The sequence below is a fragment of the Malania oleifera genome, chromosome 11 (assembly GCF_029873635.1).
Source record: "Malania oleifera isolate guangnan ecotype guangnan chromosome 11, ASM2987363v1, whole genome shotgun sequence".
Classification (NCBI taxonomy): domain Eukaryota; kingdom Viridiplantae; phylum Streptophyta; class Magnoliopsida; order Santalales; family Ximeniaceae; genus Malania; species Malania oleifera.
In genome coordinates this window covers 66,179,386-66,251,474 of record NC_080427.1, presented here as the reverse complement: position 1 = coordinate 66,251,474, position 72,089 = coordinate 66,179,386, and the positions used below count along the sequence as shown (strand labels likewise).

The 72,089-nt window shown below is 35.3% G+C and overlaps 1 protein-coding gene across 4 annotated transcripts; it reads right to left on the bottom strand.

Annotated features, from left to right (window-relative positions):
• Positions 1-16,489: 16,489 nt before the first annotated feature.
• LOC131168392 (transcription factor bHLH140) lies at positions 16,490-51,960 on the bottom strand. Of its 4 annotated transcripts, none has more exons than XM_058127768.1 (7): positions 51,522-51,960; positions 51,264-51,382; positions 49,721-50,676; positions 33,254-33,926; positions 32,782-32,952; positions 31,826-32,138; positions 16,490-16,726 (listed from the first exon to the last, which is right to left on the bottom strand). In XM_058127768.1, the coding sequence occupies exons 1-7, from the start codon at positions 51,550-51,552 to the stop codon at positions 16,689-16,691; spliced, it is 2,301 nt and encodes a 766-aa protein (XP_057983751.1). In that variant the 5' UTR covers positions 51,553-51,960; the 3' UTR covers positions 16,490-16,688. The 4 variants fall into 4 exon arrangements, with proteins under 4 accessions (XP_057983751.1, XP_057983749.1, XP_057983750.1 ...); XM_058127766.1 differs by having other exon boundaries at positions 51,264-51,385; positions 51,522-51,958; XM_058127767.1 differs by lacking the exon at positions 16,490-16,726 and adding an exon at positions 23,452-23,672 and having other exon boundaries at positions 51,264-51,385; positions 51,522-51,958.
• Positions 51,961-72,089: the final 20,129 nt, after the last annotated feature.

Below are 72,089 nucleotides of genomic sequence, written 5' to 3'. Positions count from 1 at the left end.
CAGCCAAACACAAGTGTATTGTCGATGCTGCCTTTGCTTTCAAATCTACCCATGTTGTCTCATCCATTCCTTCCGGTTCAATATCAAGCAATGCTTTAGCCATTCCTTGTTGCACTAGAATATCTTTCACTCTCCTCAACCATAAATCGAAGTTTCCAGTTCCATCAAATTTAACAATATCAAATCTTGCAGAAGAGAACCCCGATGCCATAACAACTTCACTCTTATACTAATTTGTTGTGATATGGATCGTATAATGAAGATACACAGCGGAATAAATAACAACAAGTAAATGTAAATAACACACACACAACCAGAACAAGATCAACACAAATATTTACGTGGTTCGGCAAAGCCTACATCCATGGAAGCAATGGCACACAAAATTCACTAAGGAAATCAAAATGTATATAATACACTTATCTAATCATCATATCCACTCTCAAAATATGCCCAGATGACATATATAGAAGTTCCATGGAGGTTTCCCATTTTCCCAACCACCCAACATTCAAAAATTCAAAATTCTAGAAAAACCCTCGCAGCCCAAGCACCTCTTGTCGATGAACACAAGGCCTCGTCGACGAGACCAAGAAAACGCTTAGTCGACAAATACAGGGCTCTCGTCGAATATTCGAAAAATATGAAAGTTTCCTGATCTCGGTAATTCTTGGTCGAAGAGCTTCAGAACCTTCTTCGACGAACCTCTACTATTCCCTTATCGATGAGCATAGGCTCCTCGTCAACAAATCTTGCTGTGCTGCCTCTTTCATGTTTTTCCTCCTTCCTTCTTTGCTTATCAAAACAAAAGTATAAGAGCCACAAATAACACACACTCTGATGAGTGTTTTGATTCATCAACAATATTGAAATCCAAGAAAAGTATAAAGAAAATGGTTCTAAAACAGTCTTTAAACTAGATGGTCGATTACGCCTTAGAGGTCGATCAACCATCTGCAAAAGACTGGGGGCAGTCAACCATGCCCTAAGGTCGATTAACCGTCTACATGCATTTTTATTTTTCTTTAAAATTTTCACAAAGAATCCAATGCATAAACTTTATCTACTCCTATCCTAGATGACATACTAATTAGAAAAAATAACATGCAAATGTTTGAAAAAAAAAAAAGACATTGAAATTCATTTTATCAAATATGTATTTTTTTTTATTTTTTTTTTTGAAAGATACAATATCAAAACCAAGTATGGTTTTGCATAATTCATGCAGACCACTAGAGAGACACTAAAAACAACTAAAGTGGACGAAATAAAGAGAAATCTTATGGTGCAAACAAATTACACAATGACGTGCATATTTACATACAAAAATCATATTGAAACTTGAAAATGAATATAAGGCGATGATATGGCTAACCTAAAAATGTGGGGGAAAAAAAAGGTATTTCAAGTGGGAGATACAATATTCACACACTCAAACTACCCAAAAAGGAATTGAGAGAATGATGAAATCACTTCAATAACCCTTCAAAATAGGAATGACCCAAAGAAATGAAGTTCCCCTCTACATTCAGGCATGGTATAAATAAGTGTCATGAAATTTGAATTCCAAAATCAAAATTAAAGCTATTATACTACCAACTATCAACAAACAATGACCAAATTGATTGTTAATGACCAAAACACTTGACAACCGTGAACTCATCAACTAATTAAACAAAAAAATTTCAAAATTTAAAAATTAGCTAAATCAAACGACTGTCCTTTTGAGATCAGTCGACCCCTATCAAGGTGACACCAAAAGTCTTTGTGCATGCTTGAAAAAAAAAACAGAAGAATAGGGACCAATCGACCACCATTGAGTGTTCAGTCAACTGTAGTGTACAAATTTTCTTTACTCTTTGTTTTAGCTTAGATTTGTAATTATTCAATTAGGTTATGAAATTTTTTGGTCAAAAAATAACTATCGACAAATGCATTTTAATTTTCTTGTTGCATTAATTTTAGTTCGAATGAAATTATTGTTTGCCGTCATTTGGAAAAATTTTAACTCTTTACAAATGTTGTTGTATGTAAATTGTTGATTATGGGTAATGAAGCATTGCTATCAAAAAGATGCAAAGGTTGTGTCCTCAATACTCCATGGAGAGTAAAGGGTTTTCACAAGTTGATCATCTCTTGTTCAATGAAATTGTTTGCCTTCAATGATCCTCATATCATGACACAAGATTCATATGCTACTTTTGGCTTTGCAAAAGCTTATTTGCACTACCCTTCAACTTTCAATTGCGCATATCATCAACAAATGAATGAACAAGCCAAAGTCACGAATCATTTTCTTAGACACCTTCTTTAATGTCTTACCAGTAATAATCACCACAAGCCAAAGTTGCCGACAATAGTTAAATTTCATTCTACACAAAGAGCTCCATTTAAGGTGATGTCTAGAACAAATCCAAGCCATGTGCTAAATTGAGTTCCTATTCCTACACTAAAGAAGGTTAGCATAAAGGGCCTGAAGAATTTGTAAACCACATCAAGGACATCCAAGAAAAAGCAATTGTTTTAACTCCAAGAAACTAACAACCAATATTAAAAACTTATGATTCCCACTGTTGAAACCTTGAATTCAATGAAAGAGACTTAGTGATGGCATACAAGAAGGTGGTTGATTCAAGATCCATCCCAATGAGATTGTGGGATTTGCACTCAATATCTCTTATGTGGTGAAAGAACAAACCTAGGAGTGAAGATGCTTGGATTAGGGAAGAAGAATTGAAGAAATTATATCACAATGCTTAGGAAGTTATGCTTAAAGCAAACTCAAGGATGACTCACTACAAAAAAAAAAAAAAAAAAGGTTTTTAGTGACGAAACTATTAGTGACAGATTTAATTTTGTCACTAAAAGTGGGTATTAGTGATGATTTTAGCAACCGTCACTAATAGTTTTGTCACTAAAAACCAAAAAAATATCACAGGAAAACATATTTCACGCAGAATTTATCCTAGAAAAATATTAGCGACGATTCGTGTGGTATTAGTGACAAATTAAATCCTTCACTAAAAGACTCTTATTAGTGACGATTAAATAACTCTCACTACTATTATTTAAAAAAATAAAAAAAAAATTATTTCACAATATTAGTGAGAAATTTGAAGATTCGTCACTATTAGCCCCTTATTAGTGACGGACTAATAGTGACGAATTTGGGAACCGTCACTAATGTTTCTTTGATTTAAAAAAAATTGAACAAATTTATTTCATAGTAATAGTGACGAATTGGTAGATTCATCACTATTAGCCCCTTATTAGTGACAGATTTGGGAACCGTCACTAATACTTCTTTTATTTAAAAACCATGAAAAAAAAATTTATTTCACAATATTTGTAACGAATCTTCACATTCATCACTATTAGCCAATTATTAGTAACAGATTTTCGAACTGTCACTAATACTTCTTTTATTTAAAAAAAAATTAAAAAAATTTTATTTCATAGTATTAGTGACGGATGTGAACATTTGTCACTATTAACCAATTATTAGTGATGGATTTGTGAACTGTCACTACTACTTATTTTATTTACAAAAATTGAAAAAAATTTATTTCATAGTATTAGTGATGGATGTGGTGATTCATCACTATTATCTCCTTATTAGTGACGAATTTGGAAACCGTCTCTAATACTTCTTTTATTTAAAAATAAATTAAAAAATTTATTTCATAGTATTAGTGACAAATTGGTAGATTCGTCACTATTAACCCCTTATTAGTGACAGATTTGGGAACCGTCACTAATAATTATTTTATTTTAAAAAAGAAAAAAATTATTAAACACTATTAGTGACGAATTTGAAGATTCGTCACTAATAGTCTAACACTGAAAAGTTGCACACCCCCAATTCCTTTCCCTCTAGACCTCCTCATTTCCCTCCATCTCTCAATCTTTCTGCTCTTTCTCTCTCTCTCTCTCTCTCTCTCTCTCTCTCTCTCTCCATCTCTCTTTGTCGCCGCCGCCGTTGACGCTCCGGATCCGTCCCCATCGCCTTTGCCAAGGAGATCAACCACCTAAGGCCTTCAAGGTATTCTCAATCTCTTCGGTCTCTCTCTCTTAGTCTCTCCATATCTCTCAATCTCTTTAGTCTCTCTCTCCCAGTATCTCCATCTCTCTTCGTCGCCGCCACTAACGCTTCAGATCTGTCGTCATCGCCTTCGCCGAGGAGATCAACCGTCGGAAGCCTTCTAGCCTTCAAGGTATGTTTATTTATCTTAATCTCTCCATCTCTCAATCTCTTTGGTCTCTCTCTCACAATCTTTCCATCTCTCTTTGTCGCCGCCACTGACACTCTAGATCTTTCCTTGTCACCTTCACCGAGGACATCAACCGTTGGAAGCCTTCCAGCCTTCAAGGTATGTTTCTTTGAACTGGGTTTTGAAGAATTTGTTTTTGTGTTTTTTTTTTTTTTCCAGTTTTTGATATTTATCACGTGTTTGTGTTTTTTTCTCTGTTTGTGTTTGGATTAACTGGGAAATCACATGCAAATTGGGACCCTTCCCTGCAGCAGAGAACCTTGCATGATCTTTGATCCATCCATCAAAGACAAATCAAACCATCAAAAAAATATCAATGTATATAATGGTCCAAGTAGGCTATATATATGATGATATACCCAACACATCGATGCCTTAGATTTCAATTAATCTTAGGAGATCGAGAGAGCAGTGGCACTGTGTGCTTTTGAATATATATGCCATAAAGCTTATTAAATATTGATATAAAATTAAAAGTACAATTGGGAAATCCAAAATCACTGTGTGCTTTTGAATATATATGCCATAAAGCTTATTAAATATTGATATAAAATTAAAAGTACAACTGGGAAATCCAAAATCCCTTTGCCACTCTCCTTTAAAACATGTGAGGGTCACTATCTTTTGGGTGTTCTGTAATAGGTGGTGATAAGAAAGACATACTATGCACCCTATGCTATCATAATTTAAGGGTTTCGAAAAGATAAATTTATCTTATGTTTGGAGAGATTCTAAATTTAAATTTGTATAAATTTAAATAAAAAATAATTCAAAATTATATTAAATTTTGTTCAAATCTATCCAAATCCTTACATTATGCATATTTAATCAACTAAAAATTTTATATACATTTAATCAACTATTTCTCAAGTCTAATGTTGTTTTTCTTTTCTAAAAGTCAGCTTACTGTACACTTAACAAAAAAAAAAAGGTAAGTCTATTACTAACTCATTCTATTCATTGAATCTTAGCATTTTACATTCTCTTTGCTAAATTTAGCATCTTGAAGAGTTTGAATTATTTAGGATGTCGTCATACAATAATCGTATACTATTTATAAATGTATAATAGTTGTATTTATTATTATTTTTCAAAATACATATTTTTCCCTCAAGCAGTTACCTATTATAAGAAATTGAAAAAAGAGTCCGAAAAGATAAAGTAAAAAAGATTCAGTCAAAAAGTTGACATTTAAGTTTCTTCTCATAAATACACGCAAGGGAGAAAAGAGATATTTCACTTCAAACCAAGTTTCCTATTGCCAAACCGATTTATACTGTACTACTCAATTTTTAGGATTTATTATGTGAATATTTAGATATAAGTTTTAAACAATGTGAATAATTAATCTATCATTGAGCTAAGAAGTTTTAAACAAGCTTTGAATGATTTTAGTCAAATTGGACTATTTCTTAATGATATCTCTATCCTACTGCATTCATATTTCTAATATTATACTTGGAATTTTATTATAAATTTTAATGAATTATTTGCAATAAGGACATACATCTAGTGGGTCATCATCATCTTAAGGCACAAAACTAAGGGAAAAAAAAAATTTGAAAGCATCTCATGATTTTTTTTTTTTTTTTTTTAAAACATAATTATGATAGTACATCTCTTGAATTTCTTGCAATGACCAAAAAAGGAAATCCTCTTACATTTTAGTTTAGTGAAAAAAATAATATTTCATTAGTTGATAGTCAATCGTATAAGTTCTTATAAAAAAAATTTATTATTACTCATGATTTTTTATTTTACAATGTTCAAATTTCATTATCAACCTTCTAAGATCTAGTGTTGTTGGCAAACAAAAGTTAAAAAAAAGTTAAGATCCAAATTTTTTTAAAAAAAATAAATATCTTAAGATAAAATGTGCAAATTCCACTATGATATTAAATTAAAGTGAAATGATAAATGCTTGCAAAAATTTTATTAAAAAAATATTACTAATCACTATCTAGTATGTTCCTAGGATTTTAAAATAAAATCTTACCAAACAAGTTGCAAGTAATTAAAAATGGAATACTAGTTATAAATAAAAGAATAATAAAGTCAAATTAACCAGCAATGACTTGTTTTGCAGTTTCATATTTAAAAAATCTAAGGGCGTCTATGGATTTCACCCTAAAAATGAAAGTCCAAAGTTTTAATATTCATAAATCATTGTTGGTTTTGGTAGGTACCCAAGAGGGAGGGTGAGCTGGGTGTTTTTATGAATAATAAATTTGCTTCTGCTATTGATGTACACGGCCACTCGCCATGATGCGCTGCCAAGCGACAGAGGGTCCAAGATCCGCCAAGGGGAGAGTCTTCTTCCAAGGGTCGAGCAGCCCTGAGTGAGCACGAAAGGATTTTGGATGATACAAGAGCACCAAGGGTGACTCTTAAGGATGTGCAGTTGCCCCCGACATGTTCTGTTGCGCCACCCATTAGAAAGCAGTCCCCGAATGTTACCCCAAGGCTTATAAAGGACATGCCCACTCATCCGATGCTATTCCATAGGATTAGGTCGACCATGCCATATGATTTTGAGGCTCCGCCTCTGGCGGACACTATTGACGAGTTGGTGCCGCACCGTATCCTCTGGCCTCGTAAACCACCACCCTCCCTTCTTACCCCTGAATTTCATCATCTTCTAGAGGAACTGGCACGGGACCGAGATGTCGCTATAGCAGTAGTTGCCTCGCCATGTTCGGGCAATTTCGATTCTGATTCTGACTCTAATTAGGATAGACTAAATGCTTGGAATTTTTTATGTTCTTTCTCTTTTTCTTATGTACTGTGCTCATGCACCCTTTGCTATTATTTTATTTTTATTTTTTTCATGTATTTTGTTTTACTATGCTTTTGAATGGTTGTACGCGTGCTTCAATGTTTCTATCTGCATTGTATTGCCTCTCAAATCAATGAAAATATATGGTGCTTTTGGTTTCTACCTGTATTTTGTGCTTCACTATATCATTACGTTTTTCTGGCTATTTCTAGAATTTATGTGGATGTTACTTACATAGATAAGGTAGGCAAATAAGTGTTCACTTTTTTTATCCGCATTCATTTGAGATTATGCACGATTAGAAAATCTTTAGAACAACAATGTATAAAATACAGTGAAAGGCCAAAAACTAAATATCATATAAAGTAAACTGCCAAATTAATTAGTGTCATTTCTTATGTTCATTGAAGCTTAGAACTATTCAAGAATGGTTACTATACATTCATGCCTCATCGTACATGTGAGACAAAACAATTATTGAAATTCAATTGATTATTAGTCATACTATGTTGACTAATAATCAATTGAATATGTTAATTATTTGTTTCACTTACAATTAATAATGTTTGTATTTCAACCATTCTTGGATTGTCCAATGTGGACAGTTTAGGAAGGTGTATTTACATTGTTGTCATCGTTCACACTTTGTCAATTGTCATTATATATTTCGAGCGCATCCCTACTTGTGTTCTCTGGGTGCATAGTGGGGTGTTGTGACAATTTGTTAGTGATGGAAAACTAACAACATGTTCACTTCCCCCATCTCATGTACTTAGAGAGCCATGGGGAGATGGTGCTGAAATTTATAATGACTACAATGAAAGAATTTGAGCGATTGATCACAACCTAAATGCAACATTCCTGAATGGGATAGGATCTATACCTTTTAGATGGAAGGTGGTTGATTATATGATTAACGATGCATGCATCATAAACATTATGAGAATGTAATCAACCCTATTAACATGTTATAAGGTAATTAATGAACATGGATTAGAGTTGGATGCACGCTCGGGGTAGGTTTTTTCCAGAATACGTGAAAGGAGTACATGATTTTATAGAGTTCACACGTCCTCGTGCAGACAAAGCCATTAGAATAAGGTCTCCTTGCAAGAAATGTCAAAACATAACATTCAAACACATTGATTTGGTTCATACACATTTATTAGACTTTGAAATGAAGAAAAGGTACACATCATAGGTGTTCCATGGTGAAGATTACGCAGTTTAGAGCGATGATGATGATGATGATGATGAAGATGAGGGGCCAAATATAGTAGGTGGTGATACACATTCAAAAGGGTTAATTGAAATGTTAGGTGACTTGCAAAGGGGAATTGCAGTGAACACAGACGAAGTCAGTGTGTCACGTACTAGTGATGAATCTACCTTAGCATGTACCATACCTTGCGATCCTAGTACGTTGAATCGACTCGGTAAACCATTTTCTAATCTCGTGAGGGATGCACGAGTGCCCCTATATCCAAACTGTAAAAAGTTCTCAAAATTAGAGTTTTTGATAAAGTTGCTTCATGTAAAGACAATGCATGGGTTATCTCAGAGCACATTCAACATACATTTATGCCTCATTAAGGCAGTACTGCCTGATGGTGAAATACTTTCGAAGTCCTTGTATGAGGCGAAGACCTACATGCATGAATTAGGTCTCGGTTACACTCTAATACATGCGTGTAGGTATGATTGTGCACTCTTTTATGGTGAACATGAACACGCGAATGAGTGCCCAAAATGTGGTGAACCGAAATATACAACTAATCAGAAGAAAGGTAAAAAGATTTTCCAAAAAGTTTTGCAATATTGTCCATTAATCCTGTGACTGCAACGATTGTACATATGCAGAAAGACTGCTGCTGATATGAGATGGCTTCAAGAGAAACGTCTTCAATATGGAAACACCCTTAGCCATCCAACGGACTCCGAAGCTTGGGCTGATTTTGATAAAATGCATCTATGGTTTTCTAGTGATCCTCACAACATCAGACTTGGCCTTACTTCAGATGGGTTCAATCCTTTTAGTAACATGAACAACTCGTATAACATGTGATCAGTTATGATGATGTCATACAATATGCCGCCATAGCGATGTATGAAAGAACCCTTCATTTATATATCTCTGCTTATTCCCGGACCGAGGGCACGTGGTAATGATATTGATGTGTACCTGCATCCGTTAATTGACGAGTTGAAAGAACTATGGGAAAAAGGAGTTGAGACATTCGATGTCGAAATCGGGACAACATTTCGGATGCATGATGCAGTGTTGTAGACAATTAATGATTTCCTCGCTTATAGCAACCTATCAGGTTGGTGCACAAAAGGTTACTTAGCATGCCCAGACTGTAATAAGGATGTTGGGTCCTTATCCTTGAAACATGGATGCAAGTTATGTTTTATGTGCTATCGTCATTTTCTATGACCTGGACATCCTTGGAGGACTCATGGCATTAAAAGTTTTAATGGAAAATCTGAACGAAAGTTGCAGCCAAAGCGACTAAGTGGGGAAAAGATATTAAACCAGCTTAGGTTGATCTGAGATGTGAAATTTGGAAAACCATCAACCAGTAGAAAAAGAAAACTTGCTGAGTGGGAGTTAAATTGGACAAAGAGAAGCATCTTCTTCGAACTTCCATACTAGAAAGATCTTCCACTATGCCACAACTTGGATGTCATGCACATCGAAAAGAACATTTGTGAGAATCTCATTTGTACATTGCTGGATATGAATGAGAAGACGAAGGATACCACAAATGCTCACCGGGATATGGAAGATATGGGAATACGGCCTGAGTTGCACCTATTTTATCATAAGGACAAACTTCTCATACCATCAGCTTGTCACACCATTTCGAAGAATGAGAAGAATAAATTCTTCAAATGGTTGAAATCGGTGAAGTTTCTTGATGGATATGCATTGAACATAGTTCGATACATAAACACGAAGGAAGAGAAGATGTTAGGAATGAAAATTCATGACTGTTACGTCCTTCTACAATGGGTTCTACACATTTTCCTTCATGGACACTTGACCAAAGATGTTCGCTCGGTGCTAATTGAGTTAGGGATCTTTTTTCAATAGTTGTGCTCTAAAAAATTAAGCGTAAATGTACTTGAATGGTTAGAGGATGACATCATGATCATACTATGCAAGTTAGAAAAAATATTTTCGCCAGCATTCTTCGATGTGATGGTCCACCTAACCATCCATTTACCAAGGGAGGTCATAATTGGAGGACGGGTACAATATCATTGGATGTGTCCTATTTAGAGGTAAATTATAAAATCCTTCTATAATGGTCACGTGATTTCCTCTTTTCTTTTCTTTTTCCTTTTTGTATCTACAAGTCAATAATGTTATGTAAAATACACAGGTTCTTGTCCACTTTGAAGGGGTATGTGCGCAATAAGGCACGACCGGAAGGTTTAATCATTAAGGCATACATTTACAGTGAATGTCTTGCATTTTTCTCAATGTATCTACATGATATTGACACAAGGTTCACTCATGAGGAGCGAAATGCAGACGTTCATATTATTAATGCCGAAGATGAAGAACCAAAGAGCTCTATATTTTGAAAAAATGTTCAGTCATTTGGTGCACAAGTTTACGATTTCATTGATATGGACGACCTACAAAAGGCCTATTTTTAAGTCCTCAATAATTGTGATGAAATTGTTCCATATATTGAGTATATGGTTCAAAACTCTTTACTTTGCATTTTATTTTCATATGCATATTTATATAATTACTTGACATTAACATGTACTATTGTTGCATATAGCAAACATAAAGCTGAACTTCTGACCCAAAATGAAATGAATGTTGACGAAAGACATAAGAAGGAATTTGTCAATTGGTTTAGGAGCCATGTAAGTAACAAATACTACCTGAGTACGAAGCAATGTACATTTTCAATATTGATGGTTTACTCATCTAAACTCCTATTTATTTAATAGATGAAAGTCATGTATTACAATAAAAAACCAATGGCAAGTAAAGATTTGTACGCATTGGCATGCGGCCCCGATCAACCAGTTAACCGCTACAGCGGTGGCATTGTCAACGAGTTACGATTTCATATAAAATTCCTCGAACTGAATAGAAGAACCTAAAATTTTGGGGTTACAGTGCTAGGCAAAGAAGGAGATGAAGAAATTAATCACTTTGGTGTCTTAGATGACATTATAGAGCTTAACTATGGAGCCAACAGACTCGTCCACCTGTTCAAGTGTACCTGGTGGGACATTAGCAATAAAAAACTGGGATAAACACGGATGTCTACTTTACCAGTGTCAATTTTAGCAAGGCATGGTATCAAAATGACCTTTTTGTGCTAACGACAGGGGAAGAACAAGTGTTTTACCTTAAAGACACAAAATTTAAAGGCGAATGGCATGTGGCTCAAAAGATTCCTCCCCAAAGTTTGTATGCTATTACAGAAGTTGCAAATTGGGAGAAGAGAGCCAGTGAGGCTGCATTCCAAGAAGATGAGCTATCTGTCAATGCAGCAACGCAATCTGCTTTCAATGTTGTCGAAGAAGGAGCCGATCCTATACCATTGAATAGGGTTGGTGTCACGGAAGAACACGTAGGGACTGCTGATATTACAATTGAACCTTCTGTAGACGTTCACTTCATCGACAATGAGGAAACTTATGGGAAAGATGAAACAGGGGTCGAGTACTGTAGTGAAAATGAAGACACTTAAGAAAGTGAGGATGATACCGATATTGAGGACGTATAGGAGGATAAGCATGTTATGTTTGTCACTATGTATCTGACATGTGTAAATAACTAAAAATATATTTATTATGCATCCATCTAATATTCGTACTTCTTATATTTACTTGTCTAATATTTTGCAGACATGGCACTAGGAGATCGTCGTGGCCGGCTTCCTTCCAGGCTCTCGACTACATCGCATGAGGATGATCCGATGTCCTCAAGACTGGCAGAGCCCGTCAGTCCTGATGCGTTACCATCATTGTCTGAGCCATCAGGACCTCATCCAGAAATGGATATCTCAGCTGGGGATGACACGCAGGGTGAGTTGTCCACCATAATAAGCAGCGTTGGTAAGGTTATGATTAATTTATTTCGATGTAAACTATCGATGGTTATTCATGTGTATGATTAAAATATTATTTTTAATTTAACTCTTCTTTTAGCATCGACATCCACTGTCAAGTTAGGCCGTGGTGTAGCAAAGAATACAACGCTTAAGAAGCACCTAGAGAGGATGAGGCAGCACATTTGAATCAACATTCCTCCAGGCTTCATGGCCCCGCGTGACGATTGGTGCCCAGTGTGGACACGGCAGCTCGGAATTATATGCCGACAGTATGCTCTAGTCACCGCCTTCGGCTGGCCACAAGTGACTGAGGCGCAGCGCATGGTTCTTTACATGTTCATCTTAGTAAGTAATCCCAAACCTTTTTTTTTTTTTTTGACTTTATATATTAGCCCAATAACTGTCTAACATTCTAGTTATATTACCTATGAAGAAGGAGTTTGATATGGACATTCTCCACGCAGACCATGTGAAGAGAGCGATGGACATCCAACTGTTCAATAAATTTAAGACCTATTGTGCGAAAATGCACGAACATTTTCGTGCGATGGGAGATCAAGCAAAAACCCACCCATATGATAAGATATCCCAAGAGGATTAGGAGGTGGTGTGTCACCATTTCCGCGATCCACACTATCAGGTAATGTGTTTGTGTTATAATAACTACTTTAAGCTTTGATGTGGCTAATAAGAAGTCATTACATCTTTTTTGTAGGCTATATGTGAACAAAAATGTTGTGAACCGTAGCAAACTCCCTATGACGCATTGCGGTGGGTCTAATTTATTTTATAAAATATCAAAGGGTAATTGCTATACATTAGACTATCTTACCATTACCTGAATTAATATAAATGATATTTTATATGATAATGTAGCGTGATCCCGAGACTGGCGCAGAGGAGCCACTTTCAGATCTTTATCAAATAACACACCAAAGGCGATCGGGGGAATGGTGCGACGGTGCATAGGACAAACATGTAAGTCAAAGAAAATATTTAGTTAATAATTTGATTCAAAACATCAAAGTTGTATTATTATTTCTTTCTTTTTATCATTTTCATGACGGAAAATAGGCAAGGATGGTTGAGCTGAGGGATGCACCTGTTGTAGAGGGGAGCCACCAATTGACGAATTACCAGATAACCGCTCAAGTGCTTGGGGAACGAGCACGGGGCCAGGTGAAAGGTCTTGGAAGTGGATCCATCACCCCTATAGCATCATCTTCTATATGTGCGGTGGCTCGTGCTGAGATGGAACAAGCGTGTCGAGACGCCGAGTCTCGGGTAGACGAGATGGTTGAGCAAATGCATACAATGGAAATGGAGAACCAGCAATTGGAAGAAATGGTGTCTAATGTCACAATGGAGAACCAGAGTTTGAAAGACATGGTGTCTAACGTCTCAACAGAGAACCAGAGTTTGAAAGACAAGGTCTCCACCATTGAAGCCACACTCGCCACAATTCTAAACAGACAAGTGTAGTTCAAAGAAATGATGCACCAATCTTGACCAAATGATTCAGGTGGCTCCTCTCATTAGAAAGTATGTAAAACGTAGTTTGAACTGCATGTTGGTAGTTCTGTTGCTTGTTTAATTCTATTCATATGTTGAATTGTGAATAGTTGGCAGATATTGGAACTGTATTGTTTGTGTTGTTGGGACTTGATTTATCTTTCTTGCAATTTCATATATGCATAGACAGACCCTAGGTTGTGTACTATTGCTGCTTGCTTAGCTAAACCTAGGAGGAACTTTTGTGACTTGCAGGTTTAGGAAATGTTCTATCTACAGACGGCATGCTACCCAAATTTTGTTAAATTCCAATGCTTAAGTTTGAATTGGATTAAATATAGAAGGGTGTCTATGTGTTATGTGGCTGGTATTCTTTCCATGAGTAATAGTGGCATACCAACATGTGCAGTGATACAGGCATAGTGAACAATGAAAATGAATGCATGTAAAACTCACCACACTGTTGACACCTATTTTCTATTTAATAGTGATGGCTTATGTTGTTCATTTAGGTATGCACTGCAAACAATATATATATTTTTTTTTTCCTATAGGTTTTGTCGTCTCCTTGGGCTCAAAAAATGTTCACTAGCTAAAATATTCTAGATTAACTTGTTCAAAGTTGTTGCCTTTTTATTCTTAATTTTTTGTGTGTGCACCCATGTGTATGTGTGTGCTATTGCCGCCTACGCCTTACTATTTGAAAAACTGACCTTTACTGTTCTAAGACTTGAGTTTGAACCTTTCTCTGAAGAGGGATTTTTTGTATTATGGATCTAGTGATATGGTAATATTGTAGTATGTTGTACTTTCATGCAATTACCTATGGTTTTCTTCAAGCTTAATAGTGTCAATAAGTACACTGCAGCTTGTGTTTTTCAGTGTAGAATAGTTATTTCATAATTAATGTTACGAGTCATCGTTTTGTGCTTAGCTACTTCTGCATGTTTTCATGCCGATGAAATAATGGTTGAAATTGGTATTGTTTCCGTTCCATGGTTCCTTCAATCAATTCTATGTTCTGATCAAACTGTAAATTTTACAGGTCTAAATTTTTATTGATGCTTTTATGATAATGCTGTAAATGTTCAAGAAACATCGAGACAATTAATTAAATTTCAATTCAGAGAGAAATTTTTGGAATCTTGATTCACAGAAATCTCAATTTCAATATGGACTTCATGACTAGGATATAGTATTTATGGTATATAAATTGCATGTGTCCAGCACGTGAAGAAGTAAAGAACATCCAAATCATTACAATAACCATCTTACATTCTTTTGATTGTCCAAAATCATCATTATAAAATGTCAATCCAACTGTATCTTCTTGGTTGTTCAAAATCATTGTTCTTATCCCAGTAACTTAGATATAGGGATGAAATCTTATATTGTTTAGTGTTTATATACTTCACCGATTATAGTTTACAAAATATTAAGCAAGGGTGTACATGAGTATAATATGATCATTATAAATTATTAAATGCTAGTTATCGTGTCACTATATTTTATCTATTTTCTATCACTATAATTTATTTAAATAACTTCATTATTGGCATACTTTAAATTTTAAACATTATTATTACTTATAATGCAGTTTAAATAACTGTAAACCCCACATATATAAACGAATATGACATCTCAATCTCATTTAAAAAAACAAAGTAGGAACTAAGAACTATAACTGAATTTTCATAATTTTTGAAATCATTATAAACTAGAGAAATTTTCCAAAACTCAAGGTGATGTGCCCAAAAATTTTGAAAGAAAAGCAACATTAGTTTTGTTTTCTTTTGAAACCCCCCCCCCCCCTCCCTTTCAAAATTTGAAATTTTGAGTATATTTTTGGAAAATTTGGTGAAATCTAGTCCCATATATCAAGATGTGTAGGTTTTTTTAAAGAATTGGGTCAATGCTTCTTTTATATGCAAGTTTGAAATTATGAAGTCATTCAAGACAGCCCATAACTCTGAATGATTTGACTTTATATGTTGTGTAGCAAGAGTTGTCATCTTATTGCATATAAAGATATGTCCATATTGAAGCGTGTACTGTGTGCTAGAGAATTAACAAAATGAGTTAAGCTACTCATTGGCCACAAGCTTACACTTGTTGGGAGTATTAGTAATTTGTCAGGGTACAGAAGTAGGAGGTTGAGCTCACTATGTAAAATGCACACATATAGGACCTACTTAACTACATATAAATATATAATTGATTAGGGTGAGCATTAATTCTATGGTAAGTGTGCAACATCCAAATCTGAAGGTTCAAAAGTTTGGAAATCTCTCCAAGTGTGGAGGTAAGATTGCACACACAATGCCTTGCGCTAGGTGTTGCACAACATATAATACATATACAAGTGTATGCACACACAAATGCTTTTTATTGATATCTATAATTTTTATTTGTTTCTCACTTATGTTTTTAGTTAAAATATTTATTTTCCTTTCTCTTAAGTTCACTTTCATGAATCAATACTTTATTTTTTGACGCATCTCTAAACCTTACTGCAGAGTTTTTAAGACTAGTGAAATGGCATTTTAGCTTCAGTTGAGGATAATACCCTTAACCAAAATAGAATGCATGGGAAGTTTAGAATAAAAAATGAGGTTTTGAGTTACCCCCACAGTATCATTGTTGGGGTTAGTGGCCTAGTAGTTAATGGTTCACTACCAAGTGGTTAAGAGGATGGCAGGTTATAATTTTAGAGTCATTTACATCATGATAATGATTTTTTTTTTCAGGTAATGTAACAACCTGCTACATTTACTAGTTTTTTTTTTTTATACATATAAATTGAAGTCTACACTACTCTGATACCTGCTAATTTAAACTTAACTACAGCCTAAGCAGTGAGAATCTGAATTCACATAAATCCACAATCATATATATACAGTACAATACGAGAGTGCTAATGTAATCCCAAGATATACATAAACAACTGCCCTCCAAAATGCCCTCCACTGAAACTAAAACTATACAAAAATAACCTACCAAAAATACTCACTCTACTCATAGGGAAGCACTGTCGCCTCTCTACCTGTGAGCCTGATCTGCTCGCCTAACTGGGTCACCTGAAAAATGTCAATTTATTGGGATGAGACAACGCTCAATAAAACGAAACATGCTATTTCAAGTGTGTGGCAAATGAGTTACATTTCTATAAAAATCTGATTTTATATAATCAAAAATAATTGTATCTGAAAATGCAGGTATAAATAATATATAACACCACCTTTATCCACGTTGCTTAACATATCTGTCTTTTAGGTTTTCTATTTATAATACTTTTAATATACATAACTATATTCCCTGTTTCTGTAAAACTGTATATACACATAATAACTGGAAAACTTCCATTGATGGATAACTGTATGTCATGATTTAACCCCTCATGACAGGGTTGTGCGTCCCATAAGTGGGATCTATCATTGGTTGACCTACCAGGATAAATCACTATACTCCGACAGTCAGATCGGCCCCCTCAACTCATATCTAATGAGGAGTCTGTCCACAACATAGGCACGATTGACTCTGTATACCACATATTATCTGAATATGTGGTTGCACTCTGAACTATATATAACTACGGTATCATGCTCTATAACTGTATCTGTAATGGTCCATCAGGGCTTGATACTATATAGTACGTTTCTGTATATAACTATCTGTTTTATCATGATTCTGTAATAACTGTATTAACCATAATGCTGAAGTAAGTTGTATCTATATCAACTATACTTCTGAAAATAACTATAAATCTATATGTCATGGTACTGTAAAATTGTGTAATCATGGTATTCTGAAAATACTATAAAACATGTTCCCTGTATGTATATTCTATAAAACATAATCCTAAAAATACTTTAAAACATGTTTATGTACTATAACGACATTCTCATGCCACACGGTAATTTTAAACATCTTAAACATAATTGACAAACTGTATAAATTCCTGCTCTAAATTATAATCTCGTAAAAACATACAATTTATTCTGAAATCATACTAAAATTGTCTAGCATAGCATATTTCCCTTACCTGCTTCCTGCGAAAATCCCCTACTGCGACGGGTTCTACACCCGCAGAGTTCCCCACTCAACACCCTAAAAGAACCATTTCTGAGAACAAAATATCATTATCTCTACATCTACTACATTTCTTACAACTACTAGAAAGCCTAATTTTGAATAAAAGGTCTTACCCTAAATCTGGGATGGAATTCAACTTCGTCCCACCAACGATTCGCTTTGGCAAACTTGGAGCAAACTTTTCCAGGAGCGTTGTGGTGGCCTCTGATTGTCGATTTGGTGAACGATGGAGCCGAAATCGAAGAGAGAAGAGGGAGGAATCGTAGAGGAGAGAGAGAGAGAGAGAGGGTTTTTCTACTGAAAATTTCTACATAAAATTCGAGTTTAACTGCGGCCTTCGTCGACAAGGTCAAGAAAAGGGTTCGTCAACGAATGCTATCTCCTCGTTGACGAAATTCAGAATTTGTAAAAACATTCCCTCGATATCTTCTCGTCGACGAAACATGTCTTCGTTGACAAGATCCTTATGTACCCTCGTCGACGAATCCCCTGTGTTCGTCGACGAGGCCCTGATAATTTTTCTTGGGTTATTATATTCTCCCCCCCCCCCCTTTTATAAAATTTGGTCCTCGAAATTTACTTATTCTTATGATCTATTATCCTTTAAGATAAACGGTCTACTTATTTTATTACTTGCGCTCACTTATGGTGGAAGAATACCATCGTTACATGGGTAGTTCTAGGAGAATACAACTATAGAAGAAAATTTCCCCCAAAACCAAAAATACTACCTATCTTATACTCTACATTTACACTTACATTGTACTTAATAAAATAAAATTACTATTACCTTAACTTATATATCATTGTTGTAATCCACTAAAAAAGTGGGGGTATTTCTGTTTGATCTCATATTTAAGCTCCCAAGAAACTTCTTCTATCGCATGATTCCTCCACAGGACTTTCACTAATGGCATCTTTTTGCTGCGCAATTCCTATTCTTTTCCATCCAGGATCTATACTAGAACTTCCCCGTATGCTAAAGCATTACTGAGTTCCAATTCTTTGTAACTGATAATATAGGAAGAATCTGAGACGTATTTCCTTAACATAGAAACATGAAATACGTCATGAATCCTGTATAAAGATGGTGGTAAAGCTAGCCGACAGGCAACTAACCCAATCTTCTCAAGTATCTCAAATGGGCTAATAAACCTAAGGCTCAACTTACCCTTCTTCCCAAACCTTATGATTCCCTTCAATGATGCTATTTTCAGAAATACATGATCACCCACTTCAAATACCAATTCCCGGTAGCGAGTATCCGTGTAGATTTTCTACTGACTCTGTGCTGTACTGATTCTATCTCGAATAAATCGAACTTTATCATACGCCTACTATACTATTTCTGACCCAAAAACTCACCTCTCACCTAGCTCACTCCAGTATAAAGGAGAACGGCACCTCCTACCATAGAGCGCTTCATAAGGTGCGATGCCTATGCTAGCCTAATAGCTATTATTGTAGGCAAACTCTACCAGTGACAAATATTGAGTCCAGCTACCTCCAAAATTCAACACACACGCTCACAGTATATTCTCAAGTACCTGAATTGTTCTCTCTATCTGACCATCTGTCTGAGGATGGAAAGCGGTGCTGAACACTAACTGAGTCCCCAAAGCCTACTACAAATTCCTCCAGAACCGCGATGTAAATCGTGGATCACGGTCTGAGACTATCAATATCGGCACTCCATGGGGTCGAACAATCTCTTGTATATAAATCTCTACTAGTCTGTTCATATGGTAGTCAACTTTAATAAACAGAAAGTGAGCTGTCTTTGTCAATATATCAACAACCACCCATATAGCATTCTGACCACGTGACGCCGGCGGTAGCCCAATAACAAAATCCATGGATACGTGGTCCCACTTCCACTCAAGAATGAAAAGTGGCTGCAACTGGCCAGCCGACCTCTGGTGCTCAGTCTTAACCTGCTGGCAAGTCAAACATTGCTGCACAAATTCTACAATCTCTCTCTTCATACCGCTCCACCAGAAATATTTTCGTAAATCCCTATACAATTTCGTACTGCCAAGATGAACAATGTATAGAGATCTATGTACCTATTCCAGAATTGTTCTCCTAATACTATCATCCGCAGGCACGCACAATTAGGTGCAAAATCTGAGAGCCCCGTCATCAGAGATGCTGAATTCTTCTCCCTGACCATCCCATATTCTGGCTATTACTTCTACTAATTCTAAATCATTCCCCTGAACTGCTTTAATCCTTTCATATAATGTAAGTTGTACAATCAGACTAGCAATAAATGTCTGAGGATCATCTTCCACCAATTCTATGTCGAGTTTCTCCAAGTCCATCTAAATTGAGTGCGAAATTGCTACTGCTAACTGCGTTGTGTTCTCAAATTTACGGCTCAGTGCATCAGCCACCACATTTGCTTTACCTGGGTGGTAACTGATGGTACAGTCGTAATCCTTGATAAGTTCTAGTCATCTCCTTTGGCACATATTCAACTCTTTTTGTGTGAAAAAATATTTTAAACTCTTATGATTAGAAAATATTTCACATCTCTCACCATATAAGTAATGCCTCCATATTTTCAATGTGTGTACCACCGCAGCCAATTCCAGATCGTGAGCAGGGTAGTTCTTTTCATATTCTTTCAACTTCTTGGAAGCATACGCTACCACCCTACTGTGCTCCATCAGCACACAACTAATCCCTTTCAAAGATGCGTCACTATAAATCACATACTCATCACCTCCTGATGAAATCGTCAGTACTGGTGCAGTGACGAGCCATTGCTTCAATTCCTGAAAATTCTGCTCGCATTCTTCATCACATACAAATCTGGCATTTTTTCCTAGTCAATCGCGTGAAAGGTCCTAATAAAGTCAAAAACCCCTCAACAAATTGACAATAATAACCTGTTAGTCCCAAAAAACTTTTGACTTCTTACACATTCTTCGGCCTGACCCAATTTACCACCACATCAATCTTACTGGGATCCACTAAAATACCGTCTCCTGAGATCACATGACCTAAAAATGCAACTTTCTCAAGCCATAACTCACACTTGCTAAACTTAGCATAAAACTTTTCCTCCCTGAGAGTCTGCAGTACCTATATCAAATGCGCATCATGATCCTCAAAACTCCTTGAGTAAACTAGCATATCATCAATAAAGACCACTACGAACTGATTCAGATACTAGTGAAAGACTCTATTCATCAAGTCAATGAACACAGTTGGGGCATTCGTCAATCCAAATGGCATAACGAGGAATTCATAGTGCCCATACCTGGTCCTGAAGGCTGTCATCGCAACATCCTATGCCTTTACCCTTACTTGATGATAACCTGATCTGAGGTCGATCTTGGAATACATCCGTGTACCCTAGAACTGATCAAATAGATCGTCTATACGAGGTAGAGGATATTTGTTCTTAATAATAATCTTGTCTATCTCTCTGTAATCAATGCACATCCTCATAGACTCATATTTCTTCTTTACGAATAGCATTGGAGCTCCCCACGGCGATACACTGGGTCGTATAAATCTTTTATTCAACAAGTCTTGCAACTGATTCTTCAATTCTCCTAATTCAGCTGGAGCCATACGATAAGGAACCTTAGAAATTGGTGCTGTCCCTGGAAGTAAATTTATAGAAAAATTCACCTCACATTCGGGAGGCAACCCCAGTAGCTCCTCTGGAAAAATATCTAAAAATTCTCGTACTACTGGTGTACTATCAAGTTTCGATTCATTTTCTGATGATTCCTTTATAAAAGCCACAAATCCCAGACCTCCATCCAGAAGCAATCTGCTCCCCTGAACAGCAGACACTAACTGCGACGGAGCACGTACACATGAACCAGTGAATCAGAATTCATGCTCACCAAGGGGTCTGAAAATCACTTCTTTCTGATGGCAATCAATACTAGCATGATTATCTGTCAACCAGTCCATACCCAACATTACATCAAATCCACACATATCCAACACAATCAGGTCAGCTAGTAACACTCTCCCCTAAATTTCTATTGGATAGCCTTTGAGTACCCTTTGACACCTCATCACTAACCCTGACGGTGTAGCTACTGACAATTCTATATCTAATGATTGAATCTCACTTCTAGATAATTTGACATAAGATGCAGAGACAAAGGAATGAGTGGCACCTGAATCAAACAAAATGATAACTGGATATGATAAAACAGTAAAAATACATGTCACCACATCGGCAGCAGCCTCAGCATCACCCGACGTCAAAGCGTACACTCTTGCCGAGGCCACATTCCTCTGCTAACCTCCTTGAGGCGCCTGATATCCCCCACGATATGGCTTGGGAGCTGGAACCTGATCTGGTTGTCCTGCACATGTACGTGCCATGTGGCCATGTCTCCCACAGCGATAACAAACATCTCTCTCTACCTAGCACTCCGCCAAATGTCATCTCCCACATATCTAACACTCCGAGTAAAACTATCTGCCCTAATTCTCTCGAGGTCTTGTCGTGTGCCTCTGATCTCCCTTGTCATGGCCTTCTCTTCATGGACCCTTGTTGGAACTAGCCTGAAAACTCTGAGACGCAAGCCTCTTCCTCTTACTCTGAGCTGTTATACCTCTCTGTATACCACTCTCAATGACAATAACTCTATCTACAACCTCTGCAAATGTCTGAACTCTGAAACCAATCACCTGCTCAAACAAATTATGCAACAGACTCTCTTCAAACTTCCTTACCTTTTTCTCTTCATCTAGTGCTAGATATGGGGTAAAACGCAACAACTCGATAAATCAAGCTACGTATAAAGATACTATCATCTGCCCTTGTACTATGTGCATAAACTCTACTGCCTTCGCACTTTGAACGATAGCAGGAAAATATCGTTCAAAGAATAGCTCCTTGAATCTGTCCCACGTCATCGGCACTGGAACCGGTCTCTGCTCTTCAATCAGACACACTGATCTCCACTAGCGTTTCACCTCCCCTGTCAGTTTAAATGTCGCAAATACCACATTCTGTTCATCCGTACATGGAAGCATAGTCAGTGTCTCTTCAATATCCTGAACCCAATTTTCAGCTACAATCAAATCATCTCCTCCAACAAATGATGGGGGCTTCATCCACGTAAACTCTTCTATCGTACGGCTATGCTCAATAGAGCTCCTGGTCATCTCAGTCATCACCTGCTGGGTGACACTGCGCAGTATGGCATCAGTATCTCCACCCCACATGCTGGAAGGTCTTAGCCTGTCCTCCCCAGCATTCGTGCCACTACTTCCTAGGTCTATCCTGAAAAACAAAGAACGCACTTTAAAACCTTATTTCTCCTACAAACCTATTCTATTCCAATTCTTAATTAACTACATTTCCTGATCTTAATTCAAAATCCAATTATACAACCTAAACACATGATCTGACAATAGTTTACTATGATTTTCCTAAAATCGTCACCCTAGGAAAAACGCAGAAACCACCACGGAAATCATGTACCCAGACTATAGAATAAACCTCAACTCCTTTCCAATACTCTGGTATTGCTTCCGCTACACACTAAAGTCTACACAACCTAACAATCTAGGTTCTGATACCAAACTATAACGACCTACTACATTTATTAGTTTTTATATATATATATATATATATATATATATATATATACATATATATACATATAAACTAAAGTCTACATTGCTCTGATACCTGCTAATTTAAACTTAACTACGGTCTAAGCAATGAGAAGCTGAATTCACATAAATCCACAATCATATATATACAGTATAATACCAGAGTGCTAATGTAATCCCAAGATATATATAAACAACTGCCCTCCAAAATACCCTCCACTGAAACTAGAACTATACAAAAAGAACCTCCCAAAAATACTCACTCTACTCATAGGAAAGCACTGTCACCTCTCTACCTATGAGCCTGATCTGCTCGCCTAACTGGGTCACCTGAAAAATGTCAATTTATTGGGATGAGACAACGCTCAATAAAACGAAACATGCTATTTCAAGTGTGTGGCAAATGAGTTACATTTCTATAAAAATCTGATTTTATATAATCAAAAATAATTGTATCTGAAAATGCAGGTATAAATAATATATAACACCACCTTTATCCACGTTGCTTAACATATCTGTCTTTTAGGTTTTCTATTTATAATACTTTTAATATACATAAGTATTCCCTATTTCTACAAAACTGTATATACACATAATAACTAGAAAACTTCCCTAGATGGATGTATGTCATGATTTAACCTCTCATGACAGGGTTGTGCGGCCCGTAGGCGGGATCTATCACTGGCTGGCCTACCAGGATAAATCACTATACTCCGACAGTCAAATCGGCCCCCTTAACCCATATCTAATGGGGAGCCTATCCACAACATAGGCATGATCGACTCTGTATACTACATATTATCTGAATATGAGGTTCCACTCTGAACTATATATAGTTACGGTACCATGCTCTATAACTGTATCTGTTATGGTCCATCAGGGCTTGCTACTATATAGTACGTTTCTGTATATAACTATCTGTTTTACCATGATTCTGTAATAACTGTATTAACCATAACGCTGAAGTAAGCTGTATCTATATCAACTATATTTCTGAAAATAACTATAAATCTATATGTCATGGTACTGTAAAATTATATAATCATGGTATTCTGAAAATACTGTAAAACATGTTCTCTATCTGTATATTCTGTAAAACATAATCCTGAAAATACTGTAAAACATGTTTCTGTACTATAATCATATTCTCATGCCACACAGTAATTTTAAACATCTTAAACATAATTGATAAACTGTATAAATTCTTGCTCTGAATTATAATCTGGTAAAAACATACAATCTATTCTGAAATCTAACTAAAATTATCTAGCATAGCATATTTCTCTTACCTGCTTCCTACGAAAATCCCCTACTGTGACGGGTCCTACACCCGCAGGGTTCCCCACTCAACACCCTAAAAGCAACATTTCCCAAAACAAAATATCATTATCTCTACTTCTACTACATTTCCTAAAACTGTTGGAAAGCCTAATTTTGAATAAAATGTCTTACCCTGAAAGCAACATTTCTCAGAACAAAATATCATTATCTCTACATCTACTACATTTCCTAAAACTGTTGGAAAGCCTAATTTTGAATAAAAGGTCTTACCCTGAATCTGGGATGGAATTCAACTTCGTCCCACCAACAATCCGCTCTGACAGACTTGGAGAGAATTTTCCTAGGAGCGTCGTGGTGGGCTCAGATTATTGATCTGGCTAACGATGGAGCCAAAATCGAAAAGAGAAGAGGGAGGAATCGTAGAGACGAGAGAGAGGGTTTTTCTGCGTAAAATCCGAGTTTAACACTATTTATACTGCGGCCTTCGTCGACGAGTCACGTCACCTCGTCCATGAGGTCAAGAAGGGGATTCGTCAACGAATGCTATCTCCTTGCCGAAGAAATTCAGAACTTGTAAAAATAGCCCCTCGGTATCTTCTCGTCGATGAAACATGCCTTCGTCAATGAGATCCTCATGAACCCTCGTTGACGAATCTCTTATGTTCATCGACGAGACCCTGATAATTTTTATTGGATTATTACAAGTAAGCTACCAAATCCTAGTATATAATTGTTCTATTCTTATGCATAGAAAATTCAGCATCTATACATCATACTTTTAAGTCTAATACACGTGAGCTTGATAAAGAGATTCATGAATGGGTATACTTGGGAAAACTGATCATATAAGAAATATGCTTAAATATTGTCAACTGGTAAAGTTTATACATGATAAACTTATAATTATGTCCACCCAAGCAGGTGTGAAGTCAAACATCTACATTTTTTAAAAAAGTAGATTGGCCCACAATTCACATTTGGTTATTTTTAACAGATCTACCTGCAGATACATACATGCACTAAAACATGTACACATATATTGATACAGCGCAAGCACACACTTAGGGTGAGCAACCCTTTTTCGAAAATAATAAACTTAAATTCTATGGGTTTATGATGCATATAGTAGGTAAGTAATTTCCTAAAAATAAGGATATACACCTGCCTGAAATAACTAATTTGAAATAAAACTAAAAGAAAATAAATTAAAATCAATATCTTTTAATGAAGCATCTCTCTTTCCTACCATCAAGTAATATACATTCTAGAAATGTGCATGTGTGTGCTTGTTTAATTCTATTCATATACCGAATTGTGAATTATTAGGAGACATTGGAACTGTATTGCTTGAGCTGTTGAGACTTAAATTATCTTTTCTGCAACTTCATATATGCGTAGACAGACCCTAGGTTATGTACTACTACTACTGGTTTAGCTAAACCTAGGAAAAAATTTTGTGACTTGCAGGTTTGGGAAATGTTCTATTTACAGATGACATGTTACCAAAAATTTGTTAAATTCCAATGCTTTCTTAACCTCCTCCCAAATAAATCTTCCAAACACTACAACCTACAAGTAATACAAGAGCCTCCCGGCCAACTCCTTAACTGAAAATCTAACATTAAACTCCCAACTTAATACATAATTAGGGAAACGAAGATCAAAAGCATGCATAAAATCTAGTCAAAATAAAGATCTTTATATATGTATTTATGTATCTATGTATCTATGTATGCAATCATTACTGGTTGGATTATTCTGAACTGTTTAGTGTAAACACCCAGGTTTGGAACATATCTTTATAGAAAATGTCCTATTTATAAGGGAAATGCTGTCAAAATTTTTCAAAACTTCTATAATTTTGGAAAACATAATTCCATGGACTTTCATGCATATCATTGTCTTTATTTTTGAGTCATAAGGTTGTCTTGAGCACATTGAGCATCTGTATGATGCAAAAATCTTCTAAATTCCATACTTTTGTGACTTGCAGGTTTGAGAAATGTTCAATTTACAAACGGCATGCTGCCGCAAATTTGTTAAATTTCTCCCAAAATAATCAAAGTCATATACCATAGTGAGAATGATTATAACGTGTTGAATGTTACAACATTTTTGAAATGATGAGTGAAATTCAAATGAATTGTGAATTTCATCTCTAAATTTACTTTTGCATATATTAAGTGAAAATTCTATCAATAATGGACTCATTTGCATTATTTTATTATTATAGTTATTTTTTAGTCCTAAAGAAATCATGCAAACCTCAACATCACATTTTATTTTTTCATAGTACTATAGTCTAATATAGATTGTTTGAGGGATGCATAAACACATTACATTATATGAAGATCTTGTGTACTAATAAAATTCATTAATTACTAGTTGGATTATTGTGAACTATTTGTGTAAACACTTAGGTTTCAAACATATCTTTATGGAAAATATCTTATTTACAGGAAAAATGCTGCCAAAATTTCTCCAAACTAATAAAATTTAGCAATTTTAAATAGTATCATTTTTTTTTTTAACTTTGTCCAAATGTCTGTTTATTTTTCTATCGAATCATTGATACTTATAGTACGTATATGGTCAAAAATCGTATACTAAGTTTTTTTAATAATTCTTTAAGTTGTATGATTTGCGGTTGTCCCACCATCATCACCATCACATGCACTATAGAAGGATGCAGCTTTTGATTTTTTTATTTTTTTTTTTATCTAGACATATGGAATTCATATATAAAACATTCGAAATTTGTATAATGTACTTGTATTTGATTTTGAATTAGAATTTTTAATAATTTGTGAATCTTTTTAATAATTATGATTTAATGTTATCTACGTAAAAATGTAATTACAGATTTTCACAAAAAAAATTAATGATTTAAAAACATAATAATTTTCAATTAATTAGTGACGATTTCTATCGATATTAGTGAAGGATCAAAACCATCACTAATACTATACTATTAATAACGAATATTGATCATATACTAAAGGCCAAGTATTAGTGACAATTTTGATCTTTCACTAAAGTCCAACCATTAATGACAAATTATGATCCTTCTCTAAACGCTAATAAATATTAATAATAGTTTTTATCCTTCACTAATACTCAATTATTAGTAATGAATAATGATCCTTCACTAGAGGTTAATAACTATTAGTGACGGTTTTAATCCTTCACTAATACTCCACTATTAGGGACAGTTTCAGGAATTGTCACTAATAGTGGATTATTAGTTACGGTTTTGATCCTTTACTAATACTACAGTATTAGTGACGATTTTGAAATTTGTCACCAATACCCTACTATTAGTGACGAATTTGTGTCGAGCAAATATAGAATTTATAATGACGGTATTGGAGTTTTAGTGACGGTTATAATCCGTCACTAATACGATATTATTAGTAACGGTTTCAAAATTCATCACTAATAATTAGTAGTAATGGCAAATATTAGTGACGAATTTATAAGTATTAGTTACGGTTTTGATTCTTCACTAATAACCTTATTTTTTGTAGTGACTTTTTTATTTTTTATTTTTTATTTTTTATTTTTTTTTAGAAAAAAAAATGGTGTGAAAAAGTCAAACATTGAGAGGAAGAAGTTGGTGGCCAAGAGAAAAGTCTCAAAGGCAATAGTTAAAGAGATATTTAATGCTAAGTGGAACTACAACCCTTGCTCTCAGGCTTAACACTTCATACCTTGTGAAGCAGCGTGCAACATTAGTTACAGCATACTAAATTAACTAGTTATCTGAAAGCATACTGTAGTTTTACCATATAAACAAAGACAATCAACAAATACAAAATAAATGAAAGCAAGAAACAAGCATGCGTGTAAACATGAGCCACACATTAATTGTAAAGCAATGCAATTTATTATTCGCGCCTTTGCAAGCAACATGCATTTAGAGAGAGGATGAAGTAGGCTAATATGTTCATAAATAGCTAGTAAGTTTTAAAATGACTAAAAACATTCATCCTCCCCTAAAGAGTTTTCTATGTTATCATTCTACAACTAGAAAATATCACAGTGACTCTTCATTCTTACTATTTCACTACGACATTACCATATTCCAAGAATAAAGCCCACACTAACATTTACAATGGTTACTATTTTCACTAAGGAATTATCATACTCCAAGTAAACTCACAAAGGAATAAAAAAATGCTCAATGAATGCAAACATTGTTTTGTCTGCAAGTACTTTTGTCACATGAGAATGCTCAAAATTAATCTTAAGCTTGATAAACGGAGTATGGAAGCAATTGGGTGGGGTCTTGTCAATGAAAGTATTTCCAATCCCCTAAGACCAGTGGCATATAAAGACTTCCTTACTATGATCAAATGAGTCGTCTATAGGATGCCTAAGAGGTACCAGAGAAAATTAATGACCTTCAAAATCTGCAGCTCTTAGGATGGAACTTAAGTGAACAGTTCTTCCAAAAATTTGACATCTATAAGCTTATTGGAGGTTCTTTATTCCAAGAAAAACCATCCTATTGCAGCCAAAACTGAGGAAGAAATGCTTTTTTGCTTTTTGACCAAACAAAAAGAAACCTAGCAATTACAAAAAATGAAAACTTTGAAGGGCTGATGGGGAGATTGGTTATGAAGATGGTAAATATAAACGTATTTGGGATCGTTATGTCAACTTCTATTGGAAGTATAGGGATATACTACCCTTACAAGGGGTACCCTTGTGTGATAAGAAATTATACGAGAAGAATCGTAAAAAAATGTAGAAACCCGTAGGAAGGAGAAAAGGAGGTAGATGAACAAGCACATATTAGAAGAAAGTGTGATATAAAGGAAAGTAGATCAAAGGAAAATGAAACAAATAAAATAAAATAAAAATAAAAAGTGGGGGTAAAGTGGCACTAGCCATTTTGCATTGGGCTAATTGTATTGTTGTGTAATTGGATTGACCGTCCTTATAAAATCCTCACGTGGGTAACTTATACTCACTATACGTCAACCCTAAATCAATTTTACTACTACAAATAACCCAAAAATCATAAATTAGATTTCTAAACATTATTCCCAAATGTAAATTCAAAAAGTCTCTAAACACTAATCCTAATAATATATTCAAGATGTTTCTAAATATTAAGAGGTCTAATTATTACATTGGAAAAAACCTTATGTCATGACTTTTATACATGAGCCATTAGTAGCCATGCCCGATGCTTGATTGAGCAACCTTTTTAGTCCAATGATTGGGCAACATTAGTGTCACTAGGCGAGTGTGTCATTATGTCTTGAGGTCGCACTCATGACTGTCATCCCAATGTGTGTCGAGTTTCTCTACGCCATGTGACCGATTATTTCGCCTTCACAATACATCTTTGGGTTGCACAAAAAAGTGCACAAACAACAACTACACACCCATCCAGGTCTTATCCCTAGCACCTTATCTTGTTCCTCCTCCATGTCTATATGTAAGAGGCCAAATCTCTGAGGAGAGGCAAAGAGGAAAAGATTCACCTTTTCCTCCTATGTCCTCAACTTTCTACATTCTTAAGTGTCTCCCTACTATTTTGTAAGTTTCATTTAGTTTTCAAGTTTTAGTTAGTTTTGGGTATTCTATAGGAATTGTTAATCTTGTATTTCCAAGCAATCAGTGTCGTCCAAGACCACCCAAAAACTACTTTTATATTGACACACCCATTCAGCAAGTCATGAGCAAATATGGCATGATAGATTGGGAGTGTATATATATAAAAATGTTTTAGTCATACTACTTAGAATCGATAAAAAGAGGGCAAAATAAAAAGAATACAAATAAATGATACATCTAACCAATGAAATCGTCGTAAAATTACAACCATCATAAATCCATAGCCTATGCTTGGTTATATTAAATATAACAATTTTAAAAACAAGGTAAACTTACTTTCTAGAGTAGTCAAGCCAACATAACAAAGACTCAAATATTGATTTTATGAGCTTGGTTTTGTCTCATTTCTGAATTTCAGTGAATTATGAATATTATCCAATATGCAAATAATCTAATGACAGACACCTAAAGGGTGTGCCACCACACTCCTAAAAATGCTCAACAGGAATGTGTCATACCTTGTAAGGCATTAATGAGTCCAGATAAGCAAAGCGATCATAGGTTCATTCTAGTCTAAACAAGGTCAACAAACTATTTCAAAAAACACTAGTTGGCTGCAATTGCTACTCTCCACCTCAAATGTAATAAATGTGACTCTTATAGTAGTTAAGCAATTGGTAAAAGGCTTCATGTTAGATTGAAAGTGTTACATGAGGTAAATGGCTACCTCAATGACCAACAAGGCTTACCCACACCCTTCTAAATGAAGAAGCAAACAAGAGAATTCTTTTCTACAAGTGAAATAATATTAAGCCATAAAAAGAAAAATCAAGAGACACGCACACACACAAACCATTAGTTTTACTCTAGGTTACATTTCGTTAGTTAAATATCTATTCATAAGAATAAAATGATCATAATACAAAAATTTAGAATTTGATAATTGATAAAAAAAAAATGTATCATCTTCGTAATGCAAATGATAATACAAAAATTTTTATTATTCCACAACAAAAAATTGATAAGGAATCATTTTTACAGTTTTATCATACGATAATTTTTGCATAAGTATTTTTCTCTAAATTATCGTGCTCTTATACAATTTATACTTCAAACAATCTTATTTCATTCTGTTACTATAAATAGACATATCAAGAATGTAACTTACAAAAAATCAAGGAAATATCCAGAAAAAATGAGAGAGTGATTATATTTCAATTTTCAAAAAAAAAAAAAATGGGGTTCAGGTATCAGAACTCTCAAGCAACCTGCATTTTACCTTTTAAATAAATTATAAACTATAAATCAAAAAATAGTTGGTGATTTCATTAGTCAAAGCTAGCAACTGGCTGGAAAATTCCTATGCCACACTTCAATTTCTGGTTCAACACAAAATTTCAACAAATAAATAAATAAAAATAGTGTTCGCACTTCAAAGATTGCAGCACTTCATTCACAAAATCAAGAAAGGAAGCAAGTTCAAAAGATAATAATTTTGAACGCAAAATATTTTCACTGAAAGTGCCTAGAGATCACCAGCTAACCCCAAGAAAACAAAAATGGTGAGCATGTGAATCACTGTTATTTACAGCAACATCGCAATTTATACATCTAGGGAACACGAGAAGTTTTACCAGGTGCAAGAACTAGACGACCATTTTGAAGAAGAGTGGACGGAAAAGGTGCTTTGCAGTGGCTAATGTGTGATTTGAGACGGGGTATATTAGGATGAGCGCTCCTACAACGATGGCAACGCAACTCCATCGACAAGAAGGTGTCATCATCTTTTAATGTTGCTTTCCCGTGATTGCTGATTTCCTCAATTACATCAACTGAATCACGGAAGAAACCAGAATTAAATGAGTTCCAGTGCTTCTTGTTCTTTAGATGCTTTGAATTGAAGTCCTGGCTGATTACATGAAGGTGCAGTTGTCGCATTGATGGATTCTGCAAGAGGGGTTAGAGACCCACGGCACGTGCCTATTAGGAAAGCATTTCATTTACCAGTTTCTACCACACATCGAAAACAAATTGGGGGAAAATAATGTTCAGAGCAACACTAAAAGTTAAGAAAATACAAAATGACTAAAACATGTAGATAATAGGAAATACAAAAAACAAATTTATGGTAAAGATTGAAAAAAAAAATTTATGCCTGCCCACCATTTGCATTGCCCAAATTTTGAACCTCACTATTTTTTGAAAGGTGGAACCTGGTCATTATTAATAGACAATAGTACAATACTACCCAGTAATTGATAGTTTGTAACAAAACAAATGCTGGCCGAATTCCCTCATCTCACCATTTATACGAACTTGAATTTTTTCATGGATAGGTTCATCTTTTAATTATAAGATTATCATCTTGCCACCAAATATTGTTTGTGATGTAAAGATTAATATGGTTTATGCAGATGTCCCGAGCTTGGGCAAGGTCAGACATTTTGTTTACACAACCATGCCACAATTTCCAACATAAGATTTTCTTTTCCCAGCAATGAGACATGAGTCTCAGTCAATTAGTATAACACTGTAGAAAGGACAAAATAAAAAATAAACATTAAACGCATAGTTCTCAAATACTTCATACCAAATGATATCCAAGGCGGAATGCACATGATGAATCCTCAGACAAAAATTTTTCAGCCCACTTCAAACCCACAGTATGCATTGTTTTTAATAAAGAAAGGTGCTCTTTCTGTACATCCGCCAGACAATCAAGACCTTTAAATCGTGCCAACACCAGAAGGTGCCACTGTGCCTGCAAAAAGGAACATAATTTCAATTTCATTCAACATGGGTTTGGATTCATGAATTTGGATTTCCAATTTGGGATTTCAATTCTACATTTTAAATATTTGAATTTAACTAACTGGGTTAAAATTTTTTGTTTAAATTCATTGATTTTTAGGCCCAGAGTCACAGACTTTGTTAATCCAAACAATTGGTCTGGGCCAAATGTAAATCCCTAGGTTCAAAATCCGGGCATCCAAATAGCCCATCAATTTAAACCTTAAGCAACAACAGAAAGGCAACAAGAAAAGCAATGTAGTCTCTATTACCTTGGGAAAAAGATCATTTAATACAACAACGTCATCAGATATTTCCAGCACCTCATTCATATGCCTCTCAGGATGCATGGTAATGTTGTATAGAGCTTGAGCCCAGGAACCCCAGGATCTGATGGTGCTTTTATCAATCTTGTCCTTGTTTGGGATTTCCTTTCCATCTCTACAATCTTTAGTATCATGGCCAAACACTTCTTGTACTCCTTTGGACTTTTTGTTGCTATCAGATTCATGGACACCCTCCCTCTTGAACTTCTGCTCACTGTTCAGAAAATGATTTCTAGGAATTTCTTCTAGAAGGTAATCTTGAGATTCAGACTCAGGCCCTGAACTTTCATCACCTCTCTTGGAGGAATTTGCTTGGGTCTTTACTAGAGATATAAAAGCTTCAAAGAGTGACAAGTAAACCTCACGGAGAACTTTGCAACCTTTAATATAATCATTGTTGAGACAGTTTGGTCTTTGGGGGTTCATATTTGGTCCAAGAACATGTATGACATGAGTTACGCCTTCCCTGCTGAACAACGGGGAACTTGAAGCAAGAGGGACAACCAAAGCTTTCCCAGGCAGAAGAGATCCAGCTCGTAACTTGGTTGCAGCATCAAAAGCTGGACCTGCAGCATTGAAAATAGCAGCATTCACGCCTCCACCTCCAGGTTTCAGTCTCCTGCATCACCTTATCTTTTAGTAGTGTTCTTTATATGTGTTCTTGACTTCTTCTCCACAATAATGATAATGATACAAAGAGGCAGGGTCAAATTTCCATTAGAATTGGATTTTTTTATTTTATATATATATATAATTAGAACTAAGCAAATAAAAATTACAGTGAATATTGTTTTACTTTATATGACTCCCAAAACAATTAACTTTATGCAAAGCATGGTTATGTTTCAAAGACAACTGACTGTACACAAAGCAAGGTTATGTTTCAAAGTTACCCATAAAAGGAATAAATTAGTTCCATGAGCTTGCGAATTGTTCAACAGTCAGCACCATGCACAGTCATCTCCATCCTGAAAAATAAAGTGCGGGACAGTTTCAGTTATACATTACTATCTCTATCCTAACTCCTAAGACCTTGGTGATTTATTTACATATATCCTACATATGGATTTCACCAATGCCAACCTTGTTCAGAAATCACCCAAAATTGCAGGTGGGTTCTGACACTTCATTGTATTTTGTACAACACCTCCTTATACTTTGGGGGGATAACAGAGCAGAAAGCAGCCCACTTCACAAAAGTCCATCCAATGGGGTGTATGACAAGGGCAAACATAGTCAGCCTTCTAACAGAGTGCATGTGAACATCCCATTTTGGTCCATCTTGTTTAAGCCCATCTTCATATTGACCCATTAATTTGAAGACCAAAACCATTGTGATAGACAATAGGCCAATCAGCCTTGGGCTCACGTAAGACCAGCTCTTTTTTGTATATCACAAAACCCTTTTGTATTAATTTAATCAGGATAGGGCAATGTTGGCCTAACATGACTTTCGAATCTCGTTTTGATGATAACAAATGAAGGTTGATATTGTTGTTAAGTGATGATGTTTTAGGAATACTTAAATGACAGTTCAAAAGATCAAAAGAAATGCAAGTTCAAGATCACCAAGGACCATAAGGCTACACTCATCTTCAAAGTGATCCAAAGGAAGCTCAAATGGACCCAAAATGATTCAAAGCATATGGAAACCTAAAGTTGACTCAAGCTCAAGTCTAAGAGGACTCAAATACAAGACCCATATGAAGACTACAAGCTTAGAGTGTTTAAGGCTTTAGGATTACTTATATAAGTACTTCATGCTAAATATCTTGTGGAAATGTTCTGAAACTCATTTAGGGTTGTCATGGACTTAGAGACCTTGTTTTAAAAACCCCGGAAAATGATTTTCAAAGTGACAAAGCAAGAGGGCTAAGTGGTTTTGAAAAATAACCTGAAAATCAGAATTTTTATCAGTTCAAGCGACTGAAGAATAAGCTCAGACGCCTGAAGATTTTCCTCAGGCGCCTAAAGATTTTCCTCAGGCGCCTGAAGATTTTTCTGGAGAATTTATGAAGAGGCAGTGTAGGCTTAGGCAACTGACCCTTGTCACCTCAAGCGCCTGACCCTATTTTCAGTTAAAAATTTCACAGTTTTAAGTAACCTCAAGCGACTGACCCCAAGACCTCAGGCGCCTGAACACTGTTAACGGCTATATTTTTTAAAAGTTTTAAAATTCAAATTTAAGTTTCTTGTGCCCCAAATTTTGTAAAAACTTGGGAAACACTCCAAGTAAACTTGGGCAACACGAATTAACCTTTTTGAGCCTATAAATACATGTTTTCCCTAATCAAACTCACACCAAGCATTGAAAAATATGCTCTCAAGATAAAGGCTCTTTTGCTCTCTTGCTCGCTCTTGATACTCTAAATTGCTAAGTTTTTTTGAAGTGCTAATCAATCTTCTCTGAGCTCTAAACATTGAATTGCTGATTTCCATCTACAAAAGTATTCTGGTGAATTTGTTCTTGAGCGTCAATTCTATTTCTTTTGATATTTGTTATTGAAGTATATAGTGCTTTCAATTGTACTAACCAGCTCTATCTGAGAGCATTCTTTGTACAAAAGAAATTGTTTCTTGTTTCTTGTTTCTTGTTTCTTTGACGGTTCAGGTCATCAGATCGTTGTAACCGAGCGTGAGGTATTGTTTGGAGAGGGGGCTCCACCCTAAAGGCGGGTTGTAATCGGTTTGTTCCGCCCGCAAAGGAACGTGTTAGTGGAATCCTTAGGTGGTCTTGCCTAAGGCGAGGACGTAGGCTGGGGATAAGCCAAACCTCGAAAAAAATCTCGGTCTCACTCTCTCTACCATTTTTTATTTAAATTTCAGCATATACAAATTGTGTTTCAAAGTGCAAGATTGCTGAAAACTAAGATTGAGAAGACCTTTTAATTTAAGAAAGTACGTTGGTTAATGGTTTGCGGAAACCTTAAAGGGAGTAAGTTAATTAATCGCTTGCAGAAATCTTGATTAAAAGAAGCGCTTAAAAAATCATTCATACAGGGCTACAAACTGAAATTTGGAAAACGCTGAAAAACAAAGTGCTGCAGCTCTCAAAAATTGGTTAAGTATTGCGTGATTAGGTGATTGTTTATTATTTGGTTTGTGATTGGTTTTGTGTTTGTGATTGTGGTTGGATTGAGTATTTAAAACCATAACATTCTTGTGTGTTTGCTTAAGTATACAAAAAGTTGTAAATTTGTAATAACATTTAAAAGAATTTTTATAAACCCAATTCACCCCCCTCTTGGGACTACACCTCAACTTTCAGGCAATTTGAGAACAAAAAAAATTGCGAAGAATCTGGCCCAAAATTGTCTTTCTATTTTGAAATTGCATAAAACCAAGGAAGTTGGATCAAATTGAATGAAATAACAAACGCCAAGTGGCCACCCCATTTGTTTGCTGCTATGATGCTCAGTGGGCAGACACACCGGTGCCTAGGGAGCACTAGATGGATCTACAAGGCAGTGATTTTTATTTCTTGAGCATCACACCGCTGTTTCCTTTTTCTCCATCAAGATATGGGTTGTAGATGCCTCTCTAATCCATTCAAAGATTTCATGAAGGCAAAGACCTGAAGAGTGAAGCCTCGCTGGAATGTTGTCTCAAGTAAGAATGGTATTCCATAAAGATCTAAAGTTCACTTAATCTACTTAAAGATATGCGAATGGAGTATTAGAGTTTTGCATTTCATTGTTTGGAGGATAGGAGCATGCTTAGGGATTTATTTTACTGTTTTTCATGATGATTTAGAGATGAATAAGGGTGTTTTATTGAGATGGATATTGGAAGGACAGCATAACTGCTGACATGCCTTAGGGATTTTATTAATTCGTTCTATGCATGTTCAGTTGCTGATTCCATTTATTCAGAGTGAACTGCTTCGGGTTTAATCCCCTATTCAACGTAGGGTAAGTAGGCAACTAAGTAGTTCATCCCCAGAACAAACCCATCACAGAATCAATATTTTTATTTCAGTTATAATACATTTTAGGTTTTAAACTTAGATAAATGCATTGATGAGTGTGCAATAGTCTTGGCATGTTTGTTGAGTCCATTGCCTCCTTCATAGAGGCTCTTAACAGCGATACTGGGTTTCATACCCATTCAAAAAGAAATGCATAGGCAACTTGAGTTTTCATCTCAAGTGCAACTCAAGGCTAATACCTTCACTGTTTGTTTCTTAGTTCTTGCCTTGGTTTTATCTTTAATTTCCATCTAAGCTTCAGCATTGAGTCGTGGTTCAAAGATGGGAGTATGTGGCAAAGGTACACAAAGATATTTTGTTGGATTTTTTTTTTGCAAATTGGGTAAATAGAATGCTTTGAATTGAGTGAATTTTTATGATCGAATGTGAATTCTTACTTTTTGACTTGGGTGAATTGATGCTCTGGTTTAATGGAGTACATTAGATGTTGCGGCCCATGACTAGGTTTTACAACTTGATTTTCATTATCTAAAAATGGTCCTCCAAAGGTTGAACCAATGAAGTTCCTATCATTAAAGTTAAATAGATTACTACCGATGGCTCATTGGTCTTATCACTTGGCTTTAATATAGGATTATGGCTATGTGATGAAGGATTGCTCGCCGATAATTCTAGGCAATCGTATTTCATTCGAATATTTAAAAATTTGGGATTTTGTTTTAATTTACCAACATTCCTAAGAGGCCAGAGTGACAGTATTCGACACATCCTCCCATCCTTCGAACAATTTTGTTCTTCACTTCTATCATAGCCTCTTCCCTCGAAGGCCAATGAATCGTTAGAGGAACTCTCAAACTTGAAGGCACTTCCTGCTTCCCAACCGCAAGTGTCAGTTACCCACTCCCTCCCTCTTCTCCATTTCCCTCCTTTGCTCAATCCCTTCCTCTTGCCCCCCACCTCTAAAAAAATCAATTGACAAATGATATTGTATATTAATATCATTAGTATAATATTAATATCAAATCATCAATATTAATACTATTATGGAAGTATGGAACTTGGACCATTCCCTTGCTTAGTCGCTTAACTAAGTTAACTTGCTTTCAATTGTTTTTCTTTGTGATAAATGGATGATAATATGATAAGACTAAACATTGGAATATTAGTTTTCATTTGTTTCTTTCATTTGTTTAATTGCTTGTGATTTGAGTGTGCTGAATTAATGTATATTTTGTCAGAGTAATGGTGTTAGAGAGTTCATCATCCTCTACTTGAATCAACAGTAAATTCATAACTGGTGCATTAGATGATAATGCCCCTCATTGGGCTTATGTTACTAAATTAGAGAGATAAAATAAGGAAGGTGGAAACTCCAATTAGTGCGGCTATCGTCAGCAGTCCTAGAAGGGATCATATTCTAGCGTAAAATCTCATTTATTGAAAATTTTAGCAGTTGGAATAAGGGCATGTCCTGAGGAGTCTATGGGGACTACCTTGTTGAAATGCAAAAAATTTGAAAATGAAGTAGAAAGTAGTAAAAAGCCTACACAAGTGTCATTGCTGCTTTGTCCAGCTCCACCACGACTTCCTAGCCAATCTACTAGTTTGGATTCATCTTGTTTAAGAGGGGGAAAGTGGGTGGAAATTCTCTGTTGGAGAAGGCATTTCAAATGAAGACGAGGGACCGCATGAAATGCTTGATTGCAAGGATGTTTTATATTGGTGGTCTACCCTTCTACTTTGCTAGTTATCAATATTATGTGACAGCATTACTAATGCCGCCAACAAAAACTAGGCTTTGTTCCTCCAACGTAAAATGTTTTGGGAACAACTCTTTTACAAAAGGAGAAGGCACAAATTCAAAGCATGTTGCAATCAATTAAGGAGACTTGGAAAGAAAAAGGGGTGGGTTGTGTCAAATGGTTGGACTGATCCACAAAAAAGCAGCTAATTAATTTTATGGCTACATCAGGAGGGGATCCAATTTTCTTTAAGGCTGTCAATGGAACAAAAGATGCCCAGATAATGTCAGATGTTGTTAAAGAGGTTGGATTAGAAAATGTGGTCCAAATAATTACTGATAGTGCACCAATGATGAAGTTTGAGGGATAAGTCATGGGATCAAATTATCATATTTCTTGGACTCCATGTGTAGGGCACACACTTAATTTGGCTCTCACGAATATTTGTGTAGCAAAAATCTGAGCAAAATTAAATTGCTTAAGTGTAGTTGGATCATTGATGGGGCAGAAGATGCTTCATTCGTTTGCACTTTCCACACAAATCACTCAATGAGATTGGCAATTTTCAATGAGTATATAACACTCAAATTGCTTGCGACAGTTGATTCCAGGTTTGCCTCAGAGATAGTTATGCCTGAAAAGATGAAGATGATAAAGAGATGCCTCCAATGAGTGGGCTTCTTATAAAGAAGACAATATTGGGAAAGCTATACATGTGAAGAAATCATTTTAAATGATGTTTGGTGGAAAAAGTTATTACATTTTATTATTCACCAATCATATCTATGACATGCTTTGAGCAAATACTAATAACCCTATTTTGCACTTGGTGTATGAAATGTGGGACGCCATGATAGAAGAAGCAAAGAAAGCAGTATATCAGCATTTAGGCTTGGTAACATGGGATGGATCATCCTTTTATGAAGTGGTGTATAACATATTAGTTGCTCGATGAACAAACATTTACACCACTTCATTGTTTGGCTCGCTCTCTTTTGTCTTTTATATAACCTTTCAAGACAAATTCTATAAATTATATTCTCATTAATCCCTTTTCTAACAAACCTATGTAAATTGTTATAAGTTTTATAGCTAGCAATGGTTTACTAAGGATACAATTGTGTTACTCCACACATAGATAAATTTCTTACAGAAGGAACAAATGTATTCGAAGATTTTTTTTTTTTTTTCCCAACCTCAAGGATAAGGAGGATGCAAATGTGGAATTTGCCACATTTTGCGGCTTCATGCATGTGTTTGGTGGCCTTAAATCCACACAAGATAGATACACTTCAGGGCCAAAGTTTTGGTGGTATATCCATGGTTCATGAGCACAAATGATTCAATTGTTTGCCTTCAAGCTTCTAGGACAACCTTGCTTATCCTCTTATTGTGAATTGGATTGCCTATTTATTTGTCCGTTCATTGAAAAGGAACAAGATGGCGGCTAAACGTGCTAAAGATTTGATAAATGTGAAGACTAATTTGACTTTTATCAAGAAACACTAAAGAATACACGAACAGAGCAAACAAATTGTGGGACATTGGAACGATACTTGGGATGAGCCATTTGGAGGTGCCAAGGTGTTTGAGGTTGTGTGTCTTTCCCTTGATGAACCAAATATGGAGGCCGTTTTTTTTAGAGATGGTGGTGGTGAAAATGATGAAGCATAGTTGATGGATGTCTTATTGTGTTTTCTAGTATTCCTTATATTTTGTTACTAGATTTGTATTTGGACATATGTTTTTATATCTTGCTTGGGAGCCTTGGACAAAATTTTGGGTTGTTGATGAATGATGTGTATTTCTTGAGTTATCTAATGTGAATGTTTTCAATGATTATGCAATTCATAATTGTGCATGAATGAATAATGATGCCAATTCCATTTTAAAAGTTACCTCAATATTTGTCATCCAAAATGACAGAATATATATTTATTAGCGTATCCAAGCCATGTTGCATCCTCATTTTTTTCAAAATCATCATGTCAATATCCTGTTGCATCCATGTCCAATGTATGCATCAGAGCTTCCTAGTAAATTAGTAAATCTATATATTTTTTAAGTTTAGTTAATTTAGGGATATTTTGTGCATCTTAAATACTTTGAGGTTATTTTGCAATTATTTGCTAGGGTTTGGGTTATTTTGTAGTTACATGTGTTAGTTATAATGTTGGATGTATAAGTACTTTGTATTGTGCTAAACAGTTGTCAGTTTATCAGTTATCATTTTAAGTTCTGAATCTCTCTCTCTAGTCTGTTCTGTCCAGTTTCCCTCTCTTCCTGTTCTTCTTTAATTCTATATTCTGTTCCTAATATCTGTCCTATCATCTCTTGTGGCTGCAGCATCTTCTTTCCTTCTCCCTTCTTAATTCTTCTCCTTCTTTTCTCTGTTTGTTTCTCTCCCTCAATTCTCTTTCTATTTATGTTTCTATAACTATCCTACATCAATTTGGTATCAGTGCCCAACCACGATTACCACACCATAGCCAAAACCTTACAACCATCAAAGCCAAAGACCAGAGCACTGCCATTATTGACATAAACCAGAACAAGGAACAATTATTTTTTATTCAATTTCCATTTCTGTATGTATTGTTGTACAACTACAACTCATATGAAGCATTCAAAGATCAGAAATCAAGGAAAATTTAAAATTCAAAGTACTGTTCATAACTGCAAACTTTTCAGGAAAGTACAATCATGCCCCTAGAATTTGGACACTAACTTCCACGCATCATCTCATCACACCTCCCTTATCATTAAATACAGAGTCCCTCAAAACACAATCCCCTTAAATTTCATCGCGGTCCGATCACTGGAATGTTACCACACACCAGCCAAACATTTTATCCCAACAGTTTCCTTGCCAGAGTTATTTCTTCACACCAACAGACTCATCAACTCTAGATCTAGAATTAGCCAGATGACCATCATCAGAGCAGCCTCACCAGCATTGCACACACTCCATCTGCCAGCAACATACGAGCGGATTAGTTTCTCATTCTCTTGCATCTTCCAAAATCACTAGCATTAAGTTTACCCATGATATTTTGGTTTTTTTCGGCCATATTGACTCAGCTTTGAGATATTTTGACCTGCACTATAGGATCTTGAACTGTTAATGCATATTTCAGTGTTTTGAAGGTCTGCTTAGCATTTAGATTGAGGCATTTTGAGATTTGCTGTGATAAATTACTTTCCATATGCGAGATTTTGCTGTTGGTTTGAAGAAATCGAATTTTGATTATTCGACACATTTTTGGAGGATAAAATCAATGTGCCAGCACAGTTTTTCAAGTTCAATAATAGAGTTTCCTTAGATCATTAGCAAGAAATTCAGAAATACTGTCTAGAAACTGAAGAAATTTTAATCGGAGCCAGCTTTTCTAACACTTGACCAGATATGAATTTGGGAAATGTTACATGGGCTTCCATGCCATGTCTTCGGAGTTCAGAATATGCCCGGTTTCATGGTGACTTTTCAGAGAGAGAATTCATAGATTGGCTCTTCTACCTAGATATTTAACTTGAATCCTGAATGCTATGGGATACTAGAAAAAAGAAGGACAAGATTTGCATCTTATAAGCTTGTGGGCTATGTGATTGAGTCGTGGAATAGAATACAATCCTACTGATGACGACAAGGTAAATCTCAAACATTCTTTTGGTTTAGAGGGGAAAGTTTTCCATCATCAGATATTTTTCCCTAATTATTGTGATGAGATCATCCACTATCTTAACAAAAGAAAGAGTTCTAATTTCTCACAAGAGCCTATCAAGGATGAAACAGAAATTCTTGTTATGGACTATACATATGATAATTGAGAAGAGGAAGGTGCAAGTAAGGTTGAACTCTCAAAACAGCCAACAAACATAAATAAATCAGAAATTGTTGTTGTTTAGGTCTACACATATAATCACATAAAAGAGGACATTCCAAGTGAATCTGAATTTATTGTTATCATGGATTATCAATGTGAAAATGAAAGATCCAAAGGTTGTGTAGACGGTAAACCACACAATGCCATCCTTGAAGAGCAAGCATATGCAATGGAACAAAATGTTCAAGTTGTAAGAGATTCTGAGGAGCAGGCAGCAAAATCCAATGTTGAGAATTCCATTCAAAGCAAGACTGCAAGAGCTTTTAGAGGATGAAATTGTTGAGTCTTGTGATAAGTTAGTGAAATATAGGCCCCAAGCATTGGATAATCTTCCAAAATGTGATAATTCTCCACCTATCGACTCTATCGAGACTGGGAAAATATTAAGGAACACTTCTCAATAATTTGTTGTTGATATTTGCATGTCAGTTGAAAAAGGACAATGTGAAACTAAAAGTTGAACAGCCAATGAGTGAAACTAAAAGTTGAACGGCCCATGAGTACATATTCCCAGCTCTTGTTGGACCAATGTAAAACTCGACATCGAGTTTTCTCTAAAAAGGGGAGTTTGATGAAAGATCACTGCTGAATCTTTTAGACAATCATATTTCATTTCAAAATTTAAAAATCAGGGTTTTGTTTTTAATTAGCAAATCTAGACATTTAAGAAGTTTAATTAATTTAGGGTACGACGTCAAATATGTGAGGGTTCCTGCACCATTCTAGACGTGGGCAGGTAAAGAAGTTAGTTCAAAAAACTAGGATTAGATTAGCAACTTGGAATACAGGGACACTTATGGGTAAAAGCATGGAAATTGTGGACACAATGATTAGAAGAAAAATTGATATAACTTGTCTTCAAGAAACTAAGTGGGTGGGGGACAAAGCTAGAGAAATTGATAAATCGGGATTTAAACTTTGGTAAACTGGAAAAGAAGAACATAAGAAAAGAGTAAGAATTATTGTAGACAAAAACTTAAAAAATAGAGTTGTTGAAGTACACAGAGTAGAGGATAGAATTATAAAAATCAAGATGGTATTAGGCCAAGAGATAATAAATATCATTAGTGTTTATGTTCCTCAAGTAGGCTTAGCAGAAAATCTTAAGAGACAATTTTGGGAAGATCTGGATAGTATTATACAAGGCATACCAAGGACTGAGAAAATATTCATAGGAGGAGATCTGAATGGACACATTGAAAGGGATAATATAGGTTATGAGAAGGTACATAGATAAGGGGAGCTTAGACGCAACGGTAAGGTTGTCACCGTGTGACTTGGAGATCATGGGTTCAAGGTGTGGAAACAGCCTCTTGCAAAAATGCAAGGTAAGGCTGCGTATGATAGACCCATTATGGTTTGCCCCTTCCCCAAACCCCGCATATGCAGGACTGCAGGAGCTTTGTGCACTTGGCTGCCCTATAGAGGATACATAGAGAATATAGATATGGAGACAAAAATGAGCTTGGGGAAATGATCTTAGACTTCACTATGTCATATGATTTTATTATAATGAATACTTGCTTTAAGACGAGAGAATACCACTTAATAACCTTTAAAAGTAGACAAAATATAAGTCAAATAGATTTTTTTTTTAATTAGGAGGGTAGATTGTTTATCATGCAAGGATTGTAAAGTTATTCCAGGTGAAAGCCTAACCATACAACATGGAGTCTTAGTATTAGATATATGCATTAAAAAATGGAAGAAAAAGGATAAAATACACTAATGTAAGAGGACTAGGTGGTGGAACCTAATGGGAGAAAATATAATAAAATTTAACAGTGTTTTAAAAGGCTCAATCGAGGCTCGCCTCAAGGCAAGGCGTGCTCAAAACGCCTTGAAGCTCAATCTAAAATACCAAATTCCAAAAATGCTAACGCATTACATGCTGAGGCATACACATTTTTCCAAAAAGCACGCCTTTTGCGCCTTTTTAGTTGAGGTTGGCGCATTTTGGGTGTGTGATTCTCAAGTTAGAATTGGTAAGAAAATTTTAACTACATATTTGTACAAAAGGAATGTCATAATATGAGTTTATTTCTAAAACTCTTGAACCTCAACCTTTCCAAAATAACTGGACTTGTATCTTAAGTCATGAAAATAGTTTGAACTTTGTAATGATATAGCTATCTCTTGTCATGATTTATGTCATGTATTCAAGTTAGCAATTTTTGAATGGCCAACAAGTATTTTGCGAAGTACATCTAGTTTTTCTTTTTTACATTATATTTGTGATTTTCTTAATTTTTACTTTATTTTAAATATATATAATTTATTTAACAAATTTTTATCTTAAAAAACAAATTCTCAAAAGGCTTACGCCCCAATGCCTTAAGGCTTACGCCTCGCCTTTTGAGGGCTAAAACACATCACCTTACGCCTACGCCTTTTAAAACATTAAAATTTAAAGATAAAATGATCAAAAATGGAGATTGGACTATAGAGGATGGGATAGATACAAATACACTTTAGAGTAGATTAACTAGCTCTAATAAAAAAATAGCAAAAGAGATTTTAGGTGAATCAAAGAGAAGATTCTCGAATGGCAAAGAAAGTTAGTGGTGGGATAAAGATGTCCAAAAAGCCGTAAAGACAAAAAGAATTTTGTATAAAACATGGCAAAAATGAAACATGGATAACTTTGAAAAGTAGGCGAGAAAAGATGCAAAAAAAGCTATTAGTGAAGTTAAACACAAATCATTTAATAGTTTGTATCAATGTTTTAAAACGCGAAGGCGTAAGGTGAAGCATTTTAACCCTCAAAAGGCAAGGCGTTGGGGCATAAGCCTTTTGAGAATTTGTTTTTTAAGATAAAAATTTGTTAAATAAATTATATATATTTAAAAAAAAGTAAAAATTAAGAAAATCACAAATATAATGTAAAAAAGAAAAACTAGATGTACTTCACAAAATACTCATTGGCCATTCTAAATTTGCTAACTTGAATACATGACATAAATCATGACAAGAGATAGCTACACAAAGTTCAAACTATTTTCATGATGTAAGATACAAGTCCAATTATTTTGGAAAGGTTGACGTTCAAGAGTTTTAGAAATAAACTCATATTATGACATTCCTTTTGTACCAACATGTAGTTAAAACTTTCTAACCAATTCTAACTCGAGAATCACACACCCAAAATGCGTAAGCCTCAACTAAAAACGCACAAAAGGCATGCTTTTTTGTAAAAATGCATAAGCTTCAACATGTAATGCGTTAGCCTTTTTGGAATTTGGTATTTTAGATTGAGCCTCAAGGCGTTTTAAGCATGCCTTGCATTGAGGCGAGCCTCGATTGAGCCTTTTAAAACACTAGTTTGTATCATAGATTATATACAAAAGAAGGAGAAAGAGATATATTTAAACTTGTTAAAGCTAGAGAAAGGAAGAGTAAGGACTTAAGAAATGTAAAATATATAAAAAGTGAGGATGATATTGTATTGGTTAAGGACGAGGACATAAAAGATAGCTGGCAAAGTTACTTTAGTAAGTTGTTTAATGAAAACCAAATAGAATGCTTAAACTTAGAATTGACAAAAGAGGAAAAGACTAAAAATATGAGATTTATTTGCAAAATTGGGATTAATGAAGTTAAGTTTGCACTAAAAAAGAAGAAAAATGGAAAAGGTATAGGACCAGATAACATCCCAATTGAAGTTTGGAAATGCTTAGGTGATAATGGAACTATATGGTCAACTAATTTATTTAACACAATTATAAAAACTAAGAAAATATCAGATGAATGGAGGAAAAGCACTTTAATACCCATATACAAAAATAAAGGAGATATTCAAAATTATAATAATTATCGTGGAATTAAACTTATGAGTCATACAATGAAACTGAGGAAAAGGGTAGTTAAACAAAGATTAAGGCTAAAAACAAAGGGTCGCAGAAAATCAATTTGATTTTAGGCATAAGAGATATACCACAGAAGCCATATATGTTTTAAGAAGATTAATGGAAAAGTTTAGGGAAAAGAAGAGGGACTTGCATATGGTATTTATTGACTTAGAGAAAGCATATGATAAAGTACCTAGGGAAGTTCTATGGTAGGCTTTAGAAAAAAAAATGTTGTATGTAGTAGGTATACTGATGTCATTAAGGATATATACAATGGAGTAATGACTAGTGTAAGGACTATAGATAGAGAGACTAGAGAATTTTCAATCACCATTGGTGTACATCAAGAATCTGCTTTAAGCCCTTATCTTTTTGCTTTAGTGATGGACCAACTGACTAAGAACATTCAAAATAAGGTTCCATGGTGTATGTTGTTTGTAGATGATATTGTATTGATTGATGAAACTAGGGACAGAGTAGAGGCTAAGTTATAATTATGGAGAGAAGTTTTAGAATCTAGAGGTTTTAGGATAAGTACAAATATGACAAAATATATGAAATGTAATTTCAGTAATGGACGGAGGAATATTGGAGACAAAGTTAAACTTGATGATGATGAAATAAATAGTACTTGTAGATTTCGATACTTTGGATCTATTATGCAAGCTAAAGGAGAAATTGAAGATGGTGTAATACATAAAGTTAAAGCAGGTTAAGTAAAATGGAGAAGTGTTTCAAGTGTGTTTTGTGATCGTAGAATACCCTTAAAATCAAAAGGGTAGTTTTATAGGACGGCTATAAGACCAGTTGTGTTATATAGATCAGAATATTGGGCAACGAAAAAACAGAATATCCAAAATGCAAAAGTTGCCGAGATGAGAATGCTTAGAACGATGAGTGGTATAACACTGAAAGATAACTTAAGAAATGAACATATTCGCAATAAGTTAGGTGTACCTCCTATAGTAGATAAGGTAAAGGAGGGACGATTCAGATGGTTTGGGCACTTGCAACATAGGCCACACAGTGCGCCTGTGAGGAAGAACGAGTTAGTTACTGTGGGGGGTAGTAGAAGGGGTAGGACCGTAGGAGTAGACCGTAGACCTAAAATAACTTGGAATGAGATAGTGAATAAGTATTTAATAGCCTTAAATTTGTCAAAATAAATAGTTCATGACCGCATAAATTGGTGGAAAATGATTCATATAGCCAACCCCACCTAGTGGGACTTAAGGCTTGGTTTTATTGTTGTTGTTGTGTATTTTAAGTACTTGGGGGTTGTTCTGTAACTTCTCTTCTCTCTGTGTTTCTCTCCCTTAATTCTATTTCTCTTTCTGTTTCTATATCTGTCAACATCACTATTACAAACCCTAAGGGCTCGTTTAGTCGTGGAAAATATTTTCCTCTTTCCATTTTTAGTTTTCCAAAGAATTATAAAAATTTTAGCTTATTTTTTAGTTTTCCAAGATTCATATTAAAAAAGACAAAAAAACAAAGAGTTTGTTTAAATGTACAAAATAATTTTTTTTATTTTTTATTTCTCGATTTCAAAATAAATACAAAAAAGACGACTTGTTTTTTCAATTTCTCAAAAATTATATAAAGTAGTAGTTGGAATTATGAATCTGGGGTCTTGAATTTGGATTTGTGTAAGTGTCAAAGAAATTCAATACATAATCCACACAAATCGAAGTCCAAGATCCTAATTTCATGCTCCCATACACCAAGGACGAGCTAGAAATCTAGAAAAAAATAAAATAAAATGTTTTCCAACTTCTCCATATAAATTTAGAAAATTGGAAAACAAGGTGGCATTTTTTTAATTATTTGAAAAATTATAAATGAAATATAGAACCATTTCCACAAGAAAATAATGCCAAATCTTTTTTATTATTGCTCATTTATTGCATACAAATGTTGTAAAATGAAAAATTAGCTAACTTTTTTTGTAATTTTTTAGAAAATTAAAATGGAAAATTGAAAACTATTTCCACAACTAAACAGGCCCTAAAATGCTTGGAGAGAAATCTAATTTTTTCACACACACATATCCAATAAAAAGAAAAATCCATTAAGTAAATATTTTCTTAAATCTCTACATCAATTTTTAAATGATTTTCCAAAAGTACAAATAAATTAGAATCAAAATGTGGAACCAAATTTCATTTTTTTAAGAATTAAAGCATTTTTCCCTATTCCTTTTTTTTAAAATTTTTGCCCCTGCGGATTCATAATTACAGCATCTATGTAAGGAGAAAATCCATATATATGCATTGTTGAAGATTTGTAACATACCTGCAGGAAAGGCTTGATAGGTGGGCAGCACGGGGCATTATTTTGATTTGAAATCCAAACTATTCAGACAAATCATTATTGTATAATGAATAGATTTGCTTGGATAAAGCCGAACTCAAAAAGTCAATGTTATGTTCTTTTTCCTTTGTCAAGAGCCAAACAGCAATTAAGATTTTGCAACTAAGCTTGCGATTGGTTCACAAATACCTATTCCTAGGAATAAGATGAAATACAATGAGAATGTAAGAAAATTGTATGTGGATGTAATAATTTAGAAATAAATCACTCATGCAAAAGTTTGTGTTATTCCATCCAACAAAATATATATGAAAGGAATAGACATTCCCATGGTGCAGTTTGGGAATAGTTATTCTTTGTCTATTCTTTATTATGGATTTTCATAAAACTTTTTCACCGTTATTTGCTTTATGATAATTACTCATTTTTGTGTAAACTATCAACTTCTTTAATTATAACCACTCTATTCTTAAGAATAAACAAACTTAACCTAAGTTAATCCACTATATTGCATACATCAAGTCACACAACTTGGGTGAAAAGCTTACAAGGTGCAAAATCATATTTCAGCGGGAAATTCAAATAACTAAAAAAAATTCATTGATAATTCATGAGTATAATAATATAATTACTTGGACCAAGCTATCAATTTAACATTTCAATACAGGGAAACAAAATAAAAAATGATAATAGCTTACCAGTTGGCAGCATTAGCTATTACATTGCACCGTAAACCTCCTCCTGTATAAAGTCGAGTTATATCTCCAACAAATGTGAAAAATTTGTCCGAGTTGATGTTTTTTTGTGCAGCCTTAGCCCTAACCAAAGACAAAATCTTTGATCCATGACACAAATCCACCAAAACAAGCCTAGCATTCTCAAGCTTACTCATGAACTCTTCAACTTTCTCAACTATGATATCAGATGCTTTCTCAAGGTTGAAGTGGAAGTCTGAAGTCGATATAGATGGAAATGCTAAAGTGGGAACATCATTTGAAGAAACAGTACCACTATCAGAGCCCACAGCTCGGCTCTTACCTACATCTGCCTTATCAACAGGGTTACCTGATGATGAGCAAGCATTTTCAGGAGCTTCGCAGCAGGGATCCATTTCCTTACTACTTTCAGTAGAAACAGAATCCTGCAATATCTTTGCATCAGCACTGGCATTAACAGGAACTTCCACCTTTTTCAAGAACTTCCTAATACCAAGTTGGATTTTGGCATCTGGTTTCTTCTGGCCAAAACAGCCAGATGGAAGGGTATCCGATGGACCAAGTGCAATGTATGTATCAAGAGCAACTTGAACATCTGAGTCGTTCTGGCAAAATGTGATTCGAGAGAACCCTTCAGTCAGCTTAGGCAATTCTTTCTTTTGTAGCATTCGATTCACAACAGCAGCAGCTTTTCCACCTTGCAAGTTGCCTTCATGTCCAGTCCGCTTCACAGATCGCGAAATACAAACCTGGGCAGGAAGATCTAGCACTACAGCTTGCACATCTACTTGGGAACAACCAAGCTTCATAAACTCTGCACGTTGTTCCCTGTCTAGATTGCATCTGTCAATAAATACACTTTTGCCATCCTTCAAAGCACTGGCTGCACTCTTTAGACACTGAGCTTTTGTTCCAGATTTGCCATTTCCAATCGTATCCTGCAAGTAAGATTTCGAGTTTGTAACTTACCCAAAGCAGGATCTCAGACAATGAAAACAACCACTCTACATGTAAGATGTCAAATCATTAGAAGTGACACAAATAGAAGGCCTTCCAATTCTTTCCATGCCTTTTTTTTTTTTTTTTGAAAGATAATATAATGCATTCAAGTATACAAGGAGAATTCAGCAAGGAACAAAAATCAAAAAGAACAAAAGAATTAAAGAGGGAAAATTCGAGAAAGAGGATGATTGAAGCTCCTCAGTTAACCAAGAGAAAAGATCCGTACGTGCCAATCAAAGTTCAATAAACAAAAAGAAGATAGTATATAAACATGTGCATTAAGAGAAAGCATATGGATTCATGATGAGTTAACGTTCATAAACAATACAAGCAAAATCCTGCAGCCAATTGACAATCATTCAAATTTTGCGAGGATCATTAATCCGGAAACATTCACATAATGGGTTCGCGCAAACGTGCAAAATGAAGACAATTACTGTATTTTGACCTCCAATCCTGAGTGAAGCATTTTATCAAGCATGTGATAGTCAATACTCCTAAACAGAGAGGGTGAAGGAGAGACCTGACAGACTCGGAACCAGGGTCGGGCGGAGGAACCAATTACACGTTCGCAGAATGCGGACTTGCCGCTGCCTGGCGCACCCACCAGTATCACCAATACGGGCTTCCCCTGTTCTTCTCCTTCTAACCGCAGTATTCATGGATTAAATTCAACCCAGAGAGAAAAAGATATCGAGGGGAAAAACTTCATAGTTTATAATACAAAAACAAATGATTAAAACCCTAACAAGAACATGAAAAACCAGATAAGATATTGTACCTCTAGAAGTGGGTTCGCAAACCATGTCCATTTCTGGATCTTGTGGTGTTCTCAGGAGGCGTTGTGACTTGAATATCGTGCATTAACGGCGAAGCTGCCGCTGCAAGTACGTTTCTGGGGTTGCGACGCTGCCTCTGCAAACCCCACTTCGCTTTCTGCTGGAAAGTCCGGCAAAATCTGCTCTTTGGTCGACAAGGTTCGAGTGCTTTTGCAAAATTCTGCACTAAACAAGCTTCCCGCCGTCCAAAAGTCTCAAGCGCCGGCTGACCAGCGATCAGTGAATCATTCGCAGAACGGTCTCGAGGAGAATTTTAAAAGAGAAAATAAAAAAAATTAAAAAAAAACATCGCTTTACTTAAATAATTTCTGAAAGATGCAATCTAGAAAGAATTTTTTGAAATGGTGGATATGCAAAATCGAGGTCCAATAATGCTTACTAAAACTCGTTATTCATAAATTTAAGGGTGGCAAAACAGGTCAAAATCCAATGAATAATTCGTGATTTGCTGGTTTAAATCGTGTTTGGATTTCATACAAGTTGTCTCATTTATAAATGAGTCAACTCGGACCCGACCCGTTTATTAAACGCATTAGTTGGGTTCGGGTCGGGGCACCCGATAGGTGACCCATTTATGACCCGTTTAAAAATAAAATGGAGTATTTTTTATTAAAAAAATATCATTTTATATGAAATATTTAAAATTTTTAAAATAAATAAATTATAGTTTTTAAACTGATTATTTGTTTATTAAACGGACGAATTTGGGTTTACATAGTAGTCATCTATTAATAAACGGGTTAACCCGCCCAAATCCTACATGTTAACCTGTTTTGTCACTCCTATAAAAATTATATGTTCCCAAAAGTAGTTTACCGACGTCTAGCCTAAAAGAATAATAATTTCCGACATCATTTTGAAAATTATTTAAATAACATAATATTATTTACAATAAAAGATACTAACCTCGTCTGCTCAAATTTAAAAAATGTCAAAACCTGTTTTGAGATTTTAGAATTTTCACAAACCTCCCATTCAGACTTCCCTTAGATTTGGCAAAAAATGAATTGACAAATACTATTGAACTCCAATGAGGTTTAATAAAAAAACACTAATATCCCCTAAAGTTTCAATAATCACAAAGACCTCTCTAAGATTTTAAAAATTCTAAAGACCTATTCTGAGGTTTTTCAAAAAGATACAATTTTTTCTTTATCTTTTGCCAAAAAAAATGCATCTTTTGAGGGGAGGTTTGTGTTTTTTGGCAAACCTCAGGGGATGTTTACGTCATTTTTGAAATCTCAAAAGAGATTCCTGTCTTTATTTCAAACCTCAAGGAAGGTGAGTGTCTTTTACCCAAAATAAATTTGTGCAAAAATACACATATTTCAAAAATCAAATGTCAAAAAATAGTTAGTGAAATTTTTGAAACCTCAGATAAATCTGTGGGATTTTTGAAATCTTAGAAAAGATTTTTATCTTTTTATTAAATTTAAGGAAAAATCGGTGCCTTTTGTCCTTTAAGCAATTTATGGACTGTCATTTTAAAAATTATTTATATAACATAATATTAGTTTAAAAAGCTAATGTTCAAATTGGGTAATTTGAAGAGAGACCCGTGGGAAGGCGGTGATCACTTTGAAGCTAATTGTAAAATCACTTGCTTAAGTTGCACTTTGAAAGATAACGTCCATGGTTCTTAAACTATAGGATTGGTTACATATAAATTATAAAACTTTGATTTATATTCCATTATATTCATATTCCCCTATATCTGTATTTCATTATATTAATGCAATAAACACGAGAAATTGATTTTTCAATAATTTTCTTCTAGAACTCGATTGCACAAGAGATGATCTTAATTCAAGGAAATAGGAGAACTCAATTAAAGGAATCGAAAACAAAAATGACTCAATTAAAGGACCGTAAAATAAAAGGGCTTAATTAAAGGATTGTAAAATGAAAGGACTCAATTAAAGGACTGTAAAACAAAAGGACTCAATTAAAGGATTGTAAAATAAAAAGACTCAATTAAAGGAATGCAAAAAGGACCTAGTTGAATGCTATTAACAAGGTCCAGTTAAAAATAACATTAAAATTAGATGGACTAAATAAAATATTATCCTAAAGACCCTAACATTCCTGAAGTGAAAAAACCAAAAAAAAGAATGAAAATATCAAATTGACCCCATTTTTATATAAAATTGCAATGGGCCCCATATGTTTTTCAGAAGACGAGGGAAAAATAGGGAGATCCTATTAAAAAGAGGTTCGAATAAAATTGGGGTGTTTACAGTTACCCCTCTTTATGACTTGTTTGTTTTAAAGTAACAATAGGAGTCATCCTTTGTTAGTTTTAGCAGCAAATCTATAAAGATAAAAGACACAGATTTTATGCTGAGCCATAAAAGGTAAAGATGTCTAGGATTTCAGATTGACTAGACCTTGCTTGCTTCTACTGCACGACAATCAAAGGATAAGAAGGGATAACTAGGACTATATTGGAATGTTAGTGATTAGTGATACTTTAGAGTGTTAGTGGTTAGTTCAACTTTGGATGAGACCATTCAGACTTCTGAAATGGCTAAAATAACTTTGAAAATGACTGTTTAGATACTTATCCTCCAAGATAGCCAAAGCTTTTTTTCTTTGAAGATGACTATCTGGATACTTAACCTCTGAGATAGTCAGAGCATTTTTCTTTGAAGATGATTATTCAGATACTTAACCTCTGAGATAACCAAAGCATTTTTCTTTAAAATGACTATTCAAATTCTTAACCTCCGAGATAGCCAAAACATTTTTTCTTTGAAAATGACTATTCAAATGCTTAACCTCCGAGATAGCCAGAGCATTTTTCTTTGAGGATGACTATTTGAATACTTAACCTCCGAGATAGGAAGAGCATTTTTCTTTGAAGATGACTATTCAGATACTTAACCTCTGAGATAGGCAGAGCATTTTTCTTTGAAGATGACTATTCGGATACTTAACCTCTGAGATAGTTAGAGCATTTTTCTTGGAAGGGACCATTCAAACTTCTGAAATGGTCAAAGCAACTTTGAAGATGACTATTCGGATACTTAACCTTCGATATAAGTAGAGCATTTTTCTTGGAAGAGACTACTCGAATGAACAAGATAGTCAAAATGTCTTGAAAGTGATTGTTTGAATTTTGGAGGGGTAATGCCCCAATATTCGAAAAACATTTTTCTTTTTGGAGTCTGAGGACCAATGCCTCAGTATATTGAAACATTTTTGCAGGAACAACTTGGATCTTAGAGTGGATGCCCTAGTATTTCAAAATCATTTTTTTCACAAACCTCTTGGATCTGAGGACCAATGCCCTAGGTTCCAAAGTAGAACTTTGATCATTTGAATTCATAAGGAATACGGATTTGACTGAATAGGAATGGAAATGGATGTGCAAAGCCTTTGCAAGAATATGTATATGTCATGGATGAGTGAGTGCTTGATATGATGATATGTATGCATGTTGTTTTCAATCATTTATGATGCTATGCATGAGGATGCATGAAATTCCTTCTTCAAATGGACTGAGGTTTTATTCTTCTCCTTCATTCTGCATCCTAACTGCTTATTCTTGTTTTGGAAGGGTATCTCAATGCAATGCCACCCATGCTGCCCGTGCATGAATGTTACCGTAGTTTGCCCTTTAAGGATAACATTTTCGTCTTGTGCGACTTCCATTATGAATTTTCCCTGAAGTTTTGGATCCTGGTGGGATTGTGCGCGCCCGTACGTGCGCACGTGCGCACGCGCGTGTGTGTGTGTGTGTTTTTTTTTTTTTTTAAAAAAAACGTTCTGAATAGAAAAACAAAAATAGACATGCATTTATGCAACACATACTCATTTAATCATGGGACCAAGTGCATAAATTTTTTTTTATTTTAGTTGGTTTTCATGTTATTTTTATGAGAAACATCTTTACTAGTATTTTGATACCGTGTAGCTCAGATATCGGCTTAGTAAAATAGTCAATGGGTAGACTCCTCTAGCTCTTCCATTTAATGACCTAAATCTTGCAAGAAAATGCCCATTTCCGTACTCTGCTGTTGCAAATCTAATGCCCTCCTTAAATGAAATTCTTCTCAATCCAGGTGTTACAATTCCATTTCCTTTCCTTACTCCCAAAATATGGTAACTACTTTTATTACGTTCTAATCTCAAGATGGTCTTTTAGGCACAGGATGAAACATAGGCCAGGGATATAGGTTACCATAAGAAAAAGGAAACTAAGGCTCAAAAATCTTATACTAACATTTTCTGCCCTAGTTTGTGCAAAGTTTTTGCAAAATATTGACCGAACTTGTTATTCGAACAATTTACCTACGTAGGTTATTAGGATTAAGTCATAACATAGTTCAAACTTAACATTGAGTCTGACAATTCATTTAAGACAACAATATGTACTAATTTGGTTAGGACTTTCATTTGGACCATAATATAGGCTAAGGGTACTTGGTTAAAGAATAAAAGGTTTTAATAAGGCTAAAAAATTATCAATTTTTTCAAAGGTAATATTTGACCAAGGATAATCTATAAAACATGCCCCTTATTATTTTTCTTTGGTTTTTGTGCTTCCCCATTTTTACTACATCTTTTGCTTTTCTTTTTTTTTCTTGTGAGGGGGTCTATTTTATTCATCTTCTTGAATGTCCTTAGGGCTTTATGTTAATATTTCTATCATTGCCCCATTGTGGGGGATGCCCCTTGGATGGCATTTTTTGAAGAAATTTTTTAGGTTCAATAGGGTTACCAAGGGATTTCTTCTTTGATTCTCTATTTGGGTAGTAGAAAAATTGTTTGCCATCCTTTTGACCAATAATTGTTGTCTCAAATGAATTATCAAACACTAAAGATCCTGAAGCTCGGTTAAAATTTTTAGAAAACTAACTTTAAGAAGAAGCTGGTTTAAATTTTGGCTCAAATGGGTTAACAAGTGATAACTTATTATTGGGTTCCTTTTGGATACACTGATCGGCCAAGAATGGCCACCTATCATTTGATCAGAACATGAGCATAAAAAGATAACCACGACTTGGGAGTAAAAGGTATGACCATTTAAATTCATCGAGAAGTACAACATTTTTAGGCAATGAATGATAACTCAATAATCTTACCAAAGATTGGTTCTTGAGTATGAAGATGTTTGTTGTAAAATTTTTTGGAACGAGGAGTAACCAACCAACGACTAATCCCTTCAGTATCATCTATATCCGTGGATTTTCTTCCAAAGCTTTTGATCCTAGGCATGATGATCAAGACTCAAATATCAAAGGAGTGATCTAGATGGAAGATTTGAACTTGGTAAGGTCGAAGAGAGAGTTTTGCACCTTCGAGTGAGAGAGGAGTGTGGTTTGGGAGACTGAAGAGGCCAAAATTTAGGGTTTTTCGTGAGTTTAAAATTTTAGATCCCTGCTGTTCGGTTGCCCGAAGATGGGGTTCGGTCGCCCGAATCACTTGACGCACCCAATTAGTAGAGGCAATACAAGTTCGGTCAACTGGATAGGTCTTTCAGTCACTCGAAGTATTCAGTGGACTACCTGTTTTGCTTTCAATCTCCTGACACACTTGATACTCTTCAACGACTAGTCTAATGGGAGTTCGGTCGACTTACCTACACCTTTCAGTCTCCCAGAGTCATGATATTATTCAATTTCTTGGTTTTAGCTTTCAATACTTAGGGTAATGATCTAAATCTTTTCAAACAGCTTTCCTAACATATAATAAACTTGATTTGCTTCAAATTTCCTCCGTTTTGATTTAAGATCCTTTATTTTTCAAACTTCCATATAAGATCTTCATTTTACCAACCAAGAACACTATTATGATTGGCTAAGGTTTGAATGGTTTTCCAATTTAGCTTAATTGAATCCTTGTGCAGCCATTGTAGACTTGTTGAGGCCAACAATGCCATTATCATAATCATTTAGTTTCAATACCTATATGATCAATAGGTTTAGGAACTAACTTCAATTACCTCAACTCATTTTATTTTGATTTGCACAAAATATTTTCTACGTTCCAAGGTGCAAAATCATTATCTATGATTTGAAGTGAAGAACCTATAGTTGCCCTATGGATAGATTCACCAAGTGTTTAACAAGATTAGGAGCTTAATGAGGAGTTTGAATTTTTATCAAAATGAGCCTAATATTTTCCTACTTGTGGGTTGAGCATGATGAACATATTCTAACAATTTAGGCAGTGAGTATTTAGGAGTGATGATTTCCTTTGGATTTATGTGAAGACAAATTCCTTTTTAGTCCCAAGCTAGCATGCTCTCTTATCCCTTGAGCTATAGCCAATGTTTTAATATATTTACCAATTAACACAGTTAAGAAGATGTACTAGATTTTTCATTTGAATTCCTCATCTTGACTTAACTCTTTAAGGTCTTTAGTGTAGTAGACACATCTACTAGGATTTGACATTTTAAGCATTGTCCACTATCAGAGCATTATTAAAGCTATTACTAAACTTCTTCCTTTTTGAAATGGCTGAATCGACTTAAATCCTTGAGAGATTACTAATCCTAAGTTCTAAAGAAGAATTATTTTAAAGATTAGGTCATTCTCTTTTATACCCATTCTTCCTTGGTTCTTCAGGGTTTAGTACTAGATGATTCTTTAACTCTCCAAACCTGTTTGGTTTTCACATCTTTCCTTTTAAATGGGCAATCAAATTTAATGTGACCTTTTTTTTTTACATAGGAAGCACGTAGTGTGAGTATAAGCATTTGATAAAATGCTAGCATAGAATTTTGATTCTTTTGCAAAGTACACCATATTGAGATTTTTTTTTTTCTTGTTTTTTTTTTGCCATTGAATCTGATACCTTCTTTGTCTAAGGTAATCTTTTGTGAACCTATCAGCTTATCAAGGTTCTCTTTACCACTTATAAATTTATGAATGATCTTAGCATAGTCTTTGATCTTATTTTCTAAGCTTGTTATTTTCAGATCCTTCTCATTTTCAATAGTAGTTTGGGATCTTAAGTCTTCTAGTTCTTTCATCACTTTTTCAGTCCTATTCTTTAACCTCTTGATTTTCAAGTTTTTTTCCTTTTCACTAATAGTTTGAGATTCTAACTCTTTCACTAAGGCTTCATTCTCATTTTTCAATGAAGTACATCGTTTAGTTATTTTGACTAGAATCTTATGAATCTTAAATAATTCTCTTTGTAGTTCTTCATAAGATGGCATACTTTCATCATTGGATTCATCATATGAATCATCACAAGATCCATTTCGTGAACATTAAATGAGTTTGAAGAGGAACTTTGTACTTCATTGTCATCTCATGCCATAAAATAGACATTAGTAGCCTTTTGTCGCTTGATTCACTTCTTGAACTACTGGAACTTAAATTGTCCCAAGTAGTGACCTTCATTGCCTTCTTCTTTTTCTTCTTAGAATCTCTTTTGAGTAATGGACACTTTGGTTTAAAATGTCCAACCTCCTTGCAATTATAGCAAGTAGGTGGTTCTACTTTAGATTCTCTTCTTTTTGACTCTTCTTTATCCATCTTGGAGTCACGAAATTTTCTTGTAAATTTCTTATTCTTTTTAAAGAATTTTCTGAGTATCTTGGTTATAAAGGCTATGTCATTTACATCCATCTCCTCTTCATCTTTGTCACTAGAGTTTTCCTTATAAGCTTTAAGGGCGATGGATTTCTTGACTTTAGGCTTTTCACTTGCTTTTTCGTTAATAGCCATCTCATACGTGAGAAGTGACCCTATAAGTTCGTCTAGAGTCATTGCTTTGAAATTTCTACCCTCAGCTATGGCTGTGGCCTTAGGTTCCCAAATAGATGGGAGTCCTCTAAAAATTTTCCTTATCATTTCATAGGTAGGGTAGTTCTTTCATAGAGCATTCATGGAGTTTATGATATAGGTGAACCTAGTATATATACTAGATATGGATTCTTTCGAGTTCATCCTAAAAGCTTTATACTCACTAGTGAGCATGTCTATTCTACTATCTCTAACGTCTATAGTTCCATCATAGGTTATTTCTAACTTCTCCCTGATTTCCTTGGACTCTTACAGCCCATTATTCTATTAAATTCGTTTGCGTCTAACGCACAATATAGGGCATTCATTGTGTTAGCCTTAGTGGCTACATAATCATGTTTAAGGTGTTTTGATGATATTAACTTATTTGTTGTGCCAAGTGTATTTCATCTTTGCAGATCATGTTTAGTACAGGTACAAGTGACAAATACATGAAGGTACCGGATCAGAGGTAAAGATTGGATTGAGTGACATTCAAATAGGAAAGATCAAAAGGACACTCATTTAGAACTACTCAAGCATATCCAAGGAAGATAATGTTAAATTATATGTAATGGGGATTGTGTGAGGTAGGAACATGTTGTAACTCTTGCGGTTTTGTTTCAAGCATGATATATGAGCAAGAGTTAAGCAAAATTGCATGTACATACTAGGACACAAGAGTATATAGGATTTCACTAAGTCACAAACTCAACACTCTTGGTTTTCAAAGATAAAACAAAGAGTTTGACAAAATATCGTATACTCAAATATGTTTTCAAATGGGAAAAGTTTTAAGTGGTATTTGTGTTATAATCTTTTATACTTAGTCCAAAACAAGTTTTATGTCCTAAACTCAAGAAAGTCAAGTGTAATTTAGGAGAGTTGAAGCCCACCCTGGTCACCTTGAGTTTCGCCGACTGATTAGTGAAAAGGCCTCGGGGTGTGATAGAGGACGTCTTAGCCAAAGTCGAAGAGTTCTATTATCCTATCGACTTTGTTGTCTTGGATATGAAATCTTCCAAACCAACCAAGAATCTGATCCCTATCGTGTTAAGACAACCATTCTTAGCTACGGCTAATGCCTGCATTTAGTGTAAGACCAGGATCATGGATGTGTCCTTTGGCAACAAGTAGCTTCGGCTGAATGTATTTCACGCTTCCCAACATCCACTCGATAACATTCAAGCTGTGGACGTTGATATGATTGATGAATGTTTTAAGAAAGTGGCTCCCTCGATTCTATGGAAGAACCCCTTTGAGGATATACTTTAGCATGATAGCCCAGTTGTAGTGCTACACGCATTGAAAATTTGGAGGCATTACCTGTATGGCGAGCAGTGTGAGATTTTCTCCGACCACAAGAGTTTAAAATATTTCTTCACCCAGAAGGAATTGAATATGAGACAGATAAGGTGGTTAGAATTAATTAAGGATTTTGACTATACTATCAGTTACCACCCAGGGAAAGCAAATGTAGTAGTTGATGCACTGAGCAGGAAGACTGGGGTATTAGTGTTGAGAGTTATGGAGATCCAGCATCCAATCATGATGGATCTAGAGAGACTCAACATTGAATTAATGGAGAGTAATACTCCAATATGTATCACCAGTTTAGTGGTACAGCCTACTCTGCAGGAAAGAATGAAAGCTACTCAGAGAGAAGATCCAGAATTAGTAGAGGTGATGGACAGAGTGCAGAGTGGTCAGGGGGAGGAATTCTGCATTTCAGATGACGGAGCTTTACGGTTCCGTTCCAGGTTATGTGTTCCTGTTGATGCTGACATTAGAAGGACTATTTTAGATGAGGCTCACATATCTTTGTATACGGTTCATCTCGGCAGTACAAAAATGTACAGGGATCTGCGAGAATTTTATTGGTGGAGTGGTATGAAGAGAGAGATTGCCGAGTATGTAGCCCAGTGTTTGACGTGCCAGCAGGTAAAAGCTGAGCACTAAAGGCCAGCGGGTCAGTTGTAGCCGCTACTTATCCCAAAGTGGAAGTGGGATCATATATCCATGGACTTTGTTTCAGGGCTGCCATCGACATCATATGACTAGAATGCAATTTGGGTGATAGTAGACCAGTTGACTAAGTCTACCCATTTTCTCCCTATCAAGATCAGCTATCCTCTCAGCCGATTGGTAGAGATTTACATTTAAGAGATAGTTCGTTCTCATGGGGTGCCTGTATCGATTGTGTCAGATTGAGACCCACGATTCACGTCACGATTTTGGAGGAGTTTGCTGGAGGTTATGGGGTCTCAGTTATCGTTTAGCATGACATTCCATTCTCAGTCAGACGGACAGACTGAGAGGACGATACAGACACTAGAAGATATGCTTTGTGCATTTGTATTAGATTTTGGGGGTAGCTGGACTCAGTTCATGTCACTGGTAGAGTTCGCATATAATAACAGTTACCAGTCTAGTATTGACATGGCACCGTTTGAAGCCTTGTACGGTAGAAGATGTTGATCTCCTTTGTATTGGGAGGAGATAGGTGAGCGGAGATGGTGCAGCAGGCATATGACAAGGTTTGACTCATCAGGGAAAGAATCAGTACAACTAAGAGCCGATAAAAAAGTTATGCCGACAATCACCGCAGAAATTTGGAGTTTGATGAGGATAATCACGTATTTTTGAAGATAGCTCCATTAAAAGGAGTTATAAGGTTTGGTAGGAAGGGTAAACTTAGCCCTAGATTCATCGGTCCATTCGATATTTTAAAGAAAGCGGGACCGGTGGCTTACAGGCTAGCTTTGCCACCTACATTATCCAGGATGCACGACGTATTCCACGTATCTATGTTGAGGAAATACGTCCCAGATCCTTCTCATATTATCAGCTATGGTGATTTAGAGCTCAGTGACTCACTAGTCTATGAGGAGATACCAGTGTAGATTCTAGACAAAAGAGAACAGGAATTACGTAATAAGAAGATTCCTCTAGTAAAAGTTCTATGAAGGAATCGTGCGATAGAAGAGACTTCTTAGGAGCTCGAGGAACAGATCAGACAGAAATATCTGCAACTATTCCAAGAAGTTATATGTAATTAGAAATGTGAGTAAATATGTAATATTTCTTTTGTAGGTACATGTAATACTTTAGTTAGTATGTGGTCTTTTTATTTCGGGGGGAATTTCTTTTGGTATATGTAATCTCCCAGAACTTGAGTTGTAACCATGGTATTCCTACCCCATAAGTGAGGGTAAGTAATAAAATAAGTAGATCATTTTGCTTAAGGGATGATAAACTACGTGAATAGTAAATTTCAAGGATGAAATTTTATAAGGAGGGGAGGATGTGACAACCTGAATAAAATGGAATTTAAATAATAAAAAGGAAGGGAAATGGAGACAGTAACAGAAGGAGGAAGTTGACGACATTGCACTTTGGAAGGAATAATCGAGGGAAATCATTAGGGCTTCGTCAACGAATACAGGAGATTCGTCGACGAGGGTATAAGAGGATTCGTCGACGAGGAAATACCAAGAGAGGTTTTGAGCCAACTGAATTTTGTCGACGAGGACTGAATTTCGTCGACAAAATTATTAAAAGATTCTTCGACGAATGACGAGGCTCGTCAATGAATCCAGCTCTATAAATATCAAAAATCCGGATTTTTTAACTTCACCATTAAGCAATCTCTCTCCTCTCTCTCTTCCCTTCGGTTTTCTTTCTCTCTCTCTTCTATTTTGGGCTGGATTTATGCCGGTTCGACAATCCGAAGTCACCACGACGTTCTTAGTGAAGTTCTCTCCAAATCTGCCGGCGCGGATTGTTGGTGAAAGCAAGTTGGAAATCATCCCTAAGTTAAGGTAATGCTTTTTAAGCCAAATTTGACCTTACGGTAGTTATAGGAAATGATATACACGTAGAAATACTGAAATTTAGTACTGTGAGTTTTCATTTTCAGGGTCTTGATCAGGAAATCCTATGGGTGTTAGGTTAGGATATTTTAGGGGTTTCTTAGTAGCCAGGTAAGGGAATAAACTAAAGTAGTTATTTTCCATACAAATTATTATTATGTATGAGTAAATTTACTTTCAGAAAAGCATGTAATATATCTGTGTATTACGAAAGAATTGTACATTTGGGAAAATATTGCTAATATGTTGGAATGAATATGTATGTATGAGATGTCAAAAACTGTGATTTTAGAATACAATGTATGGTTTTATACGGCAAATGTGTGCATGAATATTATTTTACATGGGAAAATATCATGATATGACAATGATATGAATGAAGTATGTTTTGACAAATTATGAAAGAATACAGTACATTATGATGTTGAAAATACATGATAAATTGATTTTTTTATATAATGATATACATATATGTATGATTTCGGCGCGAAGCTGTATTTATGTATGATTTCTGTGCGAGACCATATTTATGAAACGATCGGCGCGAGGCCGTATTTATGAAACGATCGGCGCGAGGCCGTATTTATGAAACGATCAGCGCGAGGCCGTATTTATGAAATGTTCAGCACGAGGCCGTATTTATGAAATTATGAAAAATGTTATATTATCATGTATTATATGTTATCAGAACCCGGATGTTAGTTTAGTTCAGTTCAGGAGCACAGTATCGGAGCTATATAGATCAGATATCTATGTTCAGATTAGTGCTAACCATTCCACGAGGGGGTGGGAGATGGATAGTCGATGTGGCTTTCAGTAGAGTGTGGACGTCTACCTGGCAGTCTGGACCAGGATGTGGCGGGCCCATAATACTTACAGACATATTTGACTCGGCAGTGGTTAGCCAGCCATTGTCGAGTCCCGCCTTCGGGCTGCACAACCCGTCATGGGGGATAATACATGACATTAGCTAGTTATTCATCCTGGGTACGTTTTCAGTATTCAGTATAATAGATGTTTTACATACGATATGATTTACGAGCAAGTATGAAAGCATATGATTATTCAGTATGTTATGATAAATGTCTACAGATATATGAAATATACTGTATATGTATAATTGCCTTAAATGTTCATGTTGTCACACAACTATATTTAGTTTATTTTTCCTTATTGAGAAGTGTCTCACCCCCAAACCAAATATATTTTTCAGGAGACCCTGAATGACCGGAGGGTCGTGGCCGTTTTAGAGTCAGTGATATTACCCCGTTAGGAGGGTAAGATTTTGTACTAGAGTCAGAATTATTTTGTGTTAACCCTAGAGTTATTTTGATGTTTGTGAGGATGTATATAAATACAGTTTTATGATATTGTAGTAAACTCTGGTTTTATGCTTTATGGATGGATGATTTAGATTTTATGCTTGCTGCTGCTGCTTAGGTTTCCGCTGTGATTGACAAGTGTCCCCGTTGCCCATGGGTTCAGGTCGACTTTTCTATTTAAAATGTTACATTTATATTATGGAATTTGATGTCGTTACAGATCATCTTATGAATATCAATGAATTTTCCTTTTTAAGCATCTCATAAGATAACATGCTATGACACATGATTCAATAGGGGATTTCACACAATATATAACGCAAGAATCATGGCATGAAATATCCAATAGAAGGAGGAATACATATACCATTTCAGTTTACTCCTTTTTAGACGTTTGAGTGCAAAGTGACATTCTCCTCTCTATCGGTGTTTATATACCTCTTTTGGTTCCCAAAACCCTTAGCACCTAAAAAATCATAGCCTTTGTAACAGAATTAGTGACTAAGGCACAAAATAAAGTATGCATGGCACTCAAATGATATGCATTAGGAAAAGTGTCATGCTCATTCAAATCATTTTCATGAATTTTGGGAAAGTATGCATTTAAGAACATTTTCATTGGGATAAAAATTTTCTTTAACAATCTCAAATCCTCCAATCATCTAATTTTACAAAAATACTAATTTTCAATGTCCATAAGGTAAAATCTATGCAAGAGAAGCAGTGGAGGAAATGCAAAGAATTAACCTTCTCAAAATAGGGATACACACATTTGAGCCCTTGCAATATTTATGCAAAAACAGTTAAGCTTATTGCAACCGAGCTCTGATACCAATTAAGAGTAATGGTGTGAGCCCAAGAGGGGGAGTGAATTTGGTATTAAAAATATTTCGCTAAATTAAACATTTCCGATTCACCACATTATATCTTATTTAAAATGTAAGCGTGTATGAAAAATAATTATGACAATAAATAAACATTCATACACTTGCAAAAATTAAAGTGTGAAAAATTAAATGAGATAAAGAGAAAAAGAAACACAAGATTTGTTATCAAGGGTCCGCCAATCCTGCCTATGTCACCATCTTGGGCAAATTCCCAAGGATTCCACTAATCTACTCACTTAAATGGGCAGAGCAGAAGTCGTTTTCATTCTCCTTACGGGGCGGAGACTCCCCAGTTCAAATTACGGGGCCAAGCCACAACCAATTCTCCTTACAAGGCAGAGACACCTCAGCTCAATTACCATGCTAAGCCAAACTATGTACACTTTATAGTGAAAGTTTAGGTGTAGTCCCAAGAGCGGGGATGAATTGGGTTATTAAAAATTTTAATTCTTTTTATGAATCCTTTGACCTCTTGTTGATTTATCAAACACATAGCAAAAGCTTAGTTAATTATTCAATCCACAAACCAACATTTCAACACAACACAAGTAAACCAAAACTCAAACAATCAACAATTAAAGCAATCAATCATCAAAATACCCAATCAATATATATGGTATGCAGCTCTTTGGAAATTTTCATCTTTTGTTTGTAGCCCTATGTATATGATTGTTTCAAGCCCTATATTGAACAAAAATTGTTTGCACTCTCTTAACTAAGATTTCCGCAAACGATTAAACAACATACTCCCTTGTGGGTTTCCGCAAAATTTTAATCAAAACGTACTTTCTTAAGTTTAAGAGTCTTCTTATTAATCTTGGATTTTGTTTTTCCAGCAACTTGCACTCATACACACCACACAATATATATACTGAATGTAAAAGAGTAAAGTAAAAGCGAGACCAAGATTTTTACGAGGTTCGGCTTATCCCCAACCTACGTCCTCGCCTTTGGCTAATACCACCAAAGGATTCCACTAGAGCACTCCTTTCCGGATGGAGCAAACTGTTACAAGTGATACCCCACACTTAGTCACTCCTTCAATAAGTTAGAACAATGCCTCTCCAAGCGATACCCCACGCTCAATACAACGATCCAATAACCTGGAATCATCAAAGAACTACATGAAACAAGAAACAATATGGTGTACAAATACACTCTCACAAACAGAGCTGATTAGTAAAATTTAAAACGCTATATACTTCAATACTCAAATATCAAAGGAAATAAGATTGAAGCTAAAGAATGAATTCACCAATTTTCTTCTTTAGATGAAAATCAGCAATAGAACTCAGTGATTTAGAATTCAGAGAAGATTAGCACTTTATAAATTTAGCAAATCAGTATTGCAAGAAGTTGAGTAAAAGAGAGCAGCAAGACTTTCAGCTTATGAACATATTTTGAATTTCTTGGTAAGTTTAATTTGCTAAAACCATGTATTTATAGGCTTTCAAAAGTAATTTCATGTCACCCAAGATTACTTGGAGTATTTCCCAAGTTTTCATAAATTTTGGGGCACAAGAAACCCTTATTTGGATTTTAAAACATTTTAAAAAAATTAGTCGTTAACAGTGTTTAGTAGACTGAAGTGTCGGGTTCAGTCTTCTGAAGTACCTTAAAACATTGAAAAATTTAGTATGAATACAGGGTCAGACGACTGAACTAAGGGTTCAGTTTTTTGAGGGTGTACTGCCTTTTTTGTATTCCTTCAGGAAAAACTTCCGCAATCTGAACTTATTCTTCAGTCTTTTGAAGAAATTCTTCAATAGACTGAAGTTAAACTTCAATCGTATGAAGCAATACTTCAGTCTTCTAGAATATCAGTTTAGTCTTCTTGGCAGTCACTTTTCTAGTTTTTCATTTTAGTTTTCAAAAATTCTTTGCTCTCTTTCTTTAATTACTTATAAAACATTTTTCGGGGATTGAAATAAGGTCTCTAAGTCCATAGTTACCCCTAAAGAGCTTCAAAATATTTCATGATATATTTTAACATGAAATACTTACAATATTGTTCTTAAAGCCTAAAACTCTAATCTTCAAGTCTTCCATGGTATTTTGCCTTATGTCCCTTTTGACTTGAGTTTGAGTTAGCTTTAAGTTTCCATATGCACTTTACTCATGTTGGTGTTGCTTGAGCTTCTTTTGGATCACTCTTCATATGAATGTGGCTTTTTGAGTCCTTGAACTTTCCATTGCTTTTCTTTTGGACTTTGTCTTTCCTGAAACATCACCACTTAACCAACACATATTAAATCATCCTTTATTTGTTATCATCAAAACAAGATTGAAAAGTCATGTTAGGCCAACATACAGGATGGTGCAAATCCTAACTTTTCTAACTGGGTCTAAGCCAATCCAGGACTCCTTTATGGGGCAGAATCTCCCCAACTCAATTTACAGGATGAGCCAAATAGGTACATAAAACAATTTTTGTACATAAAAATGCTTTCGAAAATAAATAGAGATGTACACAATGAAAGCTCTAAAATGCATTCACGTATGATATGAAATAAGCTCAAGAGAGTAAGGGTGTTTTTCTCAAAATAATTTTGCAACCTTTGAAAAATGATGTATATGATAAATACTCAAAGATTTGATCCTAATAAAATTTTCTCCCAAAAATATTTTTCAAAGAATAACAAGAGAACCTAGGGTTTTGCTTCCCAAGAATTTTTGCTACGAGTACCTCAAAGATCTTCAAATTATCAAATGAAATCTCCAAAAATATTTTCAAAATAAAGTACAGGAGATTTTCGAGTTTTAGCTCATAAAGGGGATTTGTGCAATAAAACAAAATGAGCTTATGAATCTTGCAATGGTAGTGCAAAAGATTCACAACCGAGAACATGGTTTTTTTTTTAAAAATATTTATCAAGAAAAATGTATGGGAAAAACTATAAGCAATTCTCAAAAATTGATTTTCAAAGATAAGGAATGGATGAGAGTATTATGCTTTGAATTCAAATGAATGCCCAAAAATAAAATGCTCCCACAAAGATTTCTCAAGGAAAAGAGGGAAGGAGAGTATAAAATTTTACCCCAAAAAGATTTTTTAAATACAAGTGAATATGGAGAACTTTGATTAAGAAAAAATTTGAGAGGATTTTGAAAATAATCAAAGTTACTAATTAAGCAAATGAAATGGGTATTTATAGATTCTCTTAAAATCTGACCATGAAGTGACACGGTGGGCATTTCTTAATTTACTTAATTAAAAATGAATTACATTTTAGCACAGGAATTAAGGTCAACTCAAGAAGTTCAGTCGACTGAGTAAGGCGCCGGTCGATTGAGCAAAGGCACTGGTCGACTGAGTAAAGGCGATTTCCTAACGTTCGATACTCAGTCGGCTGAGCATTGTTCGTCGGTCAACTGAGCATACTTTGCTCTTCATTCATTGGTCGATTAAGCTTAATATAATGCCAAATAAAGAACTTCGGCCGACTGACCAATGTGCCAATCGGCTAGCCTTAAAGTGAAACTTACACTTTACGAGGTTTGGTCAACTGAGGGAACTTTATTGAAAAAACTAGTCGGTCGACTGAGCTTTGTAAAATGTTGACTTTATAACCAAAGAATGGTCGGTCGACTAAGCCATGTAAGGCGTTAATGGCTTGATCAACTGAGTACCTTGGAAATTTGAGTTTAAGCCCAAAATTTGACCCAAAATTGATTTAACCTTTTGTAAAAGTTTTGGAAATTTATGTAAAAGGTTTTTATGAAAAATTTTGGCCCTTAAAGTCTTTCTATGGTCTTCGTTTGATTTTCTATGGTTAGTCTACGACCATCCTGAGCTTTCAATCACATCATGCATGAAATGCATTATTATAAACCAAAATAAACTAAAATGCATTACAAATGAAATAATAAATGTCTTCTTTTTCATTTCTCTTTTGACTTCATGGAATACGCTAGATGATGTATTCTTTGAGTCCCTTCTGGTTTCCATCTTCAGTCCCCTTATGTGTGTGTTGAACTATAACTTGTTCAAGCACTTAATACACACATAAAATACATGTGTTTTGTCAGTATCAAAACAGGGATCAGACTCAAAAAGTCAACAAGTTTTGACTACACTGCGGCTCCCTGTTTTGTCATTTATTGTATTTGTGCTTTTTTGTATTAAGTTGTGGTTTTTGTAATTTCTACTTGTTTATGGTCACGATTCCTATCATTCTGGTTATACTCTCATTTTCCTTGTATTTCTTATCAGGATGTACTGCCCGACGGCTATGCAAGTTAATGGTGACTTCTTTTTTGTCTTTATGCCCCGTGTATCGATATTTCTTTACTGTCTTCTAGTTTTATGCTGGTGTGTTCATGTGCATGTACACTTATTTTTCTTTCGTCACCGTGTCGTGCTTCCCTCCCCTGCCTTCTATGTATTTTCTTTCCTTACTTCAGTAAGGACACTAAAGTCTTAAGTTGGGGGTTGTCGGGTTTGGAAGGCACTACATGGTACATATAGGGCACATACATGACATATTTTTGAAATTTCAATGAAGACTATATGAGGTAACTCATGTTAACACACCCATCCCTTTACATAGTTTTATATAGCATTATTGTTACAAATACAAGTTATATCTATTAAGGCCTTTATTATGAGCACTAACGATGAAGTGAGTTGTTCATGCATACTTTCATGAGGTGTAGCCAGTATTCATTTTTGGAAACTTGATGAGTATTAATTGTGAAGTTCATTAGTTTTAATGTTGTTATATAAGTTTTGGCATTTCCATGGTATATTACAAGGCTTAGTCACACTTACGCATGATTCGTTTCACTTAGATTTCCTTGTGAGCACTAAGAGAACAACTGTGGCGACTATGATATCTTTGTAAGGATTTTGTTGAGCCTTTCGTTTTTTTTTTTTTTTTTTTTTGTGAGAGTTGTTTATATGAACTCTGAGTTCACTGCTAGGCTTGCCAACGCTTGGGTCTTTAACTACCAAAAATAATATTTATAAAACTCAACTATCCCAAGTTCAGTAGAAAGTGGGTAAGTTGGGTATCGATCCACGGAAACTTGAAGCGCAATTATTAAACCACTTAATTTAGTTTACTAAAGCCTTGTTATGAAAAAAATTGAAAGATGGTATTTTGCAATGGTGATTGTCTAACAACTACTGAAAGGCATGTAAATGAAAGCAAGTAAATCTACACTACTGGAAAACAAGTAAATTTCTAAGTTACCTTACTCCTACAAAGTGATACTGTGGTCTAAATCAGGCGCTAGAGGCCAAGCTTCTAACTACGCTCATCCAGACTTTCATAGAAGTACTAACCTAAGCGAGCTAAAGTGGGAGAGAGGCAATCGAGGGCACAGAGTAGTAAGGGTACACCAACCGTTCGGAGTACGATTGGGAACCAGAGTATACCCTATCTCAATGATAACGAACACCTTCGTGGTTCCATAGCCGACTATTACCCTCTGACTGATACGTAGCAGTGCTTATCCTTATTTGCGATCTTTCATCAAACACACAACAAGTAAATGGAAAGCAGTAAATTGAAAGCAGTAAATGAAAGCATGAGTAAAAAGATCATCCCTTTATCGTTCAAAACATTTGTCACTAACGCTAGAAGTACAAGAGGAGATCACCTAATATACACAGTTGTTGTATAAATGTCGTCGGTTGTCACAGGTCGTCGAACACTCCATACACTAACTGAAACTACTCTACTCCTACTCTAACTTGGCTCTCAATGACTTCTTAGGTCTATCACTAACCTAAGAGAGGCCAAAGAAGAACCTAGAGCTTGTGTTTGTAGCGAATACTTATAGGCTCTAGGGTTTACAAGGGTTGTTTTACAAATTAGGAAAGTTTGCAGCAAATCTCGCGTAGAATGTCGACCAAGTCGCCCCTTTGTCATTCTTGTGCACGCCCTAGTTGATTCTCTCGGGAAAGTAGGGATTTGAATCTTTGGCATTGTCGACTATGTCGCGCATCTAGGTCTAACTGGTCAAATTGATGGTTGAGACTTGTAGGATCTCGAGCTTCAGGGAATCTCAAAAACTCGACATAGTCCCCCTAAGGGACTCTTGGTCATACACTTCATCGAGACTCTCAATATTTCTACTCTCAATTCTATCTCGGTATCTAGACGTGGTCGCCCCAGAGAGTCACGTGCTCGAGCACTTGGTCGAACCTTGTAGGATTCTAATCTCAGTCTAAACCTTGGAGTTCGCAGTGGCAAACTAAGTCGCCCCTGTGGTTTGCTGGTTGCGCAACATGGTCGAGCATCATCTTCTTATCTAATCATGATTCTGAGGCTTCAAGAGTTTGGTTGAACATCTAAATTGAGCTTTGAATCCTCCAAACCCTCCTTGGTTTCTTGTAATGCCTAACTAAATGATTTTAACCTATTTTTCCTGAAAAGACAAACAAACCTTGCATAACTCTGAACAACAATAACTCTAGGCAAATACATAATAAAATGAGAACAATCAAAGATAAATAAGGGTCTAAAATCATGTATTTTAGGGACTCATCACAACCCCCAACTTACACTTTGCTAGTCTCGAGCAAAGCAAAATCTAAGAAAACTAACAAATCCTACCTACGTCCTTTTTCGCGGGAAACACGAATGCATTTACCGTATGCAATAAGGCTTTAAACCCCTAGGTTGATCCTAATGGGCGAGTTCTAGTCTCGTGATGGTTTCTAGGGCGATACCCACAAAC

Excerpts from the sequence above, each read along its gene's own strand:
- LOC131168392 (XM_058127766.1), bottom strand. The coding sequence starts at position 51,552 with ATGGACATGGTTTGCGAACCCACTTCTAGAG. Across the intron at positions 51,386-51,521 it reads TTGCGAACCCACTTCTAGAG|AAGGAGAAGAACAGGGGAAG; the intron begins GTACAATATCTT and ends TACTGCGGTTAG. Across the intron at positions 16,727-31,825 it reads TCGTCTAGTTCTTGCACCTG|GTGACCCAGTTAGGCGAGCA; the intron begins GTAAAACTTCTC and ends GACATTTTTCAG.